At 44.4% G+C, this 71,806-nt stretch overlaps 3 protein-coding genes across 9 annotated transcripts; 1 reads left to right on the top strand and 2 right to left on the bottom strand.

The window, feature by feature from the left end:
• Positions 1–18,186: 18,186 nt before the first annotated feature.
• On the bottom strand, positions 18,187–25,678 carry LOC123087767 (protein MAIN-LIKE 1-like). Of its 6 annotated transcripts, none has more exons than XM_044509869.1 (9): positions 25,433–25,678; positions 25,253–25,338; positions 24,792–24,877; positions 24,607–24,700; positions 19,826–21,015; positions 19,641–19,751; positions 19,380–19,542; positions 18,763–19,305; positions 18,187–18,678 (listed from the first exon to the last, which is right to left on the bottom strand). In XM_044509869.1, exons 5-9 carry the CDS (start codon positions 21,010–21,012, stop codon positions 18,301–18,303), a joined length of 2,382 nt encoding a protein of 793 aa, XP_044365804.1. In that variant the 5' UTR covers positions 21,013–21,015; positions 24,607–24,700; positions 24,792–24,877; positions 25,253–25,338; positions 25,433–25,678; the 3' UTR covers positions 18,187–18,300. The 6 variants fall into 6 exon arrangements, 4 of the variants coding, with proteins under 4 accessions (XP_044365804.1, XP_044365806.1, XP_044365807.1 ...); XM_044509871.1 differs by having other exon boundaries at positions 18,885–19,305; XM_044509872.1 differs by lacking the exon at positions 18,763–19,305.
• A 650-nt stretch (positions 25,679–26,328) lies between these two features.
• LOC123087766 (electron transfer flavoprotein subunit alpha, mitochondrial) lies at positions 26,329–29,509 on the top strand. The gene is made up of 8 exons (XM_044509868.1): positions 26,329–26,503; positions 27,206–27,388; positions 27,552–27,763; positions 27,942–28,102; positions 28,455–28,613; positions 28,732–28,784; positions 28,940–29,080; positions 29,181–29,509. Exons 1-8 carry the CDS (start codon positions 26,420–26,422, stop codon positions 29,256–29,258), a joined length of 1,071 nt encoding a protein of 356 aa, XP_044365803.1. The 5' UTR covers positions 26,329–26,419; the 3' UTR covers positions 29,259–29,509.
• Positions 29,510–30,132: 623 nt separating this feature from the next.
• Positions 30,133–43,131, bottom strand: LOC123087765 (DNA-directed RNA polymerase I subunit 1). Of its 2 annotated transcripts, XR_006441497.1 has the most exons (22): positions 43,020–43,131; positions 42,732–42,913; positions 42,474–42,633; positions 42,089–42,382; positions 41,304–41,480; positions 41,023–41,199; positions 40,794–40,947; positions 39,664–39,851; positions 38,965–39,228; positions 38,078–38,166; positions 37,860–38,007; positions 37,512–37,718; positions 37,119–37,421; positions 36,309–36,450; positions 34,438–34,643; positions 34,073–34,275; positions 33,115–33,313; positions 32,682–32,998; positions 32,381–32,521; positions 31,462–32,269; positions 31,234–31,370; positions 30,861–30,990 (listed from the first exon to the last, which is right to left on the bottom strand). XR_006441497.1 is itself a non-coding variant. In XM_044509866.1 (21 exons), the coding sequence occupies exons 1-21, from the start codon at positions 43,020–43,022 to the stop codon at positions 30,385–30,387; spliced, it is 4,968 nt and encodes a 1,655-aa protein (XP_044365801.1). In that variant the 5' UTR covers positions 43,023–43,131; the 3' UTR covers positions 30,133–30,384. The 2 variants fall into 2 exon arrangements, 1 of the variants encoding a protein (XP_044365801.1); XM_044509866.1 differs by lacking the exon at positions 31,234–31,370 and having other exon boundaries at positions 30,133–30,990.
• Between the last annotated feature and the right edge of the window lie 28,675 nt (positions 43,132–71,806).

Here is a 71,806-nt window from a genome sequence, read left to right as displayed (position 1 = left end):
TGGCTAATGGCTCACGCTGATGCGGAGGATCTGGTCAGTAGGTGTGATGGTTGCCAGAAATTCTCACGACGCGCACACGTGCCGGCTCAAGAGTTGCGGATGATTCCAATTACTTGGCTGTTTGCAGTCTGGGGGCTCGACATGGTTGGACCTTTCAAAAGATCCAAAGATAAAAAGACACACCTTTTGGTGGTAGTTGACAAATTCACAAAGTAGGTTGAGGCAGAGCTGGTTAGTAAGTGTGATGCAGCCACGGTGGTTCAATTCATGAAAAAGGTGATCTTTCATTTTGGCTTTCCACACAGCATTATAACTGACAATGGTACTAATATGTCCAAGGGTGCTATGGAGGAACTCTGCCAACATGAGCATATCCGGCTTGATGTTTCATTAGTAGCTAGCCCCCAATCCAATGGTCGGGCTGAAAGAACCAATCAGGAAATCCTAAAAGGTCTCAAGCCCCGGCTTACGGTTCCTTTACAACGGACGCCGGGTTGTTGGGTGGAGGAGTTACCCTCTGTGATATGGAGCATCAATACTACCCCTAACAGGTCTATGGGTTATACGACTTTCTTCATGGTTTACGGAGCAGAGGCAGTCTTGCCTAGTGACCTCTGTCATGACTCACCCCGTGTGGCGGCTTACGTTGAGGTTAATAACGAACAAGCCCGTCAGGATGCACTTGATCTGTTAGATGAAGAGCGTGACTTAGCAGCAGCCCGCTCCGCGATTTACCAACAGGACCTGCGCCATTATCACAACCACTGAGTTAAGTCCAGAACCTTTCAAGAAGGTGATTTGGTGCTCCGGCTCATCCAGGATCAAACTGATGCACACAAATTATCCCCACCTTGGGAAGGACCTTTTGTGGTCAGCAGGAATTTGAACAACGGGTCATACTATCTTATCGATGTTCGAGAGCACAAAGACTCACGTAAGTCGGAGGAAGAGACCCGCCGGCCGTGGAATATCGCTCATCTTCGGCCTTACAATACTTGAGCCACCGACTCTCATGATGTACATACTTTGACATTGTATATATTATGATAAGTAATAAAGCAGGACCTCTGTCCTTTTCATCCTCAATAATTACATGTCTTCATCATGATAATTTCAAAATGACCAACTGGGGGCTGATTTAAATCTAGCTTAACCCTTTGGTCCGGCTCATGATCGTATTCGAATCTAGCCGCTAAAGCATATGGTCACTAGGGGGCTTCCTATTCAAACATATGTCGTATTCGAACCAAAGAGAACATAGCTGTCGGTACCCTCTTGATCGACGCAATGCCAAAACTCACTAGGGGGCTTCTTGATCGTATTCGAATCATAGCTTAACCCCTTTTGGGTCTGAATTGGATCGTATTCAAATCAGGGTCGTTAAAAACCTCTCAAGGTCATTTGGGGGCTTCCTGTTCAAACATAGGTCGTATTCGAACCAAAGAGAACATAGCTGTCGGTATCCTCTTGATCGACGCAACGCCAAAGCCACTGGGAGCTACATGATCGTATTTGAATCCTAGCTTAACCCCTTTGGTCCGGTTTATTGATCGTATTCGAATCCTAGCTTAACCCCTTTGGTCCGGTTTACTGATCGTATTCGAATCAGAAGCCTCCAAATTTTTTCTTTATGTTTGACTTACGTTTTTTGCAAGACAATCTTTGTTCTGCGTTTTTCGTCTAGATCTAAGTATAAGTATGGTTTCAATTTAATCCGGCTTGGTTTTTTATGGTAAATCGCCAGTGTATGACAGTCATCATAATTATGGAAGTGTTGGCTTCTACCAAGATTGGGTCATCACCCTTACTGTTCGAGTTACATAAACCGACAGTTCAAATTCAAGGTCACAGGTATGATATTGTCGTTATGTTCCAAAGTTAAAATTCATAATAGGCTAATTTGTGTATCTTCAATCAGAGGCTTTCCAGCCTTAATAATTCTTACATCCAGCATTAATAATTATTACATTCAGCCTTACTTATACAGTTATGTTGGTCTCCATGATTGTGTATTGGGTGTTATGATCTGTCCGGCGATAAACCGCCGGGACAATTTTAATATATTGAGTGCAGGAACAGATCCAACACTATTGATATTGTAAGGGATGTAAAACATATCTTTGTATGACGGACAACGGTGTTGTACGCAGCACAATATGCATGATGACATAGCAGAACAAGTTTCAGCGCTAGCCTATTACAAGGCATTTGGAGCCCAAAAAAGGATAAAACTATTTGTCTCGCATACAGCAGGTGATAAGTTAGGCCGGTTCATAAATCGTGGCATGGCTAACTTGATGGTTGTGGCTCATCCCTCGCCAGTTCGTCTTCCTCCACTGTCTAGAAATTGGATTTGGTCCAGTCAAAGCCACGTAGGGCGATAAATTCAGCCTTGTCATCTATCAGACCATACGGGTCAATCTCAGGGGCAAAGGTGTGCTTACGGTTCGGTGGGATTAAATCCATCACTTTGTATGCAGGAGTTGCTAGTCTCTTATTTTCAATATCAAAACACGGCTGATATTTGTCAAGTTCGGTCTCATTGCCAAGGATTGTAGCACATGGGCAAATTTCCTTAACGCAGGTAGCAAAATCTTGGTGGTCAAAAGGTGTTCCATCTTCCTTGAGACTAGGATATCCTTTCATTATATCAGCCGGGTCTAGCTCTGGCATCCAGGCTTTAGAGCGGCTTAAAGACGACACAGCTCCGGCTCTAGCGCAGGATCGCTTGATTTCTTGGAACCTACAGGGAAGACAGACGGCTTTTTCAAGACGTCGCTCAATAAGTTTGGCTCTTGGTTCACTGGGGAGATAGTAGCAAGAATCCGTTGAGCTCCGGTGTACAATTTCTCCACGAGGGTGTAAACCGCCTTCAGCTTTATCAACGGATCTTGGCTCAAATTGCTGCTCCTGGGACCTGTACAGATTATACAATGAGTGAAGCAGCGGCTTATGTTATGATGACAAGGATTCACTTTGAATAATTAATAACATGACTTACCAAAGATGGCGGAGACCATCTGAGACACACGGTTCTTTAAGCCGGTGAGTTCAGTGGTAACTTTTTCCAGAGCCGCCTCAGCTTTTTCGGCACGATGGATCAAGGCAGTTTTTTCATTGGCCCAAGCATCCTTTTCTGCACTGAGGTTGGTCTTCAGTTTCTCTGTTTCAGACACACTAGCCTGCAATTTGGATTCAGCCTTTTGGGTCTCCTTTTCCTGAGCCGCCGGCCGGGTCTTCGTCTCATTCAGTTGTGTATCCAAATCAGCTATAGCAGACTGCAGGCAGCACATGTTTATCAAAGTATGTTCAAAAGAGGATTACAACAATTAAAGTCCCAAGCACTTTGCCAAGCAAGCACACTTGGCACTTGGGGGCTAATGTCTGCCAAAGCAATTTTTTCTCTTCTGAAAAGTCCCAAGTGTTTTACAAGTAACAACACTTGGCACTTGGGGGCTAATGCATGTTGCTCAAAATTCTTTCTATGAGCCGGTTAAGCTGTCAACAGTTTCAGCTAATACATGAGGGATACGAAGATAAGTATTGTTTTGTCTATAATGAATGGTTCAGTCATGCTGATTAAGCCGGCCCTTGGGGGCTAGACATGCAGAAGTACATTGTTACAAAAATCTGGTTTAAAGTTTTTAAATCGGACTTGAAGGAAGACTAGAACGGAAGCTTATAAATGTTTCAAGTCTACATATCATTCAAGTTTATCATAATCAAAAGACTTGGGGGCTGGTAGAGGATATAATTCAGGAAAGTCGCGGAATGTACCTATTGGGGAACGTAGTAATTTCAAAAAAATTCCTACGCACACGCAAGATCATGTGATGCATAGCAACGAGAGGGGAGAGTGTTGTCTACATACCCTTGTAGACCGTTTGCGGAAGCGTTATATCAACGCGGTTGATGTAGTCGTACGTCTTCACGATCCGACCGATCCAAGTACCGAAAGCATGGCACCTTCGAGTTCTGCACACGTTCGGCTTGGTGACATCCTCGCCTTCTCGATCCAGCAAGAGGGACGAAGTAGTAGATGAGTTCCGGCAGCACGACGGCGTGGTGACGGTGTTGGTGATGAACAATCTCCGCATGGCTTCGCCTAAGCACTATGAAAACTATGACGGAGGACAAACTAGAGGGGACGGGGTTGCCGGCACACGGCTTGGTGTTTCTTGATGTGTCTTTGGTGCTAGCCCTGCCCCTCTATTTATATGTTGAGCCCTGGGGTCGAAACTTGGAGCAAAATCCTCCTCAAAGTCGATTTTGCCCGAAAGGCAAGAGTCCCACTCAGACTCCAGGACCAAACGCCACAATCCTTGGCGTCTGGCCCAGACACCATGGGCCTCGGCGTCTGGCTCAGGGCTAGACGCCAGGGTCTCCGGCGTTTGGCCCCCTGGCCTCCGCAAAACTCCTTTTGCACCGACTTATAGCCCCATGGGCCTGACCCCTTGGCCGAACCATATCATCCAATACATTAATCTTTACCTCCCGACCATTTCAGAGCTCCTCGTCATGTCCGTGATCTCATTCGGGACTCCGAACAACATTCGGTCACCAACATACATAACTCATAGTACTATATCGTCAACGAACGTTAAGCGTGCGGACCCTACGGGTTCGAGAACTATGTAGACATGACTGAGACACCTCTCTGGTCAATAACCAATAGCGGGACCTGGATGCCCATATTGGCTCCTACATATTCTACGAAGATCTTTATCGGTCAGACGGCATAACAGCATACGTTGTTCCCTTTGTCATTGGTATGTTACTTGCCCGAGATTCGATCATCGGTATCTCAATACCTAGTTCAATCTCGTTACCGGCAAGTCTCTTTACTCGTTATGTAATACATCATCTCGCAACTAACTCATTAGTTGCAATGCTTGACAGGATTATAGTGATGTGCATTACCGAGTGGGCCCAGAGATACCTCTCCGACAATCGGAGTGACAAATCCTAATCTCGAAATACGCCAACCCAACAAGTACCTTTGGAGACACCTGTAGAGCACCTTTATAATCACCCAGTTACGTTGTGACGTTTGGTGGCACACAATGTGTTCCTCCGGTAAATGGGAGTTGCATAATCTCATAGTCATAGGAACATGTATAAGTCATGAAGAAAGCAATAGCAACAAACTAAATGATCAAGTGCTAAGCTAACGGAATGGGTCAAGTCAATCACATCATTCTCCTAATGATGTGATCCCATTAATCAAATGACAACTCATGTCTATGGTTAGGAAACATAACCATCTTTGATCAACGAGCTAGTCAAGTAGAGGCATACTAGTGACACTCTGTTTGTCTATGTATTCACACATGTATTATGTTTCCGGTTAATACAATTCTAGCATGAATAATAAACATTTATCATCATATAAGGAAATAAATAATAACTTTATTATTGCCTCTAGGGCATATGTCCTTCAGTCTCCCACTTGCACTAGAGTCAATAATCTAGTTCACATCGCCATGTGATTTAACATCAATAGTTCACATCATCATGTGATTAACACCCATAGTTCACATCGTCATGTGACCAACACCCAAAGGGTTTACTAGAGTCAATAATCTAGTTCACATCGCTATGTGATTAATACCCAAAGAGTACTAAGGTGTGATCATGTTTTGCTTGTGAGGGAAGTTTAGTCAACGGGTCTGCCACATTCAGTTCCGTATGTATTTTGCAAATTTCTATGTCAACAATGCTCTGCACGGAGCTACTCTAGCTAATTGCTCCCACTTTCAATATGTATCCAGATTGAGACTTTGAGTCATCTGGATCAGTGTCAAAACTTGCATTGACGTAACCCTTTACGATGAACCTTTTGTCACCTCCATAATCGAGAAACATATCCTTATTCCACTAAGGATAATTTTGACCAATGTCCAGTGATCTACTCCTAGATCACTATTGTACTCCCTTGCCAAACTCAGGGCAGGGTATACAATAGGTCTGGTACACAGCATGGCATACTTTATAGAACCTATGGCTGAGAGGCATAGGGATTGACTTTCATTCTCTCTCTATCTTCTGCCGTGGTCGGGTTTTGAGTCTTACTCAACTTCACACCTTGTAACACAGGCAAGAACTCCTTCTTTGACTGTTCCATTTTGAACTACTTCAAAATCTTGTCAAGGTATGTACTCATTGAAAAACGTATCAAGTGTCTTGATCTATCTCTATAGATCTTGATGCTCAATATGTAAGCAGCTTCACCGAGGTATTTCTTTGAAAAACTCCTTTCAAACACTCCTTTATGATTTGCAGAATAATTCTACATTATCTCTGATCAACAATATGTCATTCACATATACTTATCAGAAATGTTGTAGTGCTCCCACTCACTTTCTTGTAAATACAAGCTTCACCGCAAGTCTGTATAAAACTATATGCTTTGATCAACTTATCAAAGCGTATATTCCAACTCCGAGATGCTTGCACCAGTCCATAGATGGATCGCTGGAGCTTGCATATTTTGTTAGCACCTTAGGATTGACAACTTTCTTGTTGCATCATATACAACTCTTCTTTAATAAATCCATTAAGGAATGTAATTTTGTTTATCCATTTGCCAGATTTCATAAAATGTGGCAATTGCTAACATGATTCGGACAGACTTAAGCATAGATACGAGTGAGAAGCTCTCATCATAGTCAACACCTTGAACTTGTCGAAAACCTTTTTGCGACAATTCTAGCTTTGTAGATAGTAACACTACTATAAGCGTCTGTCTTCCTCTTGAAGATCCATTTAATCTCAATGGCTCGCCAATCATTGGGCAAGTCAATCAAAGTCCATACTTTGTTCTCATACATGGATGTCATCTCAGATTTCATGGCCTCAAGCCATTTCATGGAATCTGGGCTCATCATCACTTCCTCATAGTTCGTAGGTTCGTCATAGTCAAGTAACATGACCTCCAGAACAGGATTACCGTACCACTCTAGTGTGGATCTCACTCTGGTTTACCTACGAGGTTCGGTAGTAACTTGATCTGAAGTTACATGATCATCATCATTAGTTTCCTCACTAATTGGTGTAGTAGTCACAGGAACAGATTTCTATGATGAACTACTTTCCAATAAGGGAGCAGGTACAGTTACCTCATCAAGTTCTACTTTCCTCCCACTCACTTCTTTCGAGAGAAACTCCTTCTCTAGAAAGGATCCATTCTCAGCAATGAATATCTTGCCTTCGGATCTGTGATAGAAGGTGTACCCAACATTTTTATTTTGGGTATCCTATGAAGACGCACTTCTCTGATTTGGGTTTGAGCTTATCAGGTTGAAACTTTTTCACATAAGCATTGCAACCTCAAACTTTAAGAAACGGCAGCTTAGGTTTCTTGCCAAACCATAGTTCATACGGTGTCGTCTCAACGGATTTAGATGGTGCCCTATTTAACGTGAATGCAGCTGTCTCTAATGCATAACCCCAAATCGATAGTGGTAAATCGGTAAGAGACATCATAGATTGCACTATATCAAATAAAGTACGGTTATGACGTTTGGACACACCATTACGTTGTGGTGTTCCAGGTGGCATGAGTAGTGAAACTATTTCACATTGTTTTAACTGAAGGCCAAACTCGTAACTCAAATATTTTACTTCTGCGATCATATCATAGAAAATTTTATTTTTGTTACGACGATTCTCCACTTCACTCCGAAATTCTTTGAACTTCTCAAATGTTTCAGACTTGTGTTTCATCAAGTAGATATACTCATATCTTCTCAAATCATCTGTGAAGATCAGAAAATAATGATACATGCCGTGAGCCTCAATATTCATCAAACCACATACATCAGTATGTATGATTTCCAACAAATCTGTTGCTCGCTCCATTGTTTCAGAGAACGGAGTCTTAGTCATCTTGCCCATGAGGCATGGTTCGCAAGCATCAACTGATTCATAATAAAGTGATTCCAAAAGCCCATCAGCATGGATTTTCTTCATGCGTTTTACACCAATATGACCTAAACGGTAGTGCCATAAATAAGTTGCACTATCATTATTAACTTTGCATCTTTTGGCTTCAATATTATGTTTATGTGTATCACTTACGAGCGATGATGATCATATCAATCTTGGAACCATTTCCAATACACATCGTCACTTCACCCCTAACTAGTCTCTATTCATTTTGCAACTCCCGTTTCAAGTTACTATTCTTAGCAACTGAACTAGTATCAAATACTGAGGGGTTGCTATAAACACTAGTAAAGTACACATCAATAACATGTATATCAAATATACCTATGTTTAATTTGCCATCCTTCTTATCCGCCAATTTCTTGGGTAGTTCCGCTTCCAGTGACCAGTTCCTTTGCAGTAGAAGCACTCAGTTTCAGGCTTAGGTTTAGACTTGGGTTTTTTCACTTGAGTAGCAACTTGCTTGCCATTTTTCTTGAAGTTCCCCTTTATTCCCTTTGTCCCTTTACTTGAAACTAGTGGTTTTGTTTACCATCAATACTTGATGTTTTTCTTGATTTCTACCTTTGTCGATTTCAGCATCACGAAGAGCTTGGGAATCGTTTCCGTTATCCCTTGCATATTATAGTTCATCACGAAGTTCTACTAACTTGGTGATGGTGACTAGAGAATTTTGTCAATCACTATTTTATCTGGAATATTAACTCCCACTTGATTCAAGCGATTGTAGTACCCAGACAATCTGAGCACATGCTCACTGCTTGAGCTATTCTCCTCCATCTTTTAGCTATAGAACTTGTTGGAGACTTCATATCTCTCAACTCGGGTATTTGCTTGAAATATTAACTTCAACTCCTGGAACATCTCATATGGTCCATGACGTTCAAAACGTCTTTGAAGTCCCGATTCTAAGCCGTTTAAGCATGGTGCACTAAACTATCAAGTAGTCATCATATTGAGCTAGCCAAACGTTCATAACATCTGCATCTGCTCCTGCAATAGGTTTGTCACCTAGCGGTGCATCAAGGATATAATTCTTCTGTACAGCAATGAGGATAAATCTCAGATCACGGATCCAATCCGCATCATTGCTACTAACATCGTTCAACTTAGTTTACTCTAGGAACATATCAAAAATAAAACAGGGGAGCTAAACGCGAGCTATTGATCTACAACAGAGATATGCTAATACTAACAGGACTAAGATCATGATAAATTTAAGTTCAATTCATCATATTACTTAAGAACTCCCACTTAGATAGACATCCCTCTAATCATCTAAGTGATCACGTGATCCAAATCAACTAAACCATGTCCGATCATCACGTGAGATGGAGTAGTTTCAATGGTGAACATCACTATGTTGATCATATCTACTATATGATTCACGCTCGACCTTTCGGTCTCCGTGTTCCAAGGCCATATCTGTTACATGCTAGGCTCGTCAAGTTTAACCTGAGTATTCGTGTGTGCAACTGTTTTGCACCCATTGTATTTGAACGTAGAGCCTATCACACCCAATCATCACGTGGTGTCTCAACACGAAGAACTTTCGCAACGGTGCATACTCAGGGAGAACACTTATACCTTGATAATTTAGTGAGAGATCATCTTATAATGATACCGTCAATCAAAGCAAGATAAGATGCATAAAAGATAAACATCACATGCAATCAATATAAGTGATATGATATGGCCATCATCTTCTTGTGCTTGTGATCTCCATCTCCGAAGCACCTTCATGATCACCATCGTCACCAGCGCGACACCTTGATCTCCATCGTAGCATCGTTGTCGTCTCGCCAATCTTATGCTTCTACGACTATCGCTACCGCTTAGTGATAAAGCAAAGCATTACAGGGCGATTGCATTGCATACAATAAAGCGACAACCATATGGCTCCTGCCAGTTGCTGATAACTCGGTTACAAAACATGATCATCTCATACAATAAAATTTAGCATCATGTCTTGACCATATCACATCACAACATGCCCTGCAAAAACAAGTTAGACGTCCTCTACTTTGTTGTTGCAAATTTTACGTGGCTGCTACGGGCTTAGCAAGAACCGTTCTTACCTACGCATCAAAACCACAACGATAGTTTGTCAAGTTGGTGTTGTTTTAACCTTCGCAAGGACCGGGCGTAGCCACACTCGGTTCAACTAAAGTTGGAGAAACTGACACCCGCCAGCCACCTATGTGCAAAGCACGTCGGTAGAACCAGTCTCACGTAAGTGTACGCGTAATGTTGGTCTGGGCCGCTTCATCCAACAATACCGCTGAACCAAAGTATGACATGCTGGTAAGCAGTATGACTTATATCGCCCACAACTCACTTGTGTTCTACTCGTGCATATGACATCTACGCATAAAATCTGGCTCGAATGCCACTGTTGGGGAACGTAGTAATTTCAAAAAAAAATCCTACGCACACGCAGGATCATGGTGATGCATAGCAACAAGAGGGGAGAGTGTTGTCTACATACCCTTGTAGCCGTTTGCTGAAGCGTTATATCAACGCGGTTGATGTAGTCGTACGTCTTCACGATCCGACCGATCCAAGTACCGAAAGCACGACACCTCCGAGTTCTGCACACGTTTGGCTCAGTGACGTCCTCGCCTTCTCGATCCAGCAAGACGGACGAAGTAGTAGATGAGTTCCGGCAGCACGACGGCGTGGTGACGGTGTTGGTGAAGAACAATCTCCGCAGGGCTTCGCCTCAGCACTACAAAAACTATGACGGAGGACAAACTAGAGGGGACGGGGTTGCCGGCACATGGCTTGGTGTTTCTTGATGTGTCTTTGGTGCTAGCCCTGCCCCTCTATTATATGTTGAGCCCTGGGGTCGAAACTTGGAGCAAAAGCCTCCTCAAAGTCGGTTTTGCCCGAAAGGCAAGAGTCCCACTCGGACTCCAGGACCAAACGCCACAATCCTTGGCATCTGGCCCAGACGCCATGGGCCTCGGCGTCTGGCCCAGGGCCAGACGCCAGGGTCTCCGGCGTTTGGCCCCCTGGCCTCCGCAAAACTCCTTTTGCACCGACTTATAGCCCCATGGGCCTGACCCCTTGGCCAAACCATATCATCCAATATATTAATCTTTACCTCCGCACCATTCCGGAGCTCCTCGTCATGTCTGTGATCTCATCCGGGACTCCGAACAACATTCGGTCACCAACATACATAACTCATAGTACTATATTGTCAATGAACGTTAAGCGTGCGGACCCTACGGGTTCGAGAACTATGTAGACATGACTGAGACACCTCTCTGGTCAATAACCAATAGCGGGACCTGGATGCCCATATTGGCTCCTATATATTCTACGAAGATCTTTATCGGTCAGACCGCATAACAACATACGTTGTTCCCTTTGTCATCGGTACGTTACTTGCCCGAGATTCGATCGTCGGTATCTCAATACCTAGTTCAATCTCATTATCGGCAAGTCTCTTTACTCATTCTGTAATACATCATCCCGCAACTAACTCATTAATTGCAATGCTTGCAAGGCTTATAGTGATGTGCATTACCGGGTGGGCCCAGAGATACCTCTCCGACAATCGGAGTGACAAATCCTAATCTCGAAATACGCCAACCCAACAAGTATCTTTGGAGACACCTATAGAGCACCTTTATAATCACCCAGTTATGTTGTGACATTTGGTGGCACACAAAGTGTTCCTCCGATAAATGGGAGTTGCATAATCTCATAGTCATAGGAACATGTATAAGTCATGAAGAAAGCAATAGCAACAAACTAAACGATCAAGTGCTAAGCTAACGGAATGGGTCAAGTCAATCACATCATTCTCCTAATGATGTGATCCCGTTAATCAAATGACAACTCATGTCTATGGTTAGGAAACATAACCATCTTTGATCAATGAGCTAGTCAAGTAGAGGCATACTAGTGACACTCTGTTTGTCTATGTATTCACACATGTATTATGTTTCCGGTTAATACAATTCTAGCATGAATAATAAACATTTATCATGATATAAGGAAATAAATAATAACTTTATTATTGCCTCTAGGGCATATTTCCTTCAGTACCTCATATTTCTGCTGAATCTGTTTGACCATGTCAATTTCTGAGTCTCAATTGGAGTGCGCCTGACTGAGATAGCCAGATAGCACATTGCTTATACTCAGGTGAGCATAATGAGAAACATCAAATCTCACTTTCTGTCTCTCCATAACTTCTTGCTTGGCGGAGTGTTTTGCCAGCATAGTTGGGTTCCCCGGCTCAACGAATCTGGAACCAGTAATCAAGATATCATCGCCATGGGTCTCTGGCGGCTTAACTGAGCTTGGCGGTTCAACATTTGAGAGATCACAAGCGGTTTCGTCAACAGACGGCTCAGGAAAACCGGATGAATATTGACAACAAGATCCTCCGGTGCTTCAGATTGTTCTGGTACAAGAGGCGGCTGCTCAGATTCAACAGTTTTTGGATCCTCGGCCGGTTTTGACACCTTTGCTTTTTTAGGCTTTGCTTGACCACTATAAGAAAATTTGTGATGAGTCAGCATGGTGACAAAGATATAAAGGAACAGACAGAGAGGCAGTTATCCTTACCCAGGGGCAGTCTTGAAAGCCGGTAGTTGAGTCTGTGATGAATCACCAGAAGAACGAGAGACCTCCTGCAAAAGTGCAATCTCAGTTAAGAGAGCAATAGAATAAACTCATTGGTAAGGGCAAAAGGTCAAGGATGAAAGAAACCTCATTTTGACGTTTCCGAGGAGTCTTTGGTAAACCGGAGTAAATTGTTGTCTCCGCCGGTCCGGCTCTGGCAGCAGCTCTCATGTTGCTGTCGTTTCAAAAGAAAATGAGGATCTAAATAAGCCAAGGGGTGTGAAAATATTACTTTCCGGATTACCCGCTGAGGTTTCTGTCTTGGTAAAGGTTCTGAGTCGGAGGAAATAATAGTTACCTCGTCTTCGACTGCATGGCTGGTTCCCGTGTCACCCTGATAATAGTCAGTGTCAATAAGGTTGTTAAAAAATTGGCCAAGAGAATCAAGAGCTACCTCCGACTTAGAGGTGTCGTCCAGCTTGAGTAATTCAGAAGCGGTTTGTTTCTTCCTAGATTTTCTGTTGGTCTTCTTGGCGGCTATCATAGCAGCTTTAGCTTTTTTGGCAGCCTCGTGGTCATATTTGGCTTTCCAAAAATCAGATTTGGCCTGGGAAAGGATAACATGTTGAAATATGTTCGAATACTTAACTGCTGAGGGAGAAGAAGTTAAAAGGATTTACATCTGGAGCCGGGTTAAGCTTGCAGAAAGGATTTAAACCCACGACGCTGCAATCTTCATATTTACTATTAACAAGAGTGCTCGCCATTTCAACGATGGCCTCTTTGGTCAAACGTAGAGGACTATGGCGCAGAGCGTAATCTGTTCCTCCGGTATAATTACACATCAAGCCGGGTCAGCGGCTTAGAGGGATGATCCGCCATGCGACCCAGCAGCGGACTAAGTTAACGCCAGTTAAGTCGTTTCCCAGCAAAGCTTGAACCTTTTTGATCTTTGGCATAAGTTTCTTGCGTTCGACGGCAGTCAGTTTATCAGGGAGGTTGTAGGTGGTGTCAAGACGCTCCGCACGGTAACCCGGCATCGGTTTTTCATCAGATGGTGAGGTGTCCTGGCAATAGAACCATGTTTGATTCCAGTCCTTAGGATGGCTCGGTAAAACTATTAGAGGGAAGATGGCATCTCGTCCGCGCTGAATTGAGATCCCGCCAAGCTCCAAGCTGGGACCGTTGGTGTATTCATTCTGGCGGTTCAAATAAAAGTATTCTCTGAAGAACTCAACAGTGGGTTCTTCTTGCAGATAAACTTCACAGAAAACTTGAAAGTTACAGATGTTGGATATGGAATTGGGTCCAATATCCTGTGGATGAAGCTTGAAGAAATGCAGGATATCTCTAAAGAATTTTGAGCCGGACGGCGTAAAGCCCCGGTTCATATGGTCGGTGAAGACAATGATCTCGTCGTCCTTTGGTTGCAGTCTTTCTTCGTCCGGGTCAGGAGCACGATAAGACATGACATTTATTTCAGGTAAATACCCAACGGTGACAAAAATCTTTCAGAGTGCTCTCGGTGACTATGGAAGGGACCCAGTTGCAAGTTGTCATCGTCTTTGGTGGCATGGTGAAAGTGCAATCTAAAAGAAAACAATTCACTGGCTTAAATTAGTTGGTGGGATTGCAAGTTAAAGTTTACAGTGCACGTTTATCACGGCGGCTTAAACAAGGGCTAATGATATATGGATAAGCCAGCTAAACCGGCGGTGTAAGCCGCCATGATTAGAGGCATTCAAGATCTACCAAGGATGTAATTTGCTAAGTGTCAGGACAAACAAGTTCCGCAGATTGACGGTATAAATTTGGATCTACCATTTTCATAAAAAGGGAGATAAATTCATCTGCAAAATAACGGAGGAAGAACAGAGGAGCCCTAGAAGCAATCTGGTGCAGTAGGGATATGTTCTAATGTTTTAACATGCACGAAAACTGCGGCCGCACAAGATTTCGTGGCTTTTGGGTCTAATCTATGGATCTAGGACAAAAAGGAAAGGAGGGCAGTGACGAACATCCATGAACTCCGACGAACACCAGCAAAACCCTAGTAACAGATCTATGACCAGGGAAAAGAAGCTTACCGAGATCGTCAGGGCAGCAGAATGGCGCCGCAAGTTTCTAGTCTATTCAGGGCGATGCAGCGGCCGGAGTTGAGGCTGGAGACAGGAGGTCTGCGGCGGCGAAGCTTGAGCGGGTTGGTGCGTCACAAAAAAATAATTTTCATGGTCACAAATAATAAAATTGCCACGGTCTATAAACTAAATTTGGCATGACGAATTACTAAAAATGCCATGACCCATGAATTAAATTTGTCGTGGTTAATTACCCAAAATTGCCACGGTCAATTAATAAAATTGGCCATGGAAAGTAGTCAAAAATACAACAGTAGTTTTAAATCTAGAAGAAACAAATAGATGAAATATATCATGGCAACTTTAGTGTAAACTCTATGGCAATGATAGTGTAAATATCATGGCAACTTTTGGCACAAAAAAGTCGTCGAAACATATCAATATGAGATGTAATTTTGAAGATTTTATCGAGACGGATTTTTAAACGAAACTTTTACTTAAGAGATAAAACATTTTTAAGTCTGAGAAACCAAAAAGATTTCGCTTATGTCACCTGTTTGATGTGGCAATATAGGTGGTAAAGGGGGCGTTTGGACCATGTTACTTCGTGCGACACGTGTGGCAGGAATGCGTGCGTGCGAGTGGGGAGGGTTTTGGGGTTGGTCAGAAGCAGGCATGGGTGTTGTTCGTACGCCCGCAAAGACCCTCATGTTTGTCTCTGAATTGTGGCAAAAAGTGCGTCCAGACCGCTATACAGACCGATACAGACCAACATTGGATGACACAACACGTTCGAACCACGTGGTCCAGACGTATGCACACGATTTAAGAATCGGTGTTGGAGATGCTCTTAAAAAACCGAACCAAATTTTATGGGCAGTTTTCGAGAATCTTGATTATGGAGAACCCTGTGCGAAAAGAAGTGCTAGTAAAACCGTTGGAAAGTGGGAATACCACTGAAATTCATCAATTGCATTTCCAAAATACCGAATCATGACCAGGTATAAATAAATAAATAAATAAATAAAATGCATATCATAGTTGGAATGCATTTTCTTTAAAACAGACAAGTGCATTCGAAGCTTTTGCAGAGTGCGCGGAGAGATGCTTTTCCATTTTCCATTAGCCATGCAGAAATGGATCGATTTTTTGTCCAAAAGGACCCCCTGCCGAACGCTATTGTCAAAAAGGACTATCTGCAGATAAAAACGTCAAAAAGGACCCCCTGACTAGTGGCGGCAGGTGCGGCAGGCGACACGTGGCACCTGCCGCCACTAGGTGAGGCGGCGGGCCCCGCCACCACCGCAGGAGGCGGCCGCGCGGTGCACAACGGAATCTCCCACCGTGCAGTAGCTGTGACGGAACGGGCCAGGAGAGGCGGGCCCGGCCGCCACTAGGTGAGGCGGCGAGCTCTGCCGCTGTCGCTCCCCGTCCGACAGCCTCAGCTGCGCGCGGGCCGAGGCGTGGGCCAGGCCGCCACCGGAGGAGGCGGCATCTTTCTTCACGCCCGACGCATTTTCCTATTGCAGATGGCGCTGATTCCCGTGTGCAACAGCGACCTGACGGCGGTGATTCCCACGAGCGGGAAAATGCACGCTGATGCTTCTTTCGCCCAAGAATCAGTCTGGCTATTGCTTGAGAGGATGCGACGGCATCAGTCACTCGTTGCGGGAATCCAATACTGCGGGAAGCTATTGTGCCGACACTACAGGGATCCTAAAATTTACTGCTTAATTTTCTCGCCATTATTTATCGTCTGGGCTTATAAAAGGAGACACCGAGGCTCTCGTCCAGCCATCCTTGAAATCGCCACTGCGCAAAGTGTATAACACATTTTTTTCAGTCGGTATGAGTTTGCCTTGCTCAGATCAAAGCATTAGGCCGAGGAAAATGAAGAACGCAAGTTTGCCTCCTGGGGTGGCAGTCCTGCGATGTTGGTGTGGCGATCTTTGCAAGGTGAAGGAGGTGACGGATTTTTCAGATTGGTTGGGCATGAAGTTTTTCATGTGCGCCAATTATGAGGAAGATCCTGCCGTAGCTATTTCAGAGTACGACAAGCCTCCGGTATGCTTTAACCATCACAAATAGATATTGTTGGTATTTTCATTGATTCTTTAGTAACATTCTTGTTTGTTGTTGTAGTCTCCTCCGCCTCTGTGCATGTACTATCATTGGATTGACACGGAGAAGCCGGCCTGGGCAGTGACTGAGATTCGTGAAAGAAGTCGCCGTGCGTGGAATAGTTTATTTGCGGAAGAGTGACGCGAGAAGGCAGAAGCTGAGGAGAAAGCAGAGCAAGAGAGAGAGTTAAAAGAATACTATGCGGAGCAACACCGTTTTTTTGAGGAAATGGGAAAGAAAAACAGGGAAGAGGCTCGTCGCATGGAGGAGCAGGAACGACAGCGAAAGGAGGCTCGTGAGGCAGAGAGGCAGAGAAAGAAAGAAAGGGCTCGTCAGGCTAAGGCAACAGAAGAAGCTGGCGATGGAAAAGGAAAATATCCACGCTGGACTCAGTAGATTCCTGTGGTAGTATTTAAAATTCCGCAATCATTTGTATCTTTATTTCTGCACTTTACTGTAGCTTTATTTCAGGAGTTAAATGTAGGTATATTCCTACAATGTATCTTATTTTCAGTTGTGCCGTGTCGTAATGGAAAAAAATATAGTTTAAGAATAAAGTAGTGGCATTTTCTTTCCCTCCACTAATATCGAACATCGTGCAACAACTACAAAATAAATTTAAGATAGAACATAATGCCCTATAATAACAGAGTACAAACTAATAATGCAAGTACATCCGAATTAAACGGTAGAACTGGAATAAAACTACATGAAGACATCATCGTCATCCTCCATCGATGCAGAACTCTTGCCCTTCGAGGATGTAGAACTCTTACCCTTGGACGATGCAGAACTCTTGCTCTTCGAGGATGCAGTACTCTTGCCCTTTGACGATGCAGAACTCTTGCCCTGTGATGATGCAGCACCCGAAAGCGGCGGCATGAAGATATCATCTTCATCCTCGCTCTCCTCAGTCCATAAAAATGGATGCATTTCTGCAGTCCTTCTGAAAGTTTCACTCTTCGGCTCCACTACATTCTTCCACCTTGCATGCAACCTAAGAAGTTCTTTACGTACCTCGTCATAGGTCCTTTCAGGCCACCCAGACCTACGTAATTGGTGAGCCAACTCATTCATTATGGTGTCACTACCGGTGAGTTCGTCCCATGGAACTATCCTATTATCCATCCTGAAATCGGTAGCTAGCCTCAAAAGAGTCCTGCTCATCCCAGGGTGAAAACTACGATCGAAAGGATAATGGGACATCTCGACTACACTACACTCGAATGCTTATCCACCTCCGTCTGAAGGGGGTTTTATAGGTAGAGAGGAGAAAATGGCGGGAAAGAACGAGTGCAGTATGGCGGGAAAGGGTTGGCGGGAACATATGGCGGGAAACGAGTGGCGGGAAGATATGGCGGGAAGGGGTTGGCGGGAAACGGGTGGCGGAACATATGGAGGGAAAGCGTTGGCGGGAAAATATTGAGGGGAAAGCGTTGCCTGAAAATATTGAGGGGAAAGCGTTGACTGGTGCATTTTTATTTCAGCAAACATAGATGTTCAAATCGAAAAGTCTGATACACACATATATAGATACAATGGGTCGCGCACGTGCATAGATGAATCACCGTACTTAACGACGACCACCTGGCCTTTCCTTACGACCGGAAGGCGACAAGCGATTAGGTGGCCGGGTCACACGAAGACCGCGGCCGTACTCCACTTCGGCTTCATGTGTCTGCGAGTCCTGCGTAGGTGGTGGAGTCGCGAATCCTTGTTGCGAACCTGAAGCGTAATTGTAGGCGTATGGTTGTGACTCCGGGGGGATAAAAGATGGGCCAATAACATCCCCTCCGAAGAACTCTGTAACTAATGATGTAACCGTGTCGCCAAGATCATGTGATGCTCCCCGGAGGCCTGTGTTGACGCCATGATCATGTGATGCTCCCCGGAGGCCTGTGTTGACGCCGCGTTGGGTGTTCTCATCGCCCCAATTAACATCAGGTGTGTCCTGCACATAGAAACATTTTAAACAAACTGTTAGAGGATAATATATGATATCATTGTAAATGCATTGAAATGTAAACATGACTACCTGAGCATATCCCTCTCCTATACTGTCTGGCCATTGTACTTGGTGCTGGTTTAAATCTGGTACACGAGTCTCCTCGGGCATGGGGATCCCTCGCGTGGAGAGAAACGGCTGAGATCCCTCACCTTGGGTGTATGCATCATATCCTGTGTACGCATATGGGTTAGGGGAAAGAAACTGCTCGGGCATCGAATCCAAGCCCGTGCCATGGTCCTGAGATGTTTGCCCCTGACGAAGCTGCATCGAAGAAGAGCGATGCAGTGGCAGAGATGAGTCATGTCGTGGCAATGTCGTTCTAGTACTCGGACCCTCCCCCCATTGCTCATGGCTCGTACGCGCCTCGCTCGGTCTGGACGACGGTGCCGCACTCGGTCTGGCTGACCTCGCTACCGGCATGTATGCTCCAGTGGCAACGTCGTCGCCTCTACCGCATCTGAACTTCTTTGCCACGAATTGTTGCAAAAGTTTCTGGAATGTCTTGCGATATGGGCCCTGGGCCGGCATGCTATCCGTAGCCATCTGCCCTACTTCGTTGACATTTTCAAGCTGAACAATATTTGGATGTTATTTAGTTCCAATGATTATGAAATGATGGACCTAAAAAAGTTACAAGTGATTACCAGGTGGTCACGATAGTAAGCTGCATGCAGCTCAACATGTCTCCGCGCCTGCTCCTCTTGTGTGAGATGTGTTGGTATAGTAGCTGGCTGACTGGCCAGGCTAGCACGTGTGTTCATGCAGTACCACTGCTTGTACGCTTGATCTGTACTTCCATCGTACGGCCTGCAAAATTAAATAATTACATAAACCTTTGTGATGAAAGCAAAGCATCTTCACGCATCGTATGATCATCGTAAAAAAATAATGTACATAAAATATACCTAAGTTCACGCACTATATCTGCTAGCGCTTCATTTGTCCACTTGTGTACCCATTCACTGTTCTCTTCCCTCCAATCGTATAAACTCCAACCCCTGCCCATATTGGTTAGCCTGCAAATATGTAACAAAGTGTGAGTTTAGTAAATTAAAAATGACACTAACTATTTAGGGATGTCACATCTTACTTATGTGTTTCCTCATCGATACGTCTGGGAAAAGGTGGTGGAATTTCTTGATAGAGACCGAACTGTCTCATTACACGCTCTGGGTTGTAAGGTTCAACACACCACAGGAACAATAAGTTGCAGCGAGTCAGCCAGAATGCACTATCGGTCAACATGCCTGGTGTGAAGTGTCGAGCATCAAAGACCAATTTTAGCTGGTCCTGAGTCCACGGGTTCCATGTGACTTCTGCCTCATCAAGTATCTCAAACTGCTGGTGGTACATAGGGTAACAATTTTTCGCAATATCTGGAGACCAACGTTTCCGTGCCTTTGTCCACCTGGTGGCCATAGTTGCGCTAGCACCCTCGCCAAAGTCATATGGGTATATGGGTTGTACTATACGAGGTCGTCCTACAGGGAGGTATTCCCAGGACCACAACTGTAGAAACTCATAGGCGACACAAAGTAATGGAGCTTTTTGTGCGAAAGAGGTTTTTTGCGTGGCATCACACAAGCCTCTGTATGTATGAGATAGCATGGCAGAACCGAAGCTGTATTTTGGCTGCTCGGGTAAAGGTTCATCTACCATATTCTCTGCAATGTAGATGAGACCAGGGACAACAACGTCCCCATGTGAATTTGGAAATAGATTCCCGAGGAGCCACAACAAATATGCAAACAGATGTCTTTTTCTCGTCTCCTCATTGGCGAAGCTAGATAAATTAAGAAAGTTATCACGAAGCCAGACGAGTGGGATGCCCCGAGGGTTACCAGAACGTTGTGATTCTGGCATTTCCATCCCAAGACGGGCTGCTATATCTAATGCCCAAGATGGAGACACTCGTGGAGAGACTACCGGCTCACCTCTAATTGGTAGAGCAGTGATCATAGAAACATCTTTCAGTGTAGGTGCAAGCTCCCCAAAACGAAAGTGAAAGGTGTGGGTTTCAGGTCTCCACCGGTCAACGAGGGATGTCAAAAGGGATGGGTCCGAACGTACTTGGTCGTCGCATGATGTGAGCCTAGCAAAACCTTGTAGTCCATAAGCGTCAAGGTGAGCAAGGAAATGATTGTGTATTGGCCATGTTTTCTTTATGGTTCGAAGTCTGAAAGGCCGATAATCATGCTTAGTATTTGGTTTCAAAAATAGGTGGCAACGGTGCCCGGCGTCATGGGGCCCCTGCAAAAGCACTGGCACTTCACCCATAACCTGCACACAAACATACAAATATAAATTACGAGGAAGACAGAAATACAAATGCAAATCTAAATTAACTTAAAAAATACAAAGAGATACGATTTACATTAATTATCTGAAGTTAACATCAGGAGTACAATAATACAAAGAGAATGAATTTAAATTCAATATAAGTACACATAACGAGTAGAAATATAAATAGACATGGCGAGTACATATATATCAACATCATGCGTTGTTGTTGGCTCGATACGGGCAGTCTTTGCGTGAATGTCCAGGACACCTGCAAACGCGGCATCGCCTTGGTTCTCCCATCTGGCTATGGTCCATGTCATTGCGATGACGCCTAGACTGACGTCGTCCCTTTGCGGTTCTCATCAAGTCGGTGTTCGGAACCCATTTCGGCCCATCTGGCCACAACATTTTGTAGTTCATATCAATGCCCCAAGCCCAGAACTCACCGTTCCAAGTGTTGTACAGATTGTACATGTTAAAGTACGGCGATATGTATGGCTCGACGCTGATTTTTTGAACAGCAGCCGCCCGGAGCACATGACTGCAAGGGTAGCCCTCAAGCTTGGGCTTGTTACAAGTGCACTCACAGGAGGTTGAGCCAAGGGTGACAGCTTGCTTTTTTGATCCTCTGTGGTGACCCTTAACGTACTTGGCTCGCACATTGACCTCCCACTTATTCCTAAGTGCGTCCACTTTCCTGCAGCCATGACTTTGGGACTTCTTTGCTTTCTCGTCCAGATGTCTTTGCATCTTCTCGGACCATGGCTTGTTCAATTCAACTTGTGCTTTGGCGACGGTGACCCTGTCTGCAAAGTATGACAGGGTCCGGTTCCAAGTTTCTTCAATTAGGGCTGTGATAGGCAGTGCTCGCACCCCTTTAAGAACACCATTGTACACCTCTGACATGTTGCTGGTCATTATTCCATACCGAGCCCCGGTGTCGTGAGCCTGTGCCCACTTCTCCAAATGAGGGCAATTCTCGGTGATCCACTGGCTCAAATTTATGACCGTCCTACGACCCCTCCGGTCTTCTCTCTGCGGCAAGGCCGCGCGGTCGATCTCACCATTGATACCTGCCCATATCGCATTCATTTTGGCTACAGTTTTTTGCATGCACATCCTCTTGAATAACTTGAACCAATCCTTGTTTTTGAATTTGGAGTAAAAGTTTGCTGCCAAATGCCTCATGCACCACCTTCCCTCTAGATCGGGCCAGCCCCACTCTTCTTCCGACGCCTTAATTATTTCAAGAGCGCTTAATAATCCAGTGTTGCGATCAGAAATGATGCAAACACCTTTACGCTCTTTCACGACACCCATCTTCACGCAGCTCAGGAACCACAACCAGCTATCTTTGTTCTCGCTCTCGACCAATGCATATGCAATAGGAAGAAGCTGATTATTTGCATCCGCTGCAATCGCCACCAATAGTGTGCCCTTGTACTTTCCAGTGAGAAAGGTACCATCAACAGATAATACCGGGCGACAGTGCCTGAAGGCTTGTATAGTCTGGGCGAATGCCCAGAATAAGCGGTCCAGGATTAGCTCACCCGGGTTCATTGGGTTTGGACGTTCTCTCCGCCAAACTTGAGTCCCCCTATTAGCACTTGCTATTTGATGAAGCATTCTAGGGGCATAAGAATATGCCTCCTCATAGGTACCATACAAGTTCTTAAATATATTTTCCTTCGCATGCCTAGCCTTGCTGTAGCTAACAGGGAATCCAATTAGATCCTCTGCATCTTTTTGCAGAGCCCTAACACTAATGTTGAGACTTCCCTGCACAATTGTTTCCATCGTCTGTGCCACAAATTTTGCTGTCACATTGCAGTGATCTGAAAGAGTCCCAGTTTGCTCACAGGTATGCTCCACTATTTTTGTGATATGCCATGACTGACATACCCCAGGCTTCAGTCTAGCGAGAACTCTTCCGCGGCAACCTTTCGCGGTGTGGATGCATATGACCTTCAACTCTTTTTTATCAGACTGCTTCACTCTATGCTGGCGGTGGATGCCGATTGCATAGCTACCCATTGCCTGGTAAGCAGACTTCTTATCTGGGAAAACTTGCCCAACCTCCAGGCTTCCCGCTCCTAGGCCAGAAGCAGAGTGAAATTCGTTGGTGATGCTCATATCCTGTAAAAACCCAGGTTGCAGTGCCGCCGCGACCGCCCTCTGAGGAGGAACATCTTCTTCTCCGCTTGACTCCGAAGACGCAGAAGAATGATCATCATCATCTAGCGCCTCCGGCAATCCCTCCACGTGTTCGCTCATGTCAACGGCCGCCGACCAATATCCTGTGTCATACACAGGCTGGCCGCCCGTCGGTTCCGATGGGCCGATGCTAGGGGCTGATGTGATGGCCAACTCGACCTCACCACCCCTGCTACTGCATCCGGCAACATCAGTGACTGAAATGAACTCCACATACACCATCGGCTGACCATACATTGAGTTATTGGGATTGCTTGCAAACCTCATGTACGACCCCCACGACCGATCACCTGTGACAGGCCGCAAACCCCAACGGGCAACTGTCCCATCATTTCCTCCGTCAATGACGAAGGCCTCCATTGTCATTTTTTTTCCTGCATCACTGGGCCAAACACCGCTCGGATGCACCTTCTAACAGCTGCGTAACCCACGTTGACCATGTCTCTCACCACTACTGTAGTCGACTCGCAGAAGGACACATCCACCCCGCATGGACCGTCGCGTAAGACGTTCCCATAGTACACTACTAAATTTTCCATAGTACCTAACCAACATACATGTTTACATTTCAAATAATTAATAACTGAACATTTAGTAACGATGACAACATTTACATATCTTACGACTAAAATAATAATTGTATTTTCATTAGAAATATTCGGTTTGTTTTTAGAATCATTTGCTTAGACTTTAAGGGGTTGTTTGGTTAACGGGTATTTAAAGATCTATTTTTCTCAAACTTGTCTACGAGCGTAACAAACTAAAACTTTGTTTGCTTTTCTCTAACTACCCCAAAAATATCCTAAAATAGTTCTCGTAACATGCAAAAACTTAGCTTCTGGAAAAACGACTATTAGTAAAATGTGGTTTTCTACATAATTTCCTTACAACAGGTTATGACAAAACTGAGGGTAAGTACTCGCTAGCCAAACAACCACTAAACATAATATTACGATAATAACATTTAAATATCATATGAGTAAAATATCTAATTTCTTCCGGCATGATATAATGTTTTTCATATCATACGATAAAATTCATTTATTTACAAATAATAATATTTGCAGCGGCATGACAGTACATCAATATAAAAAATATTAACAAAATTACGGCGTCATTTTATACCCATGTTATGACAAAACTCATGGTAATTACTCGCTATCCAAACAACCAGTAAACATAATAATACGATAATAACATTTTAATATCATATGAGTAAAACATTTAATTTCTTTCGGCTTTATATAATTTTTTTCACATCATACGATAACAATCATTTATCTACAAATAATAATATTTGCAGCAGCATGCACATTATTCACAATACTACATCAATACAAAAAATATTAACAAAATTACAGTGTCATTTTTCACCTTAGCTGCAATATGGATGTGCTTGCGAATGCAATTAAGCGTCAAAATAGTTCCAATAAATATCCGTCGCCGGTACTATATGAACCTCGTCAACCTATTATCACATTAACAACAATATTACACACGGATTTTTCTTCCTGCTAACAAAAGTATGAAAATAGCACTTTCATGTATGTGTTCATCACCTCAAAATGGGACAGCGAAAATGGAAACACAATTTCTTCAATCACGTCTTCTCCTCCTTGTTTGATACTAAGATGAATTATTTTACCTAATTACATACATCATACATTAGCACCTAATCTTAACATATAAAATTTAGATTATTGCGACTTATTAATAAACATACCACATAAAATAACATACCACATGAAATAACATACCGCATGCAATAAACAATTACAGTACAATTTTTTCTTAATTACCGTATTAAGATTTCCCGCATGTCAATACTAATGGACGCACCTAACATTGATGCAACATCTTCAACCTACTATTTCAAAAAAATAGTTTAAATGCTACATCTCTCGTCTGAAATTATTTCTAACCTCTAAGCACTACCATCACATAGCTAATAACGAGCTAAAGGATGAACTAATTACCACCCTGCATGCATAAATAAATAAATGTATTGCAAAGCTCATACCTTGATCTTCAACTTCGTAGTTCACTTTGCACGGCTATTCCTACTACAGAAACTCCAAATGACTCCTCCAAGTGCTGAAATAATGCCTAAAGCAACATAGAATACACACTTAGGAACTAATCAAATAGAATAAAAACATCGTGCATGCGAATGAAACCAACAAAAATGGATAGATCTTACCTTAATCTATCTTTTCTTCAACTTCATCATCCTCAAAATCCAACTCTAAATCGCCCTAAATCACGAGTGAAAGTGCTTACTGAGCTTTCTTTTCTCTCTGTACTTAGAGACTTAGAGAGCAAAGGAGAGGAACGAGGTTACAGAGTGCTTGCGCACGGAGCTGAAGCATGGCATATAAAAGGGAGAGGATCCCTGTAGTGTCGGCAGCCTCGGATTCCCGCGCGTGAAAATCAACATCATCAGCAACAGCATGCAAGGAGCAAAAGCAAAGCAACAAGCCACTCGTGAAATTCGTCGTTTGCCGCGCGTCGGAATCAGCAAAAGCAACAACAATCAGTGCCAGAGTGATTCCCGCCCCGCCAGTTTTCGCGCGTGGGAATCAGTGCCAGGACCTCGCCTTCCGTGCACAGTCAGCGGCACCAGCTGCTGTCGACAGGGGTGGCCGCCTCAGCCAGTGGCGGCGAGGCCCACCGGCGGGGCCCGCTCGCATCAGGGCCTGTCGCCCAGGCAGCGACCGCGCCAGGGCTGGCCGCCTCGCCCGGTGGCGGCCGGGCCCACCTGGCCCGCCCCGTTCCGTCGCGGCGCGACGCAGAGTGGAGATTCCGTTGTGCACCGCGCGGCCGCCTCCTGCGGTGGCGGCGGGGCCCGCCGCCTCACCTAGTGGCGGCAGGTGCCACGTGTCGCCTGCCGCACCTGCCGCCACTAGTCAGGGGGTCCTTTTTGACGTTTTTATCTGCAGATAGTCCTTTTTGACAATAGCGTTCGGCAGGGGTCCTTTTGGACAAAAAGATATGTAGGCTGACGTGGCAGTAAAATCTGGACCGCGATGCACACGTGCGCAGATTGGTTAGTCCGTTGCTTGACGTCTCTCTACTCTTCTACTCCACCCCCGGAGCACATCTCTGCTCACTGCATTGCCCCGTTTCTCAGAGAGAGAGAGAGAGAGAGAGAGAGAGAGAGAGAGAGAGAGGGGGGCAGAGGAGGCTCATGGCGGCGGCGGTGGTGGCGGGAGCGCTCCGGCGGGGAAGAGCCGGCGCGGGCGGCGCGGCAGAGAGGACGCTGCGTAGGCTCGTGAGTCCCCTTTCCCCCTTCTCCCCTCCCTACGCGCGCGTTCGATCCGATCAGGTTCCGAGGTAGAGCCTCGTCCCCGTCCGAGAGCCGGCGACCGTGGCGATGACGGACGCACCGGTGGTGGTGGTGGTGGTGGCCAGCCGGACCAGCCCGACGACCGCGGCGAGGCGAGGGGAGGAGGGGCGAACCAACTCTGTCTCTCTGTCTTTCTCGGACAGTTTCAGTTCCATGACTGCCTACTACAGTACCTGTCTACTCCGCTCCAGAGTAGCGTGGGAATGCTATAAGTAAAGGAAGAGGAATTTGCGTGTTGATCTTGTAAAGATTTTCACACGCGAATGGAATTACCAGAGTTCAGTGGTGGTACAATTCATTCCACTCCTCCTTGGATTGGATTGGGTTCAGGCTATTGCCTCACCTGTGCTAGGTTCAGGGTCCTATCCTATGAATTCATTTCCTTCGTATCCATCCTGTACATGCCTGCTACGGCCTCTTCCTAATGCTGCATTCTGTGTCTGTATCACCTGAGTGGAAGCTACCTTATGCCATTACTTCTGCTGAATTATTATTGAATTTCAGTCTTGCCTCAGCATCATCATCACCTAAAAAAACGTTAGTTTGCCCTGTGTCTCCTGCATGGTGGATCCGCCGCCGCAGGCCTCGACCCTCGCAGCTTGACTCTGGTGTTCTCCTTCTTGCTAGGTGAGCACACTGATCATAGCGGAGCACGAAGGCGGGCTCGTGAAGCCCTCGTCTCTGAGCGCACTGGCGGCCGCCGAGGCCATCGCCAAAGAGAATAAGGTGTCTCTTCTCCTCGGTGGATCCGGACCGACTCTGCATAAGGCTGCTGAGCATGCTGCATCTAGCCACCCATTGGTCAATGAGGTATTGTTACTTACTGACTAGTCAGCTAGTATCTGTGTTTGCATAACTGCATCTTTCTTTTTCTTTTGCCATTTCAGTTCTGACTTCTGAGAGGGTGAAGAGAACTTGGCGAGAAAGGAAGCAGATGTTCATTTGTTTATCTGTCGGCTCTCTTGCGTTGCAGGTTCTTGTTGCAGATTCAGACATATTTGCACATCCTTTAGCCGAGCCTTGGGCCGAGCTGCTCCGCTCCGTGCAGCAGAAAGGGGGATACTCTCATGTTATAGCCTCTTCGACATCGTTCGGGAAGAATTTGCTTCCACGTGCCGCGGCTCTTCTAGATGTCTCCCCTGTCACGGACGTCACTGCAATCTCTGAGCCCCGGGTCTTTGTGAGGTACGATACTCCACTCCACTGTTTTGTATTGTTTTATCAGTAGTGATTCATCAACAATACAAGATGGACAGCAACCTTTGCTTTTATTCGTAGGGTAATCATCATATGCCTTGATGTTTTAGCATAGCCAACTCGATGATATATATCATATTTTGATTAATACATACTCTTTTTTAAGGCCAATCTATGCTGGAAATGCACTCTGCACTGTACGATATACTGGGGAGTCTCCTTGTATGATGAGCATTAGATCAACATCATTTTCTCCAGCTACCGAGTCTATGTCAGAAACTAAAGTTGCGCCTATAACCCAGGTTGATCTCTCTTTCCTCAGTGAAGGTTTGTATAGCTTCCTCACCATATTATTTTATTGCCAACACCCCTTATAGAGTTGTTATTGTTAATTCTGCATTACCTTTCTTGGACCTTGGATCTATTAAGATAATATTTTGACTTCTGCAATTAAAAGTTCAAGGTCTGATTTGAGTATTACTAGATTTCCATTTCCAGGCAGTTAGTATTGTTTACAGTCCATAGTTCAGTCTTGAGCACGCGCTCATGCTTGGGTGTGGGTGGTAGTATCACTGGTGTGTGCGTGCATCTGCGGGTTGTATTTAGTGTTACAAAACATGCTTTTACGGATCTATAAATCATGCCACGTATTTGTAAAACTCTTTAATTCGGTGTGCAGCAAGCTCAAGGAAATCTTCGTGGGTGAATCTTACATCCCAAGATACAGAACGGCCAGACCTGGCAAATGCACGTGTGGTAGTCACTGGAGGCAGAGGTTTGAAGAGCGCCGAGAATTTCAAATTGTTGGAGCAGCTGGCAGAGAAACTTGGCGCCGCAGGTTTGCGCTTTTACTTGATTGTCCATTGAACCTAGGTGGTACTGAACCTGTGAAAGCCAGGCCTCGTGTAAAATCCATTCCTGTGCACACGGTTTTACGAATTTCCCCCCTTGTGTAGTGGGTGCGACCAGAGCTGCCGTCGATGCAGGATATGTGCCAAATGAACTACAAGTAAGCTCCTCGAGTCTATCAGAGTGGCATAACCAAATACTAGCAACTAAATGATTCATGTTCTGATCTTGCCCCTAGCTTATGTACTCGGTATACAATCCCTCCGCGTCGGTTACCATCTGATGTATCATCTTAACGCCCTGATTTCTCCACAGGTTGGGCAGACCGGGAAGATCGTTGCGCCTGAGGTCTACATTGCTTTCGGGGTTTCAGGGGCGATACAACACTTGGCGGGGATGAGAGATTCCAAGTACATCGTGGCGGTCAACAAAGACGCGGACGCCCCAATCTTTCAGGTTCAACTCCGCTCCCCCCGCAGACTGAGCTTGGAGCATCGAACCCCAAATATCGACTGCTGTTATTGATCCCGCCCTGGTTTTTGTTTCTGCTGCACAGGTCGCAGATTACGGGATCGTTGGCGATCTGTTCCAGGTCCTCGAGGAGCTCCTGGAGAAGATCCCAGACAAGAAATAAGTGTCGGGAGCGTGTCAATCATCCGTCATGTTCCTCGTCAATGCGTGGAAGGGGCTTTCGTCGAAATGTGTCATTGTTGTATGGTTGGCTGGTTAATAAGCACCTTGCTGGATAGCGGTGTTGCAAGCAGCATAACTGGAGGAATGTGTTCACAGTTGACATTTTTTTAAACTCATTTCCCCAGTTTTGTACATATATGCACCAGAATATTGAGTGCATGGGAATAATAATGAAGTCGTGGTTAATCCAGCTATTGGTACAACATTTGACTCACTACAAGAGCAGGCTTGTTACTTGTACTACAAATTTTATTCATGGGGACCTGGCTTTGGAATCAGATATGCAAAGAGCAGGCTCCGAAAGAAGTGCATGCAGGTTTGTGGTTGTGTGGTGTGATTAACTTCTACAGTGAGTACAACTTAACATGCATCTCGCTGTGCACAAAATGATGCACACACGCGAGGACTTGTAAGAAATTTTGCATGCTAGTAGGGTGAATAACTGCAAGTCTACGAGGTGTGGGTGCAAGTCTATGATATGATAGGCTGCTAAGAGCTGGTAGTACATACTCCCTCCGCCGCATAATATAAGAACATCTTCCAAGCTAATACTCCCTCCGTCTGAAAATACTTGTCGAAGATGCATTTCAGTTTTAAATACATCCATTTTTATCTATTTCTGTGACAAGTATTTCTGAACGAATGGAGTAACAAATAAGAGGTCAGGTCACGACCACTTAGTGTCGAAGAACTACATAGGCATGTACTAAAACAGATACTCCCTCTGTTTTTATAAGACGTTTCAAACAGCTTTTGCTTTGTAGTACTATTGAACGACGAGAGGACCATGAATTCAGTTAAAGCGTCCAGGTCGATGACCAAAGGTGGGAAGAAAATTAAGCTAACTGCAATGCAACGGATGCATCTATCGTACCAAATAGACAGAAACTTAAGCTACATGAGTAGTATAGTAGATACAAACAGGTGAGAATCACATCGCTTTGCTCTTAGCAAGCACAAAAAAGTTATTCACATGACTAATTCCTTCAAAACACACGAGTGATGGCTGGACACGCAGCAACAGATTCTTGTGATCTATGCCAAAGCAAGGTCCGAGTAGGGCACTCTTACATCACCGCCCGCTCCTCCAGGGTGATATTCTGCATCAGCCCGAAGGCACCGGTCCCGGTCTTGGCCGGTTTCCCCAGGGACACGGTCGCCGAAGGGCCCGTGAGGTTGTCCACCTCCCCATGGTAGGCCGCCTCCGTGATGAACCTCGTGGCCTGCTCAAAGCTCATCTTGCCAAACGGCGACGTGCAGAACCGGGCCATCCCGAGGCTGTTCATCGGTCGGTAGGAGCCTCCCGAGGTCATGTAATCAGCCGCTAGGCTCAGGTGCCTCGGGTCTACCTTGATGCCAAAGGGCTCAAATACGGCCTTCACCTCGTTAATGATGGTGGCCCTCGCAGCCTCCACCCCGTATGTCCTCAACATAGCATGTATGTCGTTAGATGTAAGCTTGCAGACGTTCAAGAAGTCCTGCAGATCCCAGAATACCTCAAAGTCCAGTCCTGCCGTTTGCAGCCCTCGATAGGCTTCTTCCCTCTCTGTCTCTTTTTGCTTGGTTTCAGTTTCACCTTTCTTTTTCTTCTCTGGCCAAATAACATTACATAGACCTATGTTTTTGTTATGGGATCCACTGACAAATAGGGACCTCAATGTCTTCTGGGCAATCTGGAAAAGCAAAATTAAAGGCATCTTCTATCAGATTTTCTTATGCCCAAAGTTTTATAAATCCCATAGACTCGCAGAAAGCCTGGTCCAACTAACTTTCTCAAATACTGATTTAAATTGCCTACAAACTTTTAAATCCAAAACATAACATGATCCTAATCAAATGCATGTATCACTTCTAAGACACATAGATGGATTACTGCAATGCCATTACTCATTGGAACAATATACAACTAAACTTACAAGATGTCAGCAGCAGTGCTTGCCGTGACACAATTGAACAGCACGAGAAAAGTTTAGACCATAAGCATACGGTGGGCATGATACAAGTTCCCCATTGATTCATAGTATAGTCAGATCAACACATGTTCAGAGAGGAACTAACAAAAAAAAAAAATAAGTTATGTCGTATTCAATTACTACCATCTGAAAGAAAAGCAAACATATAGTGTTCTGTTTATGATGAGGTACCTGGGATAGTAAAATATGTGGTTCCTTGTGCAAGATGTAGTGAACCTCAAAATTCAAATCTGCGCTTTCAACATGAACAGTCAGCTTTAACTTTTTGCTGCGTTTCTGGGTTATATGTGCCTGCTTCTGCTCCTTCAAGTTTTCCACCGTTTCATTTCTCTTTTTCTTGAGTTTAGTAGCTGCCAGCCCGCCTTCTAATTTTGCAGTCTTGTTACTGGAATCTGACAAATGTCCTTCGTCATTCTCTTCTGATTCAACACCAGACTCAGCTGGATCATCCTCATTATCAAGTTCATGTTTTGTCTCTTCATCAGGGTCACTGTTCATGCCATCTTCACTTTCAATATCATCCTCATACTCCATCTCATCATTCTCTTGTCGTTTCCTCTTTTCTGCATCAGCTCCCAAGTCATCCTCATTTTCATCGTCGCCATCACTCGCATCAGACTCGTCACCGTCGGTAGGTCTGCCCTCGGATTCTTCAGGACCTTCTGATGGTAAATTCTCAGTGTCCTTTACCCTTGTTTCCTGGATTCCACTAACTTTGTGTAGCAAATTTAGGTGTTTTTCGATTGCATATTCCATTGCATCAACAAACACAGTTCTCAAGGATGCTTGACACTCATCTACTGTAAGTTCCGACTCAGGAGGGTAACAGTCTGGTGAGAATAGTTTTAGATGCAACTTATAGAGACTCGAAATATGCCCATTACTGTTGTGAAAAGGAACTGTGCATACTTCAATTCCTTCCACAACATCAGCCAACGTAACACCCCTTAGTTTTTCGGCCAGACGTGCAGCATCCTTCCTAAATATCCACATGTAGAGAATTAGTGCAAGTATCTTGTTGAAATTCTTGTTTACTTTTTATAGAGAAAGTTGATATCACATCTTTAAAATAAAAACAAATAAATCTCACCTCTTCTTGCCTTCATGCACAGGGCACTTCATATAAGGCGTGCCAATGTTAGCTGATGCTTTCATTAGGATTTCCTGTATGCGAGGCATCCCAAGTGTGACATTCATGTCCCCTCTTCCAGCAAGATGGAAAGTGTTGAGTCTGCAGGGCATGACAAAAATGTATACAAGAATTTTGAATGGGTCCCCAGATAAGAAATGCAATATACCCCGAAACAAATAAAAAAAATGGAGTCGATATTGAAGAAATGCACATAATATAGTTCTAGTTCATATAAACAGATGTGCAGAAATGCTCTTACGTCATCTGCGTTGAAGGTTCTCCTAAGGATTGAGCAAGGATCACACCAACAGCTTCACCAGGATCTACAAGGCTAGCCACGTACTTGACTTTCAGTAACTTCATTAGTTCCTCCTCCTTGATGTTATAACGGCAGCGACACTTCTTTTTAAGCTTGCGGCAGCAACACTTGTTTTCTTTATGAAATTTTGTTGCGCTTTTGGTGAGCACTTGAGGCAGTTTAGTAATGTATTTGGACTTGAATGACAGGGGATCGCCATTGTAGATATCAAGCTCACCCTTGTACCTCGCAAGCCTGTCAGACACAGCTTTTCTATTCTGTGATTTGGAACAAATTGCAAACAATTAGCAGTCCAATCAAACAAATGCATAGAGCAAGGCATACTACAAGTCTAACTTGGGTAGTTTTATAATTGGGAATGTGAATGTCTTACATCAGCGAGTTCTTTAAACTTTTTGAGAAAGCTACTTTTATGGACATCAACTCCATCTTCTCCATAGCAGAATTGTATGATTGATCCATCAACATTACGCACAGAGTGATCATATGAAACGAACAATGATTCGAGACTTTTGATAAGACAACGCTGAAGATATCCACTACGAGATGTTTTGACTGCTGTGTCAATCAACCTGCAATGAACATACACAAGCTAAACATCATAACAACAAAAGCCACTGCACATGTAATAATGGATGGCTCTAAGGAGATGATATATCTGATATTCTGATTATAATGATGAGATGAGATTGCCAATTGAGGATATGAAAGTATCACTGTTATATGAGAAATATTTTCTTTTCCACCAAGAGAATAATAATTCTCCTTCGTTAATACTAAACGGGGATGCTGCAAACACACGAGAGAAGGCGATAACTGGAGGTAGATCAAATTTCTTGTGTTCCAACGGGCTTCACATCAACATATTATCAAGTTTATCAACCACTCCATATCCAAATAGCATTGGTTCATCAAGAATACTTATGTCCACGGAGCAAGTTTAAAAGCTTGGCACGCCGATCCAGGCCAGAACTTAAGTATGATTTTGAGATGTCAACATTATTGTTTGTGAAGTGATTGATGCAAGAAAGAGTGTGCAATGTTGTGCGGAAGTAACATTGTTTTGTGTGTTTCCAATACTATGTCAAATAAGGGCAAACAAGCGAACGATTTATAATAGGAAGTAATTAGACCATTTGTGCAACTCACTTGTCTCCACTTCTAACAAATACGAACAGCCAAGTATGCCTGATATAAATCGATATACATTTAAAAACAAAACATCTGCTTAGAAACAAAGCTATAAATGTCAAACAACGCTGGGAAAGTGTATGCATTGATGCATAAAAAGGTAGTTTCTTAAGTATTAGAAAGAGCAAAGAAACCTTTACCCATTTCTGCCAGCCATACAATGGAAATAGTACTCTTGAGGACGGAGACCAGTTAAAAATCTGTCACTGACGTAACCACCAGCTCTTGAAGAACTATCCCATGGTGGAAAGCAAGGTAATGACTTCCCAGATATCATTCGTGGAACACGCGCTCCTTCTAAATCTTGTGAGCCTAGCAATGACGAGATTTGTGTCATATTAACCTAGCAAGAGAAATGAAGTGGCAGGATATTAGGCCAAGTAGGTACGCTTCGAGTTTAGAATTGTATCTTCCATGAAACAATTCACTTTCCCAGGTCATCCAATATATTTCGAGTTCAATACAGAATATTGCATTGTTCAGCAACCCTGGAAAGAAAACTTACATCGCCTCCTTTTGCTCCAGTTGCAGTCATAAGAGTGAGACAATTTTTAGGAAAGGGCTTTTGTAGACCATAGGGAAACATGTTCTTATTGACCTTAGTTGTTAACCCATTTAGTTCGCTTAACATTGCTTTATCCAACGCAACGTTCGCAGATTCTCCTATTCTCCGAACAACCTTTTCGATGTTCATTTGCAATTCCACTAGATCTGCATAAAAATAGCAAATGTAATAAGGTTGCAGCTCCAATTTGAGTACAAACAGAAAGGCTGCTGTTGTGGGCTAAAGAGGTAGCCCAGCCCATTAATACCACAGATGGAAAGTAGGCTATTAGGATTATCGAAGCATCTTACGATTGTATGACTTCACCAGAGGCAAACAATACAAAAGTATCACAATATGACTTGTAAAATTGCTAGTACCACAAGAAAAATATGATTATATGTGATCCCACATTTGTAGCCCAGCCCAGATTAGATGTAGTCGCTGCAGATCAAAGAAACTAATAAACTGGCTTATACCTTGTTCCTTGATGGATGTGGTACAAGGGATGCAGAGAAGTCTCTCAAGTAAGTCACTTGCTCAGCTGTCCACGAGATGAGCTCTCTTGTTCATGGGTGTATCATGGGCTATGCTTTGTAAATGGTAGCGCATCTAACATAATAACCTTTGAGAAAAAAATCTATAGAATGTTTATGTTTCCCAAACAGCTACGTCGATAATCCATTAGAATTATATTTATGTAATGTATAAATTTGTTATATTTTAAGAACTAATACTACGATCCAATAAAAAGTACTTTTGATTAGAATCCTGATACCGACAACATTGGTTATTAGGTAGACATAATCACATAGGTATGTAGGAAAGTGTTTTTGATTAAACAATGAGACCACTTTAATTGGAGAAAAGATAAAGTTTGTGTCTTGTGGTAAATCGAGTCATCCTTAACTAGCATGCAATCCATTTTTGTTCATGCAATAATAAATAAGAAGTTGTTAAGCGTGAGGGTCTCTTCGCGACAAGTACGAGCCCCGCCGCCAGTGACATATTAACCGGTATCCGGACAATTGTCCAACCCTAATCAGCCTGTTGTGAATCAAGCACGCACACATCGGCTGCATTTAGCTAAGTTGCAATTTCAAAAAATGCAAATCATCACAGGTAAAACTTCCAACGTCGAAATATTTGTTATTCGTTGAAAGCACTAAGCAGAAGTGGCAACTCAGATGGATCTAGAATTTTCTTTAAATACTGGTCACATGCCGCAAAGGAACGAGAAATATTTTGATAACACACACCAAACATCCGGTCAGTATTCTAAAAGGCACTATGTTCTATTTCGCGGCACCACTATGCTTCGATGGGCCACTGCAACCTCAGCCCTGGCCACCCTTTAAAGTGTTACGCAGCCCAGCAACGCCAGAACTGCAAATTAGGCAGGTACCACAGCAAAAGCTACCTAGGTGCCCCCCTCATGCAGACTTCAGAATACTGTTCACAGACTGACAAGGTTTCTGTTTTCAGGACTAGTAACATCTCAAGAAAAGGACAGTTATTTTGGAGGAATTGCTATTTTGTTAGTTTATTTGGGAGCAATTGCCATTTTGTCAGTTAGCATCTTGTGAACGCAAGATGATTTGGGTCCTTAAGATCTGTGATTATTTTCTTCACTTCTTCAGTTGGGACCCTTACTGTTCCCAAAACCAAGCAAAAAACTATTTTTACTCATTAAACAATGGGATTGAGGATTTGATACTCCCATAGAGCATCTCAATGAGAGAGACTAGCTGTCCTCATAATCATTTACAAAATCATTATGAATTCGTGGCTTGCACACAAAGTATTTGCTGTCCAGATAATGTTGAACAAACCTGTATCAACATCTTTCTTGCACAGAAATTTCTTATGGGCTTCTTCACTGTGTTCCTCACTTTTCGACAAAAAATCCGTCCTCTCATTATTTGACTCTTGGGATAGTAACAGATCATCTATTCCACAAGTAAATCCATGAAACTGCAAGAATTTAATGCATCTTAGACCAACAGTAACATAATTGCAACTAAAAGTACTGTGATTCATCTATTTATACAAAAGTAAGTTGTATCACGCTGTTGTGGCAGCTGGGTAAGTTTTTCACATGATCTACCGCAGAATGACAATATGGTTCAGCACAGGACTAAACGTCTTCAGTTTGCCTCTTGCGGCGCTATATGACTCAAATAGACAACTCAACAGTGGATTGGCCCATTCAAAGTAGTCCGGTATGCAGATCCAGATTAGATTTCCTTTTCACTTCTTTATTTGCTACATAGCACGTCTAGATGAATTTCCAAGGCAGATTATCTGGTTGCATTGCCAATATGTGCTGCATGCTGGTGAAGAGTATCAATGGAATTCTTTATTTGCTCCAGATAGCCATCATGCTGGTCATGACTCATGAGTATTAAAGGAATACAGTCTTCAACTAAAAAAGAGTAACTAAAGATGACTAGAAAATGCTTCATTTTTGCCAAAACATTCAAGAAGCACGTCTAAGGTCTAGAGTGTTTAATTGGTTCAACTGTTTTAGTAGCACCAAATTCAAGGAAGAGTAGACCGTGCTACTGTCTATCACTACTAGCCTAGCAGTCAGACACTCTACCTATAGTGAAAAGATACAAAAAATATGTTTTCAAAGTTACCTGCAAGAACAATGTAAACAAGCGGCTGAAAATCGAGAGCAATCTTCCAGCTGTATCTGCACCATAGAGTTCATGAACTGTATGTATTATCCCGTGATTCCCGAACTGGTTCTTGTCTATCATGCCCTTTAAGAGCTCATTATGGCAAATATATAAAACTAGTTCTTCAGGATCTCTAAGTTTTTCTCCTTCAGCAACATGGCGTACTTTAGCTGTTAGATATTGTACTGAAATTTTCCCTTTCATCTCCACAGTAAATGGTGGGTGGCCTTTCGTTAAATGGTTCAAGATGGTTGTTATGACCTGCACACAAAACAAAAATGCAGCTGACTTTAAAGCAATGTCAAGATCAAGACCAACAGTCACACATGTTTCTTTGTATAAACATCTAACCTGTTTTCCCGTCCACCGCTCTGGCTTCACAAAAGCTGGAGGAAGAAGTTCCAATGTGTCATCATCATTCACAATGGATACCCTTTTACCAGATTGACAAGGACCACGAGTTGAGGACACACAAGACCCATAGACAAGCTGACTGTATTCCTCACGGCTCAAGAATGTGTCCACTTTTGTCAGGAGAACAGCACCAACAATGTGGTCCTACAAAAATACAGAAACAACTGTTATTGCTTGTCAATATCACAGGCATGGCGAGTTTGCTAGTTAGAATAGATTCATGTGGCAACTGACTATACAACAGTTGACATGGTGAAAGACACATCTGCATATACATAGTATTACCTGAATGAGACCTCTGACAGCCTCCCCACTCCTTGGACCAATGTACTGCTTATTTGCATCAACAATGTTGATGGCCTCAGCCCGAGATATTTCATCTTGCGGGAAGTGCACATTCATTTCATCCCCATCAAAATCGGCATTGTATGTACTAAAAAGAAACAAAATTATTTCATCATTTGATATAAGCAAAAGAAAATAACAGGGACATCTCCAAATACCTGCAATTGGCATAGTGCATTCGAATTGTCTTCTCTCCAGGCAACACACGAACAACATGGGCCATCATGCTGGGCTTGTGAAGAGTAGGCTTCAAATCACAAGCAGAGAGGGATTAGGAATGTAGACTAACAGTTCGCTATATCTACAAAAGCTAAGTGTTAATGCTGTCACAAAAAACCTAAAGCAGTATGATTGGCAGCAGGGTGGTGAGTGGTTGCAACTCCAGCCAAAAGTTCACTATTAGATTGTGATGTTCATGTTTTGACTTTATAGTGAAACACATCCTGAAACTGGCAATGCCAAAACTATGAAGTTGGCCTGCCAAGTAGGGCTACAAGTCATGGGCCTTATGTCGTATGCAAAATTGCAGTTGATCTTGGTATTTAATATCGTCTTAAATTTTAAATAAAACCATGAGATGAAAGCGTAGTTTTGCATGCACCTCATAGACCCAATATAGATTTGTATGCTTAGCTCTATGTACATAAAAGAATGAAGAAATTAACACAGCTACAAAAACTAGCATGTGGTGCCTGCCCGCACCTCATAATTACATATACTCCCTCCATTCCATTGTTGGAAGTTCTAGGTTTGTCCTAAGTCAAACAATTTAATTTGACCAAGTAAATAGAAAAATATGACAAAACCTAGAACTTCAAGTATTTTGGATCAGAGGGTTTGCCTCTTTACAACAATGCTGCAAATAAATTATAAATATGTGTATTTGCATGGAAAAAGTTGCATCGAAGAAGTAATAATAACAACATTAAAAAACACACTTTGCTAAAACAACAACGGAATGAGATTGAAGAAGGTTTTTCCTTTGTTTTCAAGTATTGCTACTGAAGAAAATGGAATGTTAAGCATGCTAGCAAAATATTTATACCTGTCTGTTGACCAGTACAATGTCACCATCTTGAATATGTCGATATACAACTTTGCTTTCAAATTCACATCTAGGGTCCTTCCCTGGTTGAGAAATTGATCCTCTAGAAGCAAGCAACGTCTTAGCAGTGGGATGACGTTTGGAATGGTCAGCCTGTAATTTATACAGGTTATTGTTAACCTTGTAGTGTGTCGCGCCAGGATGAATTTCGGCGCCATTACGTATAGCTCCTCGCAGATTTTTGGCATTCCAGGGCGTCACTTTCTGCTTACGAAAAAATATATCATGATGAATCCTGTAAATTACATACAAAACAAAAGAACAGCTTGGATGCAGGTTAAGATATATCCATAAAAAGAGAAACATCTTCTGTATAATGGTGTGTCTTCTCTCTTCCCCGCATCTCCCAAAAAGGTGGGACGCAACTGCTAACTCAACAATAAGAAAAAGTACCTCTTATTTAATAACTAGCAACCAATCCAACTTCAATGTTGTTCAAGAAGAAAGGATACAACGTTACCAGGAGTCATGTGCTTTATTGGATAGCATAACACTAGTAAGATAGCATGTCTACAGCGGTAAAGAAAAGGCTGGTGGATATTTCAAATATATTTAGAGCACAAACATAAACATAACCATAGAAATATTAATTAGATGTCAATACAGAAGAAAATGCAGGTCAATCCATGATGAAAGTACCTCAGGATAAGTCAGCTTTGAAGCAGCAGCAGGAGGAATGCCAATTTCGTTAACAGCCAAAAACGGATCCGGAGATATAACTGTCCGGCAGGAATGATTAACTCTTTTGCCCATTATTTTCTGTCGAACAATCCCGGTTTTCTTATCCACCAATTGCCGTACACCATGACCATCTTTATCGCTTTTTACTGCCACCAGCATAAACATTTCGGAAGAGTCAGACTTCTTAGTGGGGATAAATGTATAAAATGCATGTAAAACCAAGCCCATTAGTGAAGGCAATGCTATAGTAACCATAAGACTTCTACTAAAAACAATCATAAATATTATCAATGACAACAAATATATCTGCATGTGCATCATAATTCTTCAACGCAAGCACAAACAAAATTCTGAGCATTTCCTAAGTTGATACTCCCTCCGTTTTAAAATATATTGTGTTCTATTTTTTGGAAAGTCAAACTCCTTATGTTTGATCAAGCTTATTGAGAAAAGAATCAACATCTACAATACCGAATCAGCATCAGTGGATTCATCGTGAAATCTATTTTACTTATTTGGTATTGTAGGTATTAATATATTTTTACTATAAACTTGGTCCAACATAAGAAGATTTGACTTTTAGAAAAAATCAATACATCCTACATTTTGGAACGGAGGGAGTAGGTCATAACAATGCAGCCAAATCAGCAAGGGCACTACATTCACATTAATCACTGCCCATAAGAAGGGCACATAACAATTCAATTCTATTGGCGCTACGTAATTCCTGTTCTTAACTAATATATATAACCCTGAAACTAGGTGATCTAGTTGAGAATAGAGGCAAGAAACTCCAAGGCAGAAAGAACTCTACCAAATTATAAGAGCATAATCTGATTAGGGTCGAAATTGTAGAAGCAAGAAGCAATCCAATCCATATTATCATGAATTGACATATATGACTGCATATAAACAACTGAGAACAAACTGGTAACAGCTACCATGTATAGCATTCCGAAACTTGATTCAACCAGTTATCTAAGTAGAGGAATCCAGAGATACATGTAACATGTTTGCGGGTTTTTTTGGTCGAGTGTCAGAACAAAAAGGGATGGTCTAATTCATTAAAGGAAAGAATGCATACTAACCAAGGCCTTTACTACTATCGTAAAATAAATTTACACTTGTTTGCAGATCCCTCCATCTTGTAAGAATATCCATGTGATTAGGATTGTCATGCTGTAGCGCAAGATTGGCCTCTTGCACTTTACTTAGCATAACATTTTGTGGATGTTCCATAATCTATACCCAAACAAATTAGCATGATTAGTTTAGAAGAAGACTCGGTGAATTAGTACAACTATATGGTCTACTTACTCCAAGGCTAGAGTTAGTTGAGGGACGGAATCTATTTGGTGGCACAAGCATACTCTTCAAGAAAAACATCTCATAGCCCCTCCTCTTTTCTGATACACATAAATTCTGCTGAAAGTCGCATAGTAACATGCAGAACCTGGCTTCCTTTTCCCACAGGTCTTTGAGAATAGATTCAACCTGACGCAGTTCAAAAAGAAAGAACTCAGTCATGTGCTGCCTGTAGAACATGCACAAGGCATCTCAATGTGACTTCAAAACCAAAAAGGAAATGAAAATGCAACCTCTGTAGCCAAGAGAGGCCTATCATCAGAAAGGTCTTTTGTTTGATTGCTTGATGCTTTAACTCTATCATCCATAAGACCAGAAACACCAGTTCCATTTGGGTTGGAAATATGGCCATCTCCTTCAAGATTATAATCGGTGATTGCTTTTCTTCTTACAGCAGAACCATCTGTACCCTGCAAATCACGTACAATGAGGACCTATGATGCAAGAAAATGCTATACACATAAAGACTGTGAGATGACGACATCAAGGATTAAATCACACATGCAAAACATGAAGTAGAGGTGGGCAGTAATAGTGTTGATCAAGGCACTATGAAACCTAGAGATCACAATGTAAGGCATCCAAGATGATAAAACAAGTGCAAGTATATATAGAACCTCAACAAGGATATGCAGAGTAGCTAGTAACAAGCAAACTTGTAGAATGGTAGAGTAAGAGAAAAAGCACAGCTACAAGATTATGTCTAGCTTTCATTGGTTTAATCGGAAATTTTCTCGCCTTCTCTATTTAATTTTGTATTCCTTTTGGTTGGAGTAGTTCTTGTTGGGTTTCATCTAGTGAACAGGAGGAATAATAGCAATATACAGAGCCGCAGTTCATAGGAAAATTTGGCCTATCCTCTGTCCTAATGTGCCTAACGTTATTAGTTTGTATATAGAAGGTAGGTAAGTACACCTGGTTTACTCAGGAACACTGAAATTCAACATATTGTAAGCAGAAGCAGGATGAAGTAGGTCCAGGTTTTCAGACAATGACAGTGGTACAGCTCGAGATATACCTGAATGGTGAGCCAACCATATATCTGGCATTTGATGGGCGGGTTCTTCATGCCACAGTTTGCACACTTGTTCACCCGCTTTTTCATCAGCTTGGAGAAGATAGAATGGGCCTCTTTCAACTGGATGGATGTCCAGATTTTGTTCCCTCGGTCAGAAGGGGGCGCCGGTTTATCAACCGAACCGTCCTCGTCCATTTCAACGCTTTCCTCCGAAACAGCAGAATCTTGCAAGTTCTTGGCCTGGACAACATCGCCCCTCGCCAGCAGCTCAAGCTCACGGGCGTACCTGTCGACCTGACAACGAAAGGCCCGAAATCATACAATGAATCCATGGAAGGGGAATTATCACATCACCACTGCCAGGATGGACAACGAGAGGCGTTACCAGCTGGGCGCTGAGGCGGAACTTGCGGCAGGTGAAGCAGGTGGAGCGGAGGAGGTCCCGGAGGGTGTCGAAGAGCAGCGGGTTGAAGAGCGGCTTGGAGAGCTCGATGTGGCCGAAGTGGCCCGGGCAGTTGCCGGGCTGCTGCGCGCAGGTCTTGCAGCTGCTCGGAGTCGGGACGGCACAGAATCATCCATCAATCTAGTCTAGCAACACCGGAAGGAGAAGAGACAAGGGGGAGAAGGGGGGAGGCTGGCTTACGTGTCGTTGGCGTTGACGGGGCCCATGGCGGGGTCGAGCAGGCCGCCGGGCACGGGGCACATCTTGGCGTCGAGGCGCTCGGACCTGGTGAGCCGCTTGACGCTGAGCCGCCGGACCTCGTCGTCGGTGTAGAAGCCGAAGAGGATGGAGTCCACCTCCACCGACGTCGCCTGCTCCTGCTCCTGGTGAGGAAAAACAGACAGACACACACGGACGGACGGGGTTATTACGGCCTGAGAAATCGCCGGCGTGCGGCGGGGACGAGGGAGGGAGGGAGCAGGAACTCGCCATGGCGCGCCGCCGCCCGCCGGCGTTGGAGAGGAGGGGGTGGGGAGGGGGGCGTCGGAGCGGTTCGCGGCGGCTAGGGTTTTTGCGAGAGGGAGGGAGGAGGGAGGGAGAGGGTTTAACGCTCACCACCGCGGCAGGCCCATCGTAATAAGCCCATGCCTCCCAGCGTGCGCGCGCACGGGAGGCGGTGGCCTTAAGTGGGCTCGCTGTTCTCAAAAGATTAACCTGGCTTGGCCCGACCGACCGAATTCATCGGCCCGTCTGGCTGCGTGGTTTTCATTATTATAATACTTTCTCCATTCCTAAATATTTGTCTTTCTAGATATTTCAACAAGTGAACAAAATGAGTGAATCTACACTCTAAAATATATCTATATACATATCTGTATGTGATAGTCCATTTAAAATCTCTAAAAAGATAAATATTTAAAAATGAAGGGAGTAGATAGTAGTAGATCTTATTGCGAGGAACTCGCCTTTTCTTAACCCAGAAAAAACGAGGAACACACTTTTTTAATGTTGTGTGTGATGAACTTTTTTTCCTAGGAAAACTTTCAATCTATTCATTATCAATCACGATAGTACAATGAATACGAGAAATAATAAAAATTACATACAGATTCGTAGACCACGTAGCGACGACTATGAGTACTGAAGCAGGCCGAAGGCGCACTCCGGCATCGTCCCTCCCTCACTGGAGTTGTGTAAAACTTATTAAAGTAAACAGTCGGGAAATCGTCGTGCTAAACCCTATAAACCAACACATAAAACTGTGTGTGATGAATTTTGCTCGATCGTTTAAAAACTTGGTGCCATGCGTTGTAAAAAAAAATAGAACTTGGTGGATGCTCGGCAGCTAGCTAGCCGCATGTATTTTCTTCCCTTATTTATTTGTGCAACTAGCTACTGTCCCCGGTTATTTTTAGTCTGCATATAAATTTTGTCAGAAATCAAAATATCTCTATTTTGATCATATTTATAGAAAAGAGTATCAACATTTACACTGCTAAATTAATATTGTTACATTCATTGCGGTTTCATAGTGTATATATTTGGTGTTGTAGATGTTGATATTTTTTAATACAAATTTGATCAAATTTTATAAAGTTCGATTTGACACAAATCTAATACGGGGAGTAAAAAGGACAGGAGAAAGTACTAAATTAGAATTGATTGCATCATCACACGGCATTCAAGGAAGCACCCACTCACTTTAATCGATATCTCAACATCTACTATAACACTCAGCTCCCTAGGGGGTAAAGGCCTCTCAACAATTGAGGACATTGGTCTGGATTGTTTCCCAACAGTTGGCCGGCAATTTTTCAATGAGCTCTCTCATTCAAATGAGGTGTTTAATTTTAAATTTGGTCACGACTCAAATCAATCGGCAAGAACCAGCTTTTAAAATTATAGCGGTCTTATGCATGCTCTTATTACCTCACAAAAAAAATGCCAACATGCAACATTGTAGCATCAATATAATTTTTGGTTGAGTTCCAATTTTTGATTTGGTCAACGGTTTCTCAAGGAGCTCTCCCATTCAAGTGAAGTTTTAACTTTTTGAATTTGGTTCGTGATTTTGACTGGTAATGATTTATCATATCAATCGACAACAATCAGCTTGTAAAGATACACCAGTCTCGTGCTCTCTCATCACGTGATAAAAAAATGCTAACACACGGCACTATAGCACCAATACCCTACATAGTGTGGGTTCATTTGCAGATAACACATAACTATACTCCCAGAAAGAGACCACCAAAATAACAGATTGTTAGAAGAGAAAACACACTTCATCTTCTCCCATACACACCAAACAAATTTTTGTATTAAGTCATAACAACACCAACCGCACGGCGAAGCACGCCCATTCCTTCTAGTATATAAGAAGTAAGGAGATCAACAACTCTGAATGGTAGGGCCATGCCTTAGAAAACCAAGGGTGGGGGTGAAATAAAAACTTAGGCCCCGTGTCTAAATGTGTCATTCAAAATATTTAAACTTAAATCATTTCGGCAGTATTGTGACTTTTTCAAAGGACCTGAATTTTTAAAAAGAATCAGGACCTTAAAGAAACAACTCAATGAGATAATCATTCGATGACACCAATACATAGGTGATTGCAGCAGCCTTGTAGTTCATTGCTCTCTTCTACGAATTTGTGAAGCCACCAACGGAGAATCAAGGAGGAGACAAAAGGAGTAAGGGCGTCTCGAATGCTGACCTCAAAACCGCACACCGAATCGGGGGGGGGGGGGGGGGGGGTAGTCTACCAGCAGTGATGCGGGAGCCGGCCATCCAACTGTGCCCGCACTCATATCAAAACAAAGTTCAACAAATACTACACCATACTATAATGATCACAAAAGGAAGCAAGAGAATATGCTATTGCATATATTAATCCTTGCGCTCTTACACCAGTGAAATGCCAATTAGCATCTAGTATAAACGAGAATGACAACAATATTTAGGGAAAAGTCCATTTTGAACCTTAAACTTGTAGAGCTTAGCTAAATCAAACCCCCAACTCCGAATCCAAGTTGTTGGCACACTGAACTTATCGATCCCGGTCTAAACATCGAACCCCGAAGTTGTTTGGTGCACTGGGGAAGCGAGGATCCTGGGATTACCACATCTCTCACATCGCTCCTTTGGTGGCCCGGCCAACCTGAAAAATAGTCACGACTTTTCTTTTGAAATTTGAAAAATGTGCGTGATTTTGAAAAATCTTTGCAAATCTGAAAAAAAAATCAGAAATTAAAATATGTTCTTAAATATGAAAAATCTTCAGGAGTTTGGAAAAATGTTTGTGAACTCAAAAAATGTTTGCAAATAAAAACAATTGGAAGTAAAAACATTCTCATAATTGAAAAATCTTCAGGAGTTTGGAAAGATGTTCAGAGAGTTTTTAAAAATTTCGAAGTTGAAAAATGATCAACACATAGAATTGAGTATGTGTCATAAAATGCTCATTGTATATAAAAAATGTACATCAAAGTAGATACATAATGTTCATGTGTTTTTTTATAATAAGAAAAGGAAAAATATAGAAAGAAATAAAAATAATTAAGAAAATAAAAAACCTAAGAAAATTGTAAATAAAATAGAAATAAAAAAGGATATAAAAGTGATAATAGAAATTACAGAAACAGAAAAAAGAGACAAAAAATGTTCTACTAGGCGGCCCGCACGAGACTAGAGGTGGAAGATAAATATGACAGGCGGGTCAAATCAATCCACGAAAGTAGAAAATTATGATATTTGTGTGTGTGTGTGTCTATATATTTCATGTGAAAAACAGCTTCAGCATTCGATTTAGACCGGGATTGATAAGCTTAATGTACCAACGACCGGGATTCCGAGTTGATGGTTTGATTTAACTAAGCTCTACAAGTTTAAGGTTCAAAATGGACTATTTCACAACATTTAACAAGTCATTCGGATTTTCCCCTTCCTTATTACATACATGTCTGCAGATACAGATTTTTAATATAAATCAGAAAGCAAAGGTGGTAAAAAAAATTCTCACTTAGTTCTTTCTTGTAGGAGTACAAACAAAGAAAATAAAAGATGAGCAGATCTTTTTATTAGACAAGGCGTTAAAAAAAAGAGAAAGGAACTTGTAGTACTTAATTGAGAAAAAATGTCCCCGTAAGGTGTTCCCGGGGGTGGGAAGGTCCAGGCTTGATTCAGGTCAGGTGGGACGGCGCGCCCGGCTGCGTAGACAGTTGTCAAGCGCCGTGGGCTCACGATGCTTACTTGGACTAGTAAGTGTGCACGTGCGCGCACGTCTTGACAAATATTACAATCCTATATGAGAATTCATGTGCATAGGAAAAACATTATGATAACAATAAAAATACTACAAATCATCTATAATTTAATTAAGTTCCAAGAAACGCTATAATTTAGCATTGTATGCATAGAGTAACGACACAAGAAATTATCTTAGTAATTAATCACTAATAAGCTTATGCAATTCTCTTGGATGTTTTCTCCAGCTTCATTCTCGATGTAGTTGAGCAAGTGCACCACAAGTGGTATTATGAGAATCAACATTCATGCACCGTATCTGGCATTATAAAAAAAGTTTTGATGGAGGGAGTCAATAAGTATCATGCATATCATGGTGCATAGAATTTTACTTATGCTAATCTTATTGTTGAAAAAGAAAGGCTTCCTAGGCCGCCGACCTCTATCACATTTGCAATGTCATTAGATAATTTTCTTATATCTCCCTGCGACTCTGCATGCTGATTTCCCCCCAACATGATCCAACAACAGTGCCTTTATAAATAAAGCAACTCACTCGCAAAAAAAATTTAAAGCAACTCAAAGTGGTGCTGTTAATTGACAGGGTACTCTCTAACCTTGTTTGCATTCATGAGTTGCAGCTACAATCTCAGACGACCATGCCTCCCTTATAATACATCTTATTCATAAATTTGTTTAGGTATGGTTGCAAATCTTGCTAAAGATCGATGCTTCAACACTGACCTTTGTGGGAGCATGAACTGAACACCATAATCTAGAAAAGAAACAAGTTCCTTATAAGGAAAAGAAACAAATGGCATGGAGATGAATAATATTTGTAGTTATTCACTTGTAAGCACCACCAAAATAAGCTAAAGCTTACACCGGTTTTGGGAAATTTCCACCAAATCTTAAACCACCCCGTAAAAAAAAATCTTAAACTAATGCTTAATCTCAAACCAAGAGGAAACATCAAACCTGGGAAAAGGAAATTGAAATAATGTGTGTCTTCTCATTTGTTTCATTCAAAGCTAAAGGAAACTAAAATCTGATACATTTGTAAACACCACAAAACATGAAGGTGGATCAGACCGCAAAGTACCTCCACATTGCAGTAAAAGGTACTGGTACGAAATGTAGATAGATAAAAAGATCTGGTAAAGAACCTAGATCGAGGGTATAGAAAATCGAAAACCCAATAGATACATACAATTGATTCTTAAAAAAATACAATTGAATGAAATCTAAGCAGGTGCCACTAACCTCTCCTCTTGGTACTCTTGTGCAGACTGAACACAAACAACCCAGCCTGAAACAATGGAAGCATAAATGTATACATTATGAGCTTACGGCGGCAACACCGCTAATTTGGGAATCAAATATACCATACGCATTTTTAACTTCAACTTACAAATGAACTTAAAAACTGGAGTTCGAAATATAAAAAAAATCTTTTGCGGTATGAGAAATACATAAATGGGTAAAAAACAATTAAATTCGATTTACCGGCACTCAAAGACAGAAATTTGGAAGAGGGTGAATGATATGATAGATTATTCTCGATTTCTCAGAAGAAGAAACAATGTGGAGTATGAAACATTAACTAGCACAACTACTGTATGTCAGTAGCAAACATTGGTATGAAATAGATGTCTAGTTCTCCATTGGCACCGCATCTTATTTTTCTTTCTCTCGTTGCAATAGCAAAAATAGAAGAATTTATGTAAGTGGACTGAAGTTGTTTCGACTGCCTGGATAACAAAATATTGGGGGATTTAACATCAACGCATTGTAGTACCAAATACAAGCTGGTTAGATAATAAATATTAGGGCATTTACAACAAAAAAATGGTTGAAGAAAATAGTATAATGATAGAACAGTAGGCCTACTGTATTTAGTAGACATACAAAGAAACACAGAGAGAGTGAGAGAGGACGCGTCAAAAAAAGTGAGTAGAGGAGCAACTGAACATGGAAAGCATGGAGGAGTCGCTGCAGGCAGGTGTAGAGAGGATTCAGGGGTTGGCCGGACTGACCTGCGACGCCGTTGCCGTCACATTCGCCGTCACGTCGCCTACTTGTTCTCCTCTCTGTTTAGTTTGTGTGGCTAAAATAGAACGCAGGGGGAGGAACAGGACTTACACTGTTTATCCATGTTGAACAAAGACATCTTGCGGGTGTGAGTTGTGACAGTACCGGCCGGGCGGCCGGCCATGAAGGGATGATAGCGGACGAAGTACACAACCAACAGCTCCTTCTCCAGCTTTGGATCCGGCTGAGGAGCGGAGCCGCCGACGGGCCTGATGCCCAAGATGGTACGGATCCCATTGGACGACTTCCGTCCACCATGGGGGCGACGGTGTTGCAGGCGAGGTCAAATATAGGGCCCGGTTGCCGAGGTCCTTGGAGGCGAGGATGAGGTCGCGGAGCGCGGCGTGGTCGAGGTCGGCGTGCCAGCCCGGGTCGGCGTGGGTATGTCTGGAGCGGTGGAGGATCAGGGAGAGGGCGGCGGACACGACGCGGGGGTAGCCGCTGCTTCCGCCGGCCGGGGCATAGATGTCGACATGTTGTACATGATGCTCGCCTCCGCCTTGGGCGGCCACCAGGTCAAAGTCGTCTAGGCACTGCAGCACCACCATCTTCTTCCAGTTCCTCGTCTTCGGTTGCGTCGACAACGACGGTGACTCCGCCGTGACCCGTGATCACCTTCCCTCTCTTCCGCTCTCATATTCTCCTGTGATTTTTTCTTGCTTTTCCCCATGGTTTTGTTCACGTACGTGGGATTGCCGGAAGTTGCCCATGGCTCCTCCTCTGTTGATCTGATGAAGCGCGCGGAGTCGCAGGTTAGTGATCGATCCATGATGGGAGTTTATACAATCTGGGCGGACCGGCGGAGAGATGATTAGATTGATGCTGCCATCCCTCTTTCTACTCTCCATTTTCCTCCCTCCTCCTGGCCGCCTCTCCAGACCTCGGCACCTGGTGCACCTCCCGCGGCGGCGAGGTCATCGTCCAGGAAAGGCGACGGTGCTGCCGTGCGGCCAAGGAGCCCTCATTGTCTTGGAAGGCGGCGTCTGACCGGGTGAAGACAGGGAGTCGTCGGGATTGAGGGAGAGGAGATTCGATCGCGATCAGTTTCCCCTTTTTGCGTGCATGCGTGATCGTAGGGGTTGCGCTGTGTGGAGATTTCCTCTCTATGGTGAAGTACGACCAGTCAATGAAAATTACTATCTATGATGAAGTACGGCCAGTCAATGAAAATTACTATCTGCACATCAGGGAATAGATTAGATTAACGCTAGCTGTTAGATTAAGTTTAGTGACGCTAATTAAATAATGGAAATGGGTCCGTGTACATCTACGGGGTGTGTTTAGAAAAGATAATGTTTGATTGTTTATTCCGTTGGCGAATCTGTCGACCATGGCCTTCCGGCGTGGCCGTGGCGCCGGCGGCAGCGGGTCCGTGCCGCCGGTCGAACTCTCGATGAGGTGGCTGGTGACAGCCATGAGCTTCTCGAACTCATTGCCGTTCAGGGGCGGAGCTACAGGGTGGCCAGGGTGGGCCGCGGCCCACCCTGGGATTTTGGGCCAGTTTATTATATACCTATGGATTTTTAACTGGGCCAGAAAAAAATCAGCCCAAAACACATACCGATTGATCCAGCAGCGGAACGGAGCCACGCCCTCGTCTCGTCCACTGCAGGTCTACAGCCGCCTCGTGCCCTCGTCTCGACGCCATCCGGCCCTCGCCTCACCGCTGCCGTTCCTCGCGGCCTCGCCAGTCGCTGGCCGGAGCGGCGGAGCCCAGCCCGCCTCCCCTTCTCGCCCGACGCTCGCCTGGTCCTGCCGCCCGCCCGCCCCTGCCTTGACCCGGGCCGCCTGTCGCCTGGCCCCACCGCCTGTCCGCCCCTGCCTCCGCCGGAGTCCGGCTCTCTGCCTCGGTGCCTCCTTGCAAAGCCGACGACCGTCGGTGCCGCTCAGGCGCTCAGTAGCCAGTCTCTGGAGGCAGCACCGCAGCAACCAGCAAGTGTGCAAATTGATTTAAGGTACCAAAACCCCCTAATTTGTTATTTAGGGTTTGCTTTTTTGCACTAAGCTATCATGAATTGATGAACACATGCATAAATTTCACATCATTTCTGCCGCAATTAGCTTTATTGATAGAAACTAATTTTTATTGCGGAATTGTTGAAGAATGAAGAGGGCCGGAGACATTGTTTCTCTTTTCCAGAGAGAAGCTATGGAGATAGGGAAGAAGAAGAAGGCAGGGAGATGTGGCCGAAGAGCAAGCCGGAGAAGAGAAGTTTTCCTTGGAGTCATTGATCAAATAAGTCAAGAGCTTGAAAATCGGTTTGGTGAGACTAATATGGAGTTGCTTTCTTGTATGTCTGTTTGAATCCTGCCAACTCATTTGTTGCTTTTGATGCATAAAAGGTATGCAAATTTGCTTCTCAAATTAGTATTGCTTCAAGAATTCTTATTAAATCCCTCCAACTAATTTGTTTTTATGCACACAAGGTACGATGGATATAGTCTTTTGGATGATTGCCTAGTCACACACATTGAGAGGGATGCTTTTGCCGAGGTGAATGAAGATGATATAATTGATATTTTCATGACAATGCAAAAGCGTAGGCCAAAAATATAGTCTTTTTGAACTTCCCAAGGTATGTATTATGGTCCATATAGTATGCACTATGTATGCTTCTTTATGCAAAACTTAGACTTAATTGAGAATTTTAATATGTTTGTAAGACAATAATGATCTATTTCTATATGATATTGGTAACTGGTTAGAAGGTCCACATGTCATATTTCTTGTAAAAAAAATTGGGGGTCGGACCACCCTGATGTCAAATGCTAGCTCTGCCACTGTTGCCGTTGGATATGGCGTCCGGTGGCTTCGGGGCACCGCCGACGCGGCAGTCCTCGCAGTTCCAAATCTTGAAGCAGGTCATGTCCTCTTTCTGAAAGTATATGCACACCTCGAGGAACCTGGCGGCATCGTCGGCGGCGTTCTTGGCCCCGAGGGCCGCGAGGGCGACCTCGATCCCTTCCACGCATTTGCCAAAGCAGTACGCGGCGTCGCTGCCCGGCGGCGCGGCCTTCTTCTCGGCAAGCGCTGCGGCGTCCGCGGCGGCGGCCATCTTGGCGGCGGCGCGAATGGCGATCAGGGCCAGCCCGAGCACGTTGGCGGTCGTGCCATCGGGCGTCGCATGCAGGACCTTGAGGCACACGTCCCGAAAAGGCACGGTGGAGCAGGCCTTATCAACATCGGCGAGGTAGACGGAGACATAGACACAGACGAGGAAGAAGAGGAGGAGGGCCGGTCCACGCATAGACGCCAACACACCATGGTCGTGCGCCTTGCTTCTTCGGTCCAACAAATTAACTCCAACGATGTGTAGCACGGTCGATCAGTAGGGCAATTAATGGATCGAGGCAACAACTATACACACACACACACACACACATGGCAATGGCATTGGCGATTAGGGAGAGAGAGAGCGTGTTTCCGTGCGCGCGAATGGTCCACCTTCATGATCGTGGCACGGTAAATCTCATCCCCGCATTGTTCGTAGTACAGTATGAGCTAAGAATAGTTTGCCTCACTTACAAATATAGATATACCCAAACAAGTAAGGACTCCTTCATTTTCAGCTACACGTACAGGAGACCCTCTGCGTGCACTAGAGTAGTTTTTGTCAGGGAAGAGAGAGAATGCAGGGAAATGACACTTGCATGCCATATGCATGCATGCTAAACATCCAAACTCTCCCCCTCCCAGCGCTTCTTTGTACATTGATGGATATATTTTGAATCAATGCTTTGGTTTTATTTTCTACTATATATATTTGGATTCCTAGCTAGAAGATCTTCAGAACGAGATCAATGATGAGTACTACTATGTTTTAAGGCAGTTGCATGTGTTTGCACCGGGCCGGGGGTATAATTATTCTCCCGTAATGCATGGTTACGTCACTATGTCGCTGTGGTTCCCCGCCGCTACAAGCCAACGCTGTTGCACCCGGCCGGCCACCGTTACTGAAGCAAGGCTGAGAAAACACACTCGGTGGGGCCACTGCCAACTGTAGAAAAATCAACAAAAAAGTTATCTTGCAATAGATAACACATAGTTTCTCCAAATCGTCTCAGACATAAGATAGTAGTGAAGACAATGTAAGCATATGAGTGCTCTAAGATATGCACATGTGCGAGAGATATATGCATGGGAAATACTCCTTTCGTCCCATAATGTAAGACATTTTTTTGACACTACACTAGTGTTGAAAAACATCTTACATTATGGGACGAAGGAAGTAGCTAAATATGCCTACCTACCTACCTACCTACCTATGTTACTATGTAATATCCTAAACAACCTAATCTTGTAGTATTATGAAAAAAGGTAACAGCTATCGTTAGAATGATTCCATATCCTGTGTTGAAAAGATAGCGCATCTTCTGCCATGAATCATATAGTGTTGCTCACAACAAAATAATGTGCATATAAATATATAGCGTCGACAGAAAATAAGTGTGGTCTCGCATGACATCCTGACCTACACGTCTTTTTTTAACACGATACAGACAGAAGCGCTCATACATAAGCGCATACACTCACCCCTATTAATGCACACACGCACACCCTACTTCTATGAGCACCTTCGTAGAGACTGAGCCGGCATATCATCTTGAGATTTACGAAGTCCGGGAACGTCTCGTCTCAATGAATGCCCATCGCTGGAAATCCTGAAATAAATCCAGGAATAATACGAGCATGCACGAGGACTTGAACCCTGATGGGCTGGGAGCCTGGCAGTGGCGAATCAACTGGGCAGGCTTTAATAGGCTTGAGCCTGCCCTCCAGCATGCATGCAAAAGAAAATTTTATTAGTAGTTAATAGTACATGTTCCTAGTAGTATTCTAGCAAATTTTAACCTTGTTTTCACAAAAGAGCTGGGAGTTCATGACTTTTTTTCACATCATTAACTTTGAGCCTACCCTTGATTTTCTTACAAGATTCGTCACTGGAGCGGATACCACTGTCCCTCTCGGATGTGTTTGGTTGCTGGGCTATCCCACACTGGGACAGGGATAGCCATTTTTCTCTAGATGCCAGTCATTTGGTTCATGGGCGAGCAGGGATAGGCGCCAGATGCTAGGAATATTCCTTCATAAAGAGGCTCCGCCTGTCCGCGAAAATCTCACGGACCTGGGTATCCTGCGTGCGCCAGACGCGAGGGCAACCGCAAACCGTTTTTTGCGACCCCTTTTCTCGTTCACCTCTCCCCCAACCCTATCCCCTCCCCTTCCATCTCTGTTCTCTTCTATGGAGGCGGCGGCAGAAATCGAAGCACGACTACAGAGGTGATTGCGCGGTGGAATGGAATGGATCTCCTCTTCCGTATCTTCTAATTGTCATGCCCTCTCTTCTTCTCTGTCATTTCTTCCTGCAGATGGAGGCGGATCTCTCCGCACTAGTAGAAAAGGGGGCAAAGGTCCAGGCCGGGTCAGCCCATTAGTCCCGGTTCAGTCCAGAACCGGGACCAATGGGGGCATTGGACCCGGTTCGTGAGCCCAGGGGGCCGGCCGGGCCACGTGGGCCATTGGTCCCGGTTCGTCTGGACCTTTGGTCCCGGTTGGTGGGACGAACCGGGACCAATGGGCCTCGCTCCTGGCCCACCACCATTGGCCCCGGTTGGTGGCATGAACCGGGACCAAAGGGGTGCCTTTGGTCCCGGTTCATGCCACCAACCGGGGCCAATGGTGATGCCTATATATACCCCATCGCGCAAGAGCAGAGCACACTGCTCTGTTTTTTCTGGCCGAGGGGGAGAGGGCTTGGTGGTGCTCTAGCTCACCTCCTATGCATACAAGGTGTTCGATGGAATGCCCGAACCACACTACTTAAGCTTTCTCCTCTCCAAGCTCCATTTTCCTCAATATTTGTCTAGGTTTAGCGGTCCGTCACACACCGTCCCCGTCTTCACCGCCGTCGATCACCCGCGCCGAGCTCATCGCCGGCACCACCGTGGTGAGCCTCTTGTTCTTATCTTCTTTCTGAAAGGAAAAAATATTCTTACTTGAATGTTTACATAGATACTTGTATTATTTTCTTACTTTTATTATTGCATCTTATATAGTGCGATGGTTTTGGTATCCGCCCCCGTCGGCCCTCATCCTGTCTATGATTCGGATGTGGTATATATATTATCTTTATAACTATTGGTTCATTTATTGTTTATGAAAATTATGCCGACCAACGTGACATAGATTTTATTTATCTAGGATGTATGTGAAGCGGAAATTCCAACCGACCCTATTTTCGAGAGGTTAAATTTAGTTGAAGAAGAAAACAATTTCTTGAAGGAAAAAATAAAAAAAATTGAGGAGGAGAAGATGATATTGGAGTTGCATGTTGCGGATGTCGTCGATGATCACAAGATCAAGATGGATGCAATGCGCTTGAAGATTAGAAAGATTAGAAAATATGCCATTCATACCGAGTGAGGGAGTCCTGGATTAGGGGGTGTCCGGATGACCGGACTATAACCTTTGGCCGGACTCCTGGACTATGAAGATACAAGATTGAAGACTTTGTCCCGTGTCCAGATAGGACTTTCCTTGGCGTGGAAGGCAAGCTTGGCGATACGGATATGATCTCCTCCCATTGTAACCGACTCTGTGTAACCCTAGCCCTCTCCGGTGTCTATATAAACCGGACGGTTTTAGTCCGTAGGACGAACAACAATCATACCATAGGCTAGCTTCTAGGGTTTAGCCTCTCTGATCTCGTGGTAGATCTACTCTTGTACTACCGATATCATCAATATTAATCAAGCAGGAGTAGGGTTTTACCTCCATCGAGAGGGCCTGAACCTGGGTAAAAACATCATGTCCCTTGTCTCCTGTTACCATCTGCCTAGACGCACAGTTCGGGACCCCCTACCCGAGATCCGCCGGTTTTGACACCGACATTGGTGCTTTCATTGAGAGTTCCTCTGTGTCGTCATCTTTAGGCCCGATGGATCCTCCGATCATCAACAGCGATGCGGTCCAGGGTGAGACTTTTCTCCCCGGGCAGATCTTCGTATCCGGCGGCTTTGCACTGCGGGCCAATTCGCTTGGCCATCTTGAGTAGATCGAAAGCTACGCCCCTGGCCATCAGGTCAGATTTGGAAGTTTGAACTACATGGCTGATATCCGCGGGGACTTGATCTTCGACGGGTTCGAGCTACAGCCGAGCGCGCCGCACTGTCACGATGGGCATGATCTAGCTCTGCCGCCGAACAGTGCCCTAGAGGCCGCACCCGTGTCCGCTTCGACCCTTAGCTCGGAGCCGACTGCGCCAATCGAGGACGGGTGGTTGGACACCACCTCGGGGGCTGCAATCTCTATGGCAATCGAGCCGAACACCACCCTATTTTCTATGAAAGCCCGTGGCTCCAAGGTGCCGGACTCCTCTCCGGACTCCGAACCCTCCGCGCCCCTGCCAATCGAATCCGATTGGGCGCCGATCATGGAGTTCACCGCCGCGGACATCTTTCAGCACTCACCCTTCGGCGACATTCTGAATTCACTAAAGTCTCTCTCTTTATCAGGAGAGTCCTGGCCGGACTATGGTCAGCAAGGTTGGGATGCGGATGACGAAGAAATTCGATGCCCACCCACCACCCACTTCATAGCCACTGTCGATGATTTAACCGACATGCTCGACTTCGAGTCCGAAGACATCGACGGTATGGACGACGATGTAGGAGACGAACAGGAGCCAGCGCCTATAGAGCACTGGACGGGGGGGGGGGGTGAATAGGCGATTTTTATGAAAGTCTTCAAAACGTGGAAGTTATGAAGACAAACAGTAGAGATATGCCTATTACTATGCAGCGGAAGGTAGACTACACTAGGCAAGCCATGGTCAAGTATCCAATAGAGTGAAAGCACAATGACAAATAGCTGCAGTGTAGTAAGGATCAGGTAGGAAGATATTGTGAAGCCAAACAGAACACATAGTCACTCAGTGAAGACAGAAGATAGAGCAAACATGCAATGACTTCACAACGAGTAACAGTAAGTAAAGGGAAGTGAAGATGAAACCAGTGACTCGTTGAAGACAATGATTTGTTGGACCAGTTCCAGTTGCTGTGACAACTGTACGTCTGGTTGGAGCGGCTAGGTATTTAAACCTTAGGACACACAGTCCCGGACACCCAGTCCTGAACACGCAGCTCAGGACACCCAGTCCTCACCGTATTCTCCTTGAGCTAAGGTCACACAGACCTCGCCCAATCACTCTGGTAAGTCTTCAAGGTAGACTCCCAAACCTTCATAGACTTCGTTCACCGGCAATCCACAATGTCTCTTGGATGCTCAGAACGCGACGCCTAACCGGCTGGAGGATGCACAGTCCTCAAGTGTAATAAGTCTTCAGATCACTCAGACAAGAAGACTTAAGTGATGCCCAATTCTCTCTGGCTCTGGGTGGTTAGGGCTTTATCCTCGCTAGGTATTCTCTCTCAAAGGCTTCGAGGTGGGTTGCTCTCAAACGACAAAAGCCGTGCACTGAATCTGAGCAGCCAACCGTTTATGGTTGTAGGGGGTGGGCTATTTATAGCCACTTGGCAACCCGACCTGATTTGTCCAAAATGACCCTGGGTCACTAAGGAACTGACACATGTTCCAACGGTCAGATTTCAAACTCACACGGCAACTTTACTTGGGCTACAAGCAAGGCTGACTTGTGCGAGTCTGGACAAGATTAGCTCTCATAGTATTCACTCGAAGACATAGGTTTTTAATTAGGCATCACTTCAGTCATTCTGACTGGTTCTCTTGGACCCCACCTAACAGTACGGTGGTTCCTATGACTCAACAAAAATGAAAAAGAACTGCGAAGGATCTAAGTCTTCGAGCTCCATAGGCTTCATGTGGTGTCTTCTCTTGTCATAGTCTTCAATGTGAATATCTTCATATACCACCTTTGTCTTCAATGTCTTCAAACATTTTTAGGGGTCATCTCTGGTAGGAAAACCGAATCAATGAGGGACTTCTACCTGTGTTATCCTGCAATTCTCACAAACACATTAGTCCCTCAACTAGGTTTGTCGTCAATACTCCAAAACCAATAAGGGGTGGCACTAGATGCACTTACAATCTCCCCCTTTTTGGTGATTGATGACAAACTAGTTGAAGTTTTCAACGGGGAATATAATCTGTGAAATTGTAAAGGATAAGGAATTGTCTTCATAAGTTGCAAGGGCTCCCCCTGAAGATGTGCATATAAGTAATTTGCTTTTGGAATGCAAATGCACATGGCAGGTTGTACTTGTGGAGATCCACTTCAACTTATGATGACAATCCACTATGCATGTAAAAGTATATGAAGATAATGTCATGCATAATGGAAAATGGACGTCTGCAGAATGATCTAAGTGCGTAATTTATCGTCGCACATGCAGAATTTATCTTCGCAAAACAAGGTGGCAAACAAGTAGCAGACGACCATCGAGTTTAAGTGTTACAACTCAAAGAACCAAATGTAGCAAAATGAGAGTTGTAAGCACGAAGCAAAATATAGCAAAATATAAAGCTCCCGCCCATATGAACCCGCTTGAAGACTATCAACCCCATATGCTTCTCCCCCTTTTGTCAGTAAGGACCAAAAAGGTTTGAAGACATAGAGTTTCTACTCGTTCCCATGAGCAGCAGGGTCGCTTGTGGTGTTTGGCGGTGCTGAAGAGCTTGGTGCAGAGTCGACGCGTGATGAAGGAGGTGGCGGTGATGTAGCATCGTCTTCATCCTCGATAACTCTGGCAGTCACTGTTGCAGCAGAGGAAGAGAACTCAGAGTCTTCAAGTGATGGAGTTCCTCGCAGCACAGCCCTTCGAGGAGGTGTGGAGTCAAACTTGAATCGCTCTGTGAAGCCATCCGCTTGAAGATCAGCTTCAGAACACATCATCGTGAGTCCTTTCCATGTGCGGCGACAGGTTTCATGTGCAACGAAGGCATTCTTGGTGGCAAGATTTCGAATGTGATTTACATCCACCAAGAGGCTTTTCATTTGTCGCGTCAGCTAGTCATGATGCCTATCCTGTTTCTGATGTAGAGCCACAAGAAGCTCTCGGTCGGTGAGAACACGAGTGCGCTTCTTGGATCTTGGAGCAGTTGTGCTGTCAGTGGCTTCAGTGGAAGCAGGGCGTGGTGCATGTGTAGTGCCAGCCAAAGGATACACCCGAGAGACAGCTTCAACACCTTCAACATTCTGAGTGAAACTCTGATGCTCTGCATTTTGAAGACTTAGAGGTTGCTTGGTAGGCTCAGGATAGATGGCTTCAGCAGAGGTATCCACATCAGGCAAGAAGATTCGATGGTTGCGGGCTGAGGGCTGATACGAGATAGTAGAGTGAAGTTTGATCAGCCGCATTACCCAAGGGGCGTAGAACTTCAAACCAAACAGATCAGAGCCTGATGCAGCAAGTTGGCGTATGAAGAAGTCCTGTGCATTGAAGCATTTGCCATGAAGGATATAGAATATCAAAGTCTTCATTGCACCCTCAATCTTGGCATTTGGAGAGTGTCCTTTAATGGGCCAAAGAGTCCGCCTGATGATGTGATAGATGGTTCTTGGCAGATACTCAAGGTCTTCAACGAAGAATGCTGTGGTATAAGCAGCATCTTGGGGCAATGGTTTCATCATGCTGAGCATCTGACTCATATCAGGTTCAGGCCTCTGAAAGATGCTCTCAATAGCTTCAGTATGCAGCTGACAGCCTTGCTCGAAGAGATCGCCAGGAGTGGGCAAGCCAGTGAGCTCAATGATGTCAAATGCATTGGCTTCATGATGAACATTGCCGGTCATCCACTCCAGGACCCAAGTCTTCGGATCTCTGTTGTACCCACGGATGTGGAGTGTGGCATAGAATTGGAGCAGCAGCTCTTCATTCCAATGCTCTTGGTCAGTTATGAATGGCAGCAGTCCAACTTGCTTGAAGCAATCCAAAGCTTCTTCTAGGCAGGGCAGACCAGCTATAGCTTCAACGTCAAGGCGCTTGTGTGGGAAGATGCGACCTTGGTTGTACAGTATGCATGAGTAGTAGCTTCGCTGAGGATAGCTCCAGAACCGATCTGATGAAATCCTTTCCCTTGAGTAGGGGTTCTTGGAGCTATTGAAGAATGTATTGTCTGCCCTGAAACCATTGATGTTGAAGGAGCCAGGTGCGGATGCAGGACCTGGGAACCTTGGCAGTCTTGGGATTGACTTCTGTACCTAAGGCCTGTGCTCAACATGATAGTCGAACTGGGGACCGGCAGCAGACTCAGGAATAGAAGTGTCAGGATCAGTGGCTTCGCTTTCTTCTGATGCTTTTGGTGGGGAGGGCTCCACATTAGCTTCACTGTTAGTTGTGGCAGCCTCACGATTTTCATCCTCCACTTGACGAGCTGGAGGGTCGGACACAGGCATGTTCTCCGTAAGAACTACTTCTTGGTGAGACGAGGGGACTTGTGGTACTTCTTCGTCTTCGACTGATGCAGCCGGAATGTTTTCAGCAGAGACTTGAGGCCTTGGACCTTTGCGAAGCCTGCGCAACGCGGGCGACGCCTGTGGAGATTGAGTGGGCTGGGCCTTATTGTCTTCTTCCTCTTGTGGGCGATCCGCCCATGAGGCATCCTGGGCAATTGGCGTCAATGGACGACCAATGCTGATGAGTTCGCTATTGTCTTGCTGAGGAAGGACTACATCATCTTCTACATTGTCATGTTGACCAATGTCTTCAGCAGTGATGGGATCAGCTGCTGGAATGTCTTCAGCTTCATGAGCCTCTGTGGAAGCAGGCTCATGGATAGTCAGTTGGCGTTCAGCTTCAGGATAGACCACAAAAAGGGGTTCAACCATCAAGGGCTCTGTGGGAGCAGCCCGATCTTTCTTGGTTTTCCTCTTCTTCTTAGAGGGGGCAGTAGGAGAGGCTTCAGGATATTTCCTTTTCCTTGCTTCAGCCTCAGCAGTCTTGGTCTTCTTGAGCTCTGAAGCTGTTGACCGGCTTTTTGGCTTCGAGCCAGTCATTCTTGTGGGGAAGACAATCGGAATTGCTTCCTGCCTTGGTGCATCGGGTTCAGCTGTAACAGACTTCTTCTTCTTCTTTACGGCCATCCTGGGGTCGATGCCAGGACGCCCAAGTGCCTTGCGCTTCTCAGCCTCATTGTAGGCTTGCACACATCTATCAGCCAGAGTCTTCATGCGCTCACGCGAACCCTGAGCTTCTGCATGTTTCTTCAGAAAGGCTTCCTTGAGCTCGTGCAACATGATCTTGAAGTTCTTCACATCTTGCACGCTGAGCTTGGCCATATGCTTCTTGAACCGAGCCTTTTCATAGTCAATCTTCTGCTTCAGCTCAACAACGCGTTGGGCGATGGCTAGTTCTGAAGCAATGGCTCCTTGGAAGGCGACACTGAGGCCAATGGGTAGCTGCAGATCATCAAAGCTGATGTTTGGCGTGTCAAACCACTCGTCAATGAAGTTGTGGATGATGGTGATGTTGGAAATATGCCCTAGAGGCAATAATAAATAAGTTATTATTATATTTCCTTGTTCATGATAATCGTTTATTATCCATGCTAGAATTGTATTGATAGGAAACTCAGATACATGTGTGGATACATAGACAACACCATGTCCCTAGTAAGCCTCTAGTTGACTAGCTCGTTGATGAATAGATGGTTACGGTTTCCTGACCATGGACATTGGATGTCGTTGATAACGGGATCACATCATTAGGAGAATGATGTGATGGACAAGACCCAATCCTAAGCCTAGCACAAAGATCATGTAGTTCGTTCGCTAAAGCTTTTCTAATGTCAAGTATCATTTCCTTAGACCATGAGATTATGCAACTCCCGGATACCGTAGGAATACTTTGGGTGTGCCAAACGTCACAACGTAACTGGGTGACAATAAAGGTGCATTACGGGTATCTCCGAAAGTGTCTGTTGGGTTGGCACAAATCGAGACTGGAATTTGTCACTCCGTGTAAGCGGAGAGGTATCTCTGGGCCCACTCGGTAGGACATCATCATAATTTGCACAGTGTGATCAAGGAGTTGATCACGGGATGATGTGTTATGGAACGAGTAAAGAGACTTGCCGGTAACGAGATTGAACAAGGTATCGGGATACTGACGATCGAATCTCGGGCAAGTATCGTACCGCTAGACAAAGGGAATTGTATACGGGATTGATCGAATCCTCGACATCGTGGTTCATCCGATGAGATCATCGTGGAACATGTGGGAACCAACATGGGTATCCAGATCCCGCTGTTGGTTATTGACCGGAGAACGTCTCGGTCATGTCTGCATGGTTCCCGAACCCGTAGGGTCTACACACTTAAGGTTCAGTGATGCTAGGGTTATAGAGATATTAGTATGCGGTAACCCGAAAGTTGTTCGGAGTCCCGGATGAGATCCCAGACGTCATGAGGAGTTCCGGAATGGTCCGGAGGTAAAGAATTATATATAGGAAGTGCTATTTCGGCCATCGGGACAAGTTTCGGGGTTACCGGTATTGTACCGGGACCACCGGAAGGGTCCCGGGGGTCCACCGGGTGGGGCCACCTGCCCCGGGGGGCCACATGGGCTGTAGGGGTGTGCGCCTTGGCCTATATGGGCCAAGGGCACCAGCCCCAAGAGGCCCATGCGCCAAGAGATAAGGAAAGGAAGAGTCCTAAAAGGGGAAGGCACCTCCTAGGTGCCTTGGGGAGGAGGGACTCCTCCCTAGCCGCACCCTTCCTTGGAGGAAGGGCCAAGGCTGCGCCCCCCTCTCCCTTGGCCCTATATATAGTGGGGTAAACGGAGGGCAGTCCAACCTAAGCCCTGGCGCCTCCCTCTCCCTCCCGTGACACATCTCCCTCTTCCCGCAGCGCTTAGCGAAGGCCTGTTGGAATCCCGCTACTTCCACCACCACGCTGTCGTGCTGCTGGATCTCCATTAACCTCTCCTCCCCCCTTGCTGGATCAAGAAGGAGGATACATCTCTGCTCCGTACGTGTGTTGAACGCGGAGGTGCCGTCTGTTCGGCGCTAGGATCATCGGTGATTTGGATCACGACGAGTACGACTCCATCAACCTCGTTCTCTTGAACGCTTCCGCGCGCGATCTACAAGGGTATGTAGATCCACTCCTCCCTCGTTGCTAGATGACTCCATAGATTGATCTTGGTGACACGTAGGAAAATTTTGAATTATTGCTACGTTCCCCAACAGTGGCATCATGAGCTAGGTCTATGCGTAGTTACTATGCACGAGTAGAACACAAAGTAGTTGTGGGCGTCGATATTGTCAATTATCTTGCCGTTACTAGTCTTATCTTGATTCGGCGGCATTGTGGGATGAAGTGGCCCGGACCAACCTTACACGTACGCTTACGTGAGACCGGTTCCACCGACTGACATGCACTAGTTGCATAAGGTGGCTGGCGGGTGTCTGTCTCTCCCACTTTAGTCGGATCGGATTCGATGAAAAGGGTCCTTATGAAGGGTAAATAGCAATTGGCATATCACGTTGTGGTTTTGCGTAGGTAAGAAACGTTCTTGCTAGAAACCCATAGCAGCCACGTAAAACATGCAAACAACAATTAGAGGATGTATAACTTGTTTTTGCAGGGTATGCTATGTGATGTGATATGGCCAAAGGATGTGATGAATGATATATGTGATGTATGAGATTGATCATGTTCTTGTAATAGGAATCACGACTTGCATGTCGATGAGTAAGACAACCGGCAGGAGCCATAGGAGTTGTCTTAATTTATTTATGACCTGCGTGTCAACATAAACGTCATGTAATTACTTTACTTTATTGCTAATCGTTAGCTGTAGTAGTAGAAGTAATAAGTTGGCGAGACAACTTCATGGAGACACAATGATGGAGATCATGATGATGGAGATCATGGTGTCATGCCGGTGACGATGATGATCATGGAGCCCCGAAGATGGAGATCAAAAGGAGCAATATGATATTGGCCATATCATGTCACTATTTGATTGCATGTGATGTTTATCATGTTTATACATCTTGTTTACTTCGAACGACGGTAGTAAATAAGATGATCCCTCATAATAATTTCAAGAAAGTGTTTCCCCTAACTGTGCACCGTTGCGACAGTTCATTGTTTCAAAGCACCATGTGATGATCAGGTGTTTGATTCAGACGTTCACATACAACGGGTGTAAGCCAGATTTACACACGCGAAACACTTAGGTTGACTTGACGAGCCTAGCATGTACAGACATGGCCTCGGAACACAAGAGACCGAAAGGTCGAGCATGAGTCGTATGTTAGATACGATCAACATGAAGATGTTCACCGATGATGACTAGTCCGTCTCACGTGATGATCGGACACGGCCTAGTTGACTCGGATCATGTAATCACTTAGATGACTAGAGGGATGTCTATCTGAGTGGGAGTTCATAAGATGAACTTAATTATCTTGAACATAGTCAAAAGGTCTTCGCAAATTATGTCGTAGCTCGCGCTTCAGTTCTACTGTTTAGTTATGTTCCTAGAGAAAATTTAGTTGAAAGTTGATAGTAGCAATTATGCGGACTAGGTCCGTAAACTGAGGATTGTCCTCATTGCTTCATAGAAGGCTTATGTCCTTAATGCACCGCTCAGTGTGCTGAACCTTGAACGTCGTCTGTGGATGTTGCGAACATCTGACATACACATTTTGATAACTACGTGATAGTTCAGTTAAACGGTTTAGAGTTGAGGCACCGAAGACGTTTTGAAATGTCGCGAAACATATGAGATGTTTCGAGGGCTGAAATTGGGATTTCAGGCTTGTGCCCACGTCAAGAGGTATAAGACCTCCGACGATTTTCTTAGCTTGCAAACTAAGGGAGAAAAGCTCAATTGTTGAGCTTGTGCTCAGATTGTCTGAGTACAACAATCGCTTGAATCAAGTGGGAGTTGATCTTCCAGATGAAATAGTGATAGTTTCTCTGAAGTCATTACCACCAAGCTGCTAGAGCTTCGTGATGAACTATAACATATCAGGGATAGATATGATGATCCTTGAAATATTCGCGATGTTTGACACCACAAAAGTAGAAATCAAGAAGGAGCATCAATTGTTGATGGTTGGTGAAACCACTGGTTTCAAGAAGGGCAAGAGCAAGAAAGGGATACTTCATGGAACAACAAATCAGTTGCTGTTCTAGTGAAGAAACCCAAAGTTGAACCCAAGCCCGAGACTAAGTGCTTCTGTAATAAAGGGAACAACCACTGGAGCAGAATTACCCTAGATACTTGGTAGATGAGAAGGCTGGCAAGGTCGATAGAAGTATATTGGATATACATTGTGTTGATGTGTACTTTACTAGTACTCCTAGTAGCACCAGGGTATTAGATATCGGTTCGGTTGCTAAGTGTTAGTAACTCGAAATAAAAGCTACGGAATAAACGGAGACTAGCTAAAGGTGAGCTGACGATATGTGTTGGAAGTGTTTCCAATGTTGATATGATCAAATATCGTACGCTCCCTCTACCATCGAGATTGGTATTAAAACCTAAATAATTGTTATTTGGTGTTTGCGTTGAGCATAGACATGATTGGATTACGTCTATCGCAATACGGTTATTCATTTAAGGAGAATAATGGTTACTCTGTTTATTTGAATAATACCTTCAATGGTCTTACACCTAAAATGAATGGTTTATTGAATCTCAATCGTAGTGATACACATGTTCATGCCAAAAGATAGTAATGATAGTACCACCTACTTGTGGCACTGCCACGTAAGTCATATCGGTATAAAACGCATGAAGAAGCTCCTTGTTGATGGATCTTTGGGCTCGCTCGTTTTTTGAAAAGTTTGAGACATGCGAACCATGTCTATTGGTGTATATGCATAAAGAAACTCCATGCAAATGGACCATTTGGACTCACTTGATTTTGAATCACTTGAGACATGCAAATCATACCACATGGGCAAGATGACTGAAAGCCTCATTTTCAGAAAAATGGAACAAGAAAGCAACTTGTTGGAAGTAATACATTTTGATGTGTGCAGTCCAATGAGTGCTGAGGCATGTAGTGGATATCGTTATGTTCTTACCTCACAGATGATTTGAGTAGATGTTGAGTATATTTACTTGATGAATCACGAGTCTGAATTATTGAAAGGTTCAAGTAATTTCAGGGTGAAGTTGAAAGATCGACGTGACAAGAGGATAAAGTATCTATGATATGATCATAGAGATGAATATCTGAATTACGAGTTTGGCACAGAATTAAGACATTGTGGAAATTGTTTCACAACTGATACAACCTGGAACACCATAGTGTGATGGTGTGTCCGAACATCATAACTGCACCCTATTGGATATGATGCATACCATGATGTCTCTTATCGAATTACCACAATAGTTTATGGGTTAGGCATTAGAGACAACCACATTCACTTTAAAAGGGCACCACGTAATTCCAATGAGATGACACCGTATGAACTATGGTTTAGAGAAACCTAAGCTGTCATTTCCTAAAAGTTTGGGGCTGCGACGCTTATGTGAAAAAGTTTCAGGCTGATAAGCTCGAACCCAAAGCGGATAAATGCATCTTCATAGGACACCCAAAACAGTTGGGTATACCTCCTGTCTCAGATCCGAAAGAAATAAGGGATTGTTTCTAGAATCGGGTCCTTTCTCGAGGAAAAGTTTCTCTCGAAAGAATTGAGTGGGAGGATGGTGGAGACTTGATGAGGTTATTGAACCGTTACTTCAACTAGTGTATAGCAGGGCACAAAGAGTTGTTCCTGTGGCACCTACACCAATTGAAGTGGAAGCTTACGATATTGATCATGAGACTTCGGATCAAGTCACTCCCAAACCTCGTAGGATGACAAGGATGCGTACTATTTCGGAGTGGTACATAATCCTGTCTTGGAAGTCATGTTGCTAGACAACAATGAGCCTACGAGCTATGGAGAAGCGATGGTGGGCCCGGATTCCGATAAATGGCTCGAGGCCATAAAATCCGAGAGAGGATCCATGTATGAAAACAAAGTGTAGACTTTGGCAGAACGGCTCGATGGTCGTAAGGCTGTTGAGTACAGATGGATTTTAAAAGGAAGACGGACAATGATGGTAAGTATCACCATTAAGAAAGCTCGACTTGTCGTTAAGATGTTTTCCGACAAGTTCAAGGAGTTGACTACGATGAGACTTTCTCACCCGTAGTGATACTAAGAGTCTGTTGGAATTATATTAGCGATTACTGCATTATTTATGAAATCTTGTAGATAGGATGTCAAAACATTGTTTCCTCGATGATTTTCTTGAGGAAAGGTTGTATGTGATACAACCGGAAGGTTTTGTTAATCCTGAAAGATGCTAATAAGTATGCAAAGCTCCAGCAATCCTTCTAAGGACTGGAGTGAGCATCTCGGAGTTGGAATGTATGCTTTGATAAGATGATCAAAGATTTTGGGTGTATACAAAGTTTATGAGAAACTTGAATTTCCAAAGAAGTGAGTGGGAGCACTATAGAATTTCTGATGAGTATATGTTGTTGACATATTGTTGATCAGAAATGATGTAGAATTTCTGGAAAGCATACAAAGTTATTTGAAAAGTGTTTTTCAATGGAAAACCTAGATTAAGCTACTTGAACATTGAGCATCAAGATCTATAAGGATAGATCAAAACACTTAATGGTGCTTTCAAATGAGCACATACCTTGACGTGAGCTTGAAGGTGTTCAAGATGGATCAGTCAAAGAAGGAGTTCTTGCCTGAGTTGTAAGGTATGAAGTTAAGACTTAAAGCTCGACCACGGCAGAATAGAAAGAAAGGACGAAGGTCGTCCCCTATGCTTAAGACGTAGGCTCTACAGTATGCTATGTTGTGTACCGCACCTGAAGTGTGCCTTGCCATGAGTCAGTCAAGGGGTACAAGAGTGATCCAAGAATGGATCACAGGACAGCGGTCAAAGTTATCCTTAGTAACTAGTGGACTAAGGAATTTTCTCGATTATGGAGGTGGTAAAAGAGTTCGTCGTAAAGGGTTACGTCGATGCAAGCTTAACACCTATCCGGATAGCTCTGAGTAGAGATACCGGATACGTATAATGGAGCAACAATTTAGAATAGCTCCAAGTAGAACAGTTATTTGGAATAGCTCCAAATAGAACGTGGTAGCTACATCTAGGAGATGACATAGAGATTTGTAAAGCACACACGGATCTGAAAGGTTCAGACCCGTTGACTAAAACCTCTCTCACAAGCAACATGATCAAACCCAGAACTCATTGAGTGTTAATCACATAGAGATGTGAACTAGATTATTGACTCTAGTAAACTCTTTGGATGTTGGTCACATGGCGATGTGACCTATGAGTGTTAATCACATGGCGATGTGAACTAGATTATTGACTCTAGTGCAAGTGGGAGACTGTTGGAAATATGCCCTAGAGGCAATAATAAATAAGTTATTATTATATTTCCTTGTTCATGATAATCGTTTATTATCCATGCTAGAATTGTATTGATAGGAAACTCAGATACATGTGTGGATACATAGACAACACCATGTCCCTAGTAAGCCTCTAGTTGACTAGCTCGTTGATGAATAGATGGTTACGGTTTCCTGACCATGGACATTGGATGTCATTGATAACGGGATCACATCATTAGGAGAATGATGTGATGGACAAGACCCAATCCTAAGCCTAGCACAAAGATCATGTAGTTCGTTCGCTAAAGCTTTTCTAATGTCAAGTATCATTTCCTTAGACCATGAGATTGTGCAACTCCCGGATACCGTAGGAATACTTTGGGTGTGCCAAACGTCACAACGTAACTGGGTGACAATAAAGGTGCATTACGGGTATCTCCGAAAGTGTCTGTTGGGTTGGCACAAATCGAGACTGGGATTTGTCACTCCGTGTAAGCGGAGAGGTATCTCTAGGCCCACTCGGTAGGACATCATCATAATGTGCACAGTGTGATCAAGGAGTTGATCACGGGATGATGTGTTACGGAACGAGTAAAGAGACTTGCCGGTAACGAGATTGAACAAGGTATCGGGATACCGACGATCGAATCTCGGGCAAGTATCGTATCGCTAGACAAAGGGAATTGTATACGGGATTGATCGAATCCTCGACATCGTGGTTCATCCGATGAGATCATCGTGGAACATGTGGGAACCAACATGGGTATCTAGATCCCGCTGTTGGTTATTGACCGGAGAACGTCTCGATCATGTCTGCATGGTTCCCGAACCCGCAGGGTCTACACACTTAAGGTTCGATGACGCTAGGGTTATAGCGATATTAGTATGCGGTAACCTGAAAGTTGTTAGGAGTCCCGGATGAGATCCCAGACGTCACGAGGAGTTCCGGAATGGTCCGGAGGTAAAGAATTATATATAGGAAGTGCTATTTCGGCCATCGGGACAAGTTTCGGGGTTACCGGTATTATACCGGGACCACCGGAAGGGTCCCGGGGGTCCATCGGGTGGGGCCACCTGCCCCGGGGGGCCACATGGGCTGTAGGGGTGTGCACCTTGGCCTATATGGGCCAAGGGCACCAGCCCCAAGAGGCCCATGCGCCAAGAGATAAGGAAAGGAAGAGTCCTAAAAGGGGAAGGCACCTCCTAGGTGCCTTGGGGAGGAGGGACTCCTCCCTAGCCGCACCCTTCCTTGGAGGAAGGGCCAAGGCTGCGCCCCCCCTCTCCCTTGGCCCTATATATAGTGGGGGAAAGGGAGGGCAGTCCAACCTAAGCCCTGGCGCCTCCCTCTCCCTCCCGTGACACATCTCCCTCTTCCCGCAGCGCTTAGCGAAGCCCTGTTGGAATCCCGTTACTTCCACCACCACGCCGTCGTGCTGCTGGATCTCCATTAACATCTCCTCCCCCCTTGCTGGATCAAGAAGGAGGAGACATCTCTGCTCCGTACGTGTGTTGAACGCGGAGGTGCCGTCCGTTCGGCGCTAGGATCATCGGTGATTTGGATCACGACGAGTACGACTCCATCAACCCCGTTCTCTTGAATGCTTCCGCGCGCGATCTACAAGGGTATGTAGATCCACTCCTCCCTCGTTGCTAGATGACTCCATAGATTGATCTTGGTGACACATAGGAAAATTTTGAATTATTGCTACATTCCCCAACAGGTGACGTCAAAGAGCGGCAGATCATTGAAGATTTCTGCTTCTTCTTTGCTTTTGATGAGTTGCTCAAGAGCGTCATCTGCTAGGTCTTCATCACTTGACAGGTCAATGTCATCATTGCGCAGAATGGCAGCAGCTGTGAGCTCTTGGCCGCTGTGTGGCAGAGGCACCTTGTCCTTCTGGGGCTTTGAGATGCGTGATAAGTCTTCAGACGACACACTGTCTTCAGGAGGTGCAGTTGCCAGTGGCTTCTGAAGGAAATAGGCCCTAGAGGCAATAATAAAGTTATTATTTATTTCCTTATATCATGATAAACATTTATTATTCATGCTAGAATTGTATTAACCGAAAACATAATACATGTGTGAATACATAGACAAACTGAGTGTCACTAGTATGCCTCTACTTGACTAGCTCGTTAATCAAAGATGGTTATGTTTCCTAACCATGAACAAAGAGTTGTTATTTGATTAACGGGATCACATCATTAGGTGAATGATCTGATTGACATGACCCATTCCATTAGCTTAGCACCCGATCGTTTAGTATGTTGCTATTGCTTTCTTCATGACTTATACATGTTCCTATGACTATGAGATTATGCAACTCCCGTTTACCGGAGGAACACTTTGTGTGCTACCAAACGTCACAACGTAAATGGGTGATTATAAAGGTACTCTACAGGTGTCTCCAAAGGTAGATGTTGGGTTGGCGTATTTCGAGAATAGGATTTGTCACTCCGATTGTCGGAGAGGTATCTCTGGGCCCTCTCGGTAATACACATCACATAAGCCTTGCAAGCATTGCAACTAATGAGTTAGTTGCAAGATGATGTATTACGAAACGAGTAAAGACACTTGCCGGTAACGAGATTGAACTAGGTATTGGATACCGACGATCGAATCTCGGGCAAGTAACATACCGATGACAAAGGGAACAACGTACGTTGTTATGCGGTCTGACCGATAAAGATCTTCGTAGAATATGTAGGAGCCAATATGGGCATCCAGGTCCCGCTATTGGTTATTGACCAGAGATTTGTCTCAGTCATGTCTACATTGTTCTCGAACCGTAGGGTCCGCACACTTAACGTTACGATGACAGTTATTATGAGTTTATGCATTTTGATGTACCGAAGTTAGTTCGGAGTACCGAATGTGATCACGGACATGACGAGGAGTCTCGAAATGGTCGAGACATAAAGATTGATATATTGGATGACTATATTCGGACACCGGAAGTGTTCCGGGGAAGTTTCGGATAAAACCGGAGCACCGGGGGGTTACCGGAACCCCCCGGGGGGTTAATGGGCCTCATGGGCCTAAAGTGGAGAAGAGGAAGGGGCTGCCAGGGCAGGCTGCGCGCCCCCTCTCCCCCTAGTCCGAATTGGACAAGGAGGGAGGGGCGGCGCCCCCCCTTTCCTCCTCTCCTTCCACCTCTCCTACTTGGACAAGGAGGGGGGGGGGAGTCCTACTCCCGGTAGGAGTAGGACTCCTCCTGCGCGCCTCCATAGGGCCGGCCGCACCCCCCCTCTTGGATCCTTTATATACGGAGGCAAGGGGGCACCCTAGAACACACAAGTTGATCCTCGGGATCGTTCCTTAGCCGTGTGCGGTGCCCCCTTCCACCATATTCCACCTCGATCATATCGTTGTAGTGCTTAGGCGAAGCCCTGCGTCGGTAGAACATCATCATCGTCACCACGCCGTTGTGCTGACGGAACTCATCCCCGAAGCTTTGCTGGATCGGAGCCCGGGGAGCGTCATCGAGCTGTACGTGTGCTAAGAACTCGGAGGTGCCAGAGTAACGGTGCTTGGATCGGTCGGATCGGGAAGATGTACGACTACTTCCTCTACGTTGCGTC

Source organism: Triticum aestivum, chromosome 4A (assembly GCF_018294505.1).
Source record: "Triticum aestivum cultivar Chinese Spring chromosome 4A, IWGSC CS RefSeq v2.1, whole genome shotgun sequence".
NCBI classification, from domain to species: domain Eukaryota; kingdom Viridiplantae; phylum Streptophyta; class Magnoliopsida; order Poales; family Poaceae; genus Triticum; species Triticum aestivum.
Note: the sequence above shows the minus strand (reverse complement) of the source record. Positions and strands in the feature narration are given on the sequence as shown.

Excerpts from the sequence above, each read along its gene's own strand:
- LOC123087767 (XM_044509869.1), bottom strand. The coding sequence starts at position 21,012 with ATGGGTGAAGTGCCAGTGCTTTTGCAGGGGCCCCATGACGCCGGGCAC. Across the intron at positions 19,543-19,640 it reads GATATAGTGCGTGAACTTAG|GCCGTACGATGGAAGTACAG; the intron begins GTATATTTTATG and ends TTAATTTTGCAG. Across the intron at positions 18,679-18,762 it reads TAGGAGAGGGATATGCTCAG|GACACACCTGATGTTAATTG; the intron begins GTAGTCATGTTT and ends TTCTATGTGCAG.
- LOC123087766 (XM_044509868.1), top strand. The coding sequence starts at position 26,420 with ATGGCGGCGGCGGTGGTGGCGGGAGCGCTCCGGCGGGGAAGAGCCGGC. Across the intron at positions 27,389-27,551 it reads GCCACCCATTGGTCAATGAG|GTTCTTGTTGCAGATTCAGA; the intron begins GTATTGTTACTT and ends CTTGCGTTGCAG. Across the intron at positions 28,614-28,731 it reads AGAGAAACTTGGCGCCGCAG|TGGGTGCGACCAGAGCTGCC; the intron begins GTTTGCGCTTTT and ends CCCCTTGTGTAG.
- LOC123087765 (XM_044509866.1), bottom strand. Across the intron at positions 39,229-39,663 it reads CAAAGCTGACTTATCCTGAG|AAAGTGACGCCCTGGAATGC; the intron begins GTACTTTCATCA and ends TTTCGTAAGCAG. Across the intron at positions 38,008-38,077 it reads ATGCACTATGCCAATTGCAG|TACATACAATGCCGATTTTG; the intron begins GTATTTGGAGAT and ends GTTTCTTTTTAG.